A 67,642-nucleotide genomic window follows, 5' to 3' on the forward strand; every position below is an offset into this window, starting at 1 on the left:
AGTATGCAATAGCCGTTGTTCCGCTACATGTCGCTGCTCTTGTGTGGTGCAGGTTCCCCCACACCGGCATCATGATCAGGTCGTTAGAGCAACTCTAGTAGGGCCCCTACTTGAGCCCCTATAGCTAAATATGGGGGCTCAGGTCAAAAAACGTGCTCCCACAGGGCCCCTGCAGTATGCAATAGCCGTTGTTCCGCTACATGTCGCTAAATTTGTGTGGGCACTCAAATCCACCCTCAAGACCCTATTCTGATTGGCTCTAGGCCAAGCCCCCCATCCTTCGGTTTTGGCGGTTTGTCACCCATGCTCGCATGGAAGCGAGCACTGGCGGCGCCCTCCTCTCCGATGGCCTCGGCCCGGAGCTCTTCCCCGCTCCCCAGTTGGATCTCCTCCCCGCCCGAATCTCCCTCCCACGACCTGCTGACGCCGCCACCTGCCTCGTCGGAGCACCGGCACTTGCCCTGGCTCCAGCCCCCGTGCTGGTCATCTTCCTCGATGTCGCCGGCGAGGTGTGCTCCAGAGCGAGAGGATTCTGCAGTTCTCTTCCGGTTGTCCACCGGCGCCCCCTCCTCGCCAGCTTTAGTGTCTGTTCCTACTCCCTCACTTTCTGGTGGGAGCTGCTCCTCGAAGGCGATGACCCCAACGAGCCTGATAGCGTGAGGCCCTCCTCTCAGTGACCGGCGCAGCTTCTCCCTCTCCTCCCCAGCAACAGCTCCTCTTGATCTAGAGAACAATGGGGAAGAGAGGGAGAAGTTTTGGATCTGGAGAACGATGGCCAGGAGGAAGGTGTGACGTTTCTGTCGGTGCTTGCGTCCGCTCGTGTCGAGGATGGGAAAAGGAGAGCGACTAGCGGGGAAAAGTAGAGTGACAGTGGGTCCTGCATGTAAGTGTCTATTAAAAAGAATATGAGGACTCTCGTTTGAGGGTTTTCAGTGGAGTAGATGAAAAAATATAGACCCCGAAAAATGAGGGGAAGGTCCAAATCAAAAGTAGAGGCCTTGATTTATGTTCTTAGTTGAACGAGTTCAGTGGAGGAGCCATGTCCGTCTCGCCGTCCACCTGCGTAGAAGAATCCGGCATTCCGGGGAAGAAAACATTAGAAAAAACAGAGGTATACTTGAGCTACTTTATCTACTAGGGCCTTGTTTAGATTGCAAATTTTTGCAATCTGGACACTGTAGCACGTTTCGTTTGTATTTGACAAACTTTGTTCGATCATGGACTAACTAGGCTTAAAAGATTCGTCTTGTGATTTACAACCAAACTGTGTAATTAGTTATTTTTTTACCTACATTTAATACTTCATGCATGCGTCTAAAAATTAATGTGATGGAGAGAGAGTGAAAAAACTTGGAATTTTGATGGGATCTAAACAAGGCCTAGTTGGATCAAAACAGAAGGATTGCAATTACTCAATGCTGCAGGATCGGCAGAGCACTAGAGCAGTGGCACTTTTTTTAATGTAGATTATGGGTGCTTGGTTTTTTTAGTTGCTCCTAAAATTTATGTCATATCGAATGTTTAGATATTAATAAGGAGCATTAAATATAGATTAATTACAAAACCATTTACATAGATAGAGGCTAATTTCCGAGATGAATTTTTTAAGCCTAATTAATCTATCATTAGCATATGTTTACTGTAGCACACGTTGTCAAATCATGTACTAATTAGGCTTAAAAGATTCGTCTCGTAAATTAGTCATAAGTTGTGTAATTAGTTTCGTAATTAATTTATATTTAATACTCCATGTATGTATCAAACATTCGATGTGATAAGAATTTTAGGAGGTGGCTAAAGAATCAAATAGGCTAATATATATATAGTAGGTAGGCACAAAATAAGACATAAAAAGTCGTCATTTCTCCGAGCATACTAGTACTGCACGCCATTCTAATAAGAGGGCATGATGAAGCGATTTATTACTCCGTAGTTCTTTTATATATATATATAATGTAATAATGCCCCTTTATTCCTCTGAGGGCATGTTGCCCGTGCCCATAGCATTATGTCACCAACGACTACCATCCCTTGCACAAACCATATACGTACATGATCTGTTTAATGTTCATACGAGTGCACCCGCCGATCCATCTGGCATGCATGCATCAACAGTGCCGGTCACTTGTGCTTATACTTGTTCCGCTTATCTTTGTAAATTACGCACAACAGAAGCAGTAGTTTGTTAAACTACTTTCCCTTGTAAAGAAATTTATAAATAAAGCCGGTGCAGTTTTAGTTCAGTTTTAGCCACACCATCGCTATGTTCATTTGAGCTTATTCAGAACTATTTTTTAGTTATAAAATAATATTTTTTTTCTCACGATAGGTCTTATTCGCTTGTTTTATAATCCATCTTTTTTAACTTATTTTTTCAGTCGGAATAGCGTTTTTCTCTCACAACAAATCAGCTGAAACAGTATTTCGGCTTTTTTTTTCAGCGATGCGAATGGAGCTTTTAGCGTAATCATCAACGTAAGCTAAATTTCAGCATTAGCGAACAGGTGCATGTGTCCAAATGAAACACGCATATTAATTACTGTCCAAAGCCTAGTTATTAGTGTATTAATTAGACCCCACTTCATCAACAGTAAAACGACCCAGAGAATGGAGAATAGTCTACCAAGTGCATGCGCAGGCAGCAATGCCAAACCTGAGGGTATCTGGCACACGCATGCGCATGAGGTGTTTGGTTGCCCCTTCTAAATTTTAGTTGATGTCCCATCAAATGTTTGGATATATGTATGAAGTATTAAATATAGACTAATTACGAAACTAATTGTACAGTTTACGACTAATTTACGAGACGGATCTTTTAAGCTTAATTAGTTTATGATTTGACAATGGTTTGCTACAGTAAACATATGCTAATGACGGATTAATTAGCCTTAAAAAATTTGTCTCGTGGAGTACTAACGGATTGTGTAATTTATTTATTTTATTAGTATCCGAATACCCTATGTAATATCCTTCTGACACACCTCCTATATTTTAGTCACTGAATCCAAACACACCCCTAAATTAAAAACGACTTGGACTGATCGATCCAACCGATCGGCGCCGTACTTACACGCTTAATGGTTTGTTCGTTTGAATTTATCGATCGGCTTATCAGCTGTAATCTACGCTATTTTTCTTCATCAACCAAAACAGCTTCAGCCGAAGCATTACCACAGTTACGTGTTGGGATGACCACAGTTCCGCGCGCGTCCTCTCAATAGTCAATACAGTCTCCTCGATCAATGCCGATGCGCTACCTCCGATCTATCCAGCTGCAATGGAGCAGCAGCCAGGTACTACTACTACTCCGATCCGATCCAGCTCCGAACGACGCGTATATATAGCACGTACGGACGTACCATTCCAGGCTAACGGAAACGCAACACTCTCCAATCGTCTCGCTTTCGTTCAGTGTAGAACGATACGGCCACGCCGACCGTCATGGTTGAAAATACTGTTACTAATTTATTATAAAAAAATATTATTCATTAGTTTAAAAAATACTGACTTGTAAGGCAAGCCAACGGGGCGATACCACCGCTACCGGCCCGGCCCCCGTCCACCACGGCACCACCACCCACCATGCATGTCAATGCAAAGCTTTCACTGCATTTCAATTTCAATTTCAATTTCAATTTCAAAGGCATGCACGCACTACGCACTACTGCACAGTGCACAGGCACAGGCACAGGCACAGCTGGGTAGCCGGCCGGCCGGCCGGTGTCACCGTACCGTACCAGCTTCATCAACCGCGTCGATAGAGATCTGACAGCGAAAAAAAAACAAATCCCGCCTTTCCTTCGCCGTCTCTCTCCGAGTCTGACGGCTCCCCATGCATATGCGTATGCAAGGGTGGTGAAGTGACCTGTGCTGGGGTGATTTTCAGGGGTGTTTGTTTCACCTAGCACCTTTTAGTCTCTTTTAGTAATTTTTTTATCAAACGCCTTTACTAAAAGAGACTAAACATCATTTAGTCAGCTAGTCACCTCAATCTTACTAGCAACTCCTAAAACCACGTTTGAATAGGGCTTGTCCTTCATCAATGCGTCATGTCCGAGCGCACCGGCACCCCCTCACTCATAGCTCACTCTCTCCCTATCGCGCTCGCTCTCCTCTGTTTTTCCCGCCGCCGCCACCACTTCGCTCCACGCCGCTGCCGCTCCTCCCAACCCCTCTGCCGGCGTAGCAGCTCCTCCGCTCACCGCTTCCGCCATGGACAGCCACTGGTCCGAGTATCCGGACTATTACTTGCAGTCCTCTTCTCTGGTGGATCTGAATGGCTCCGATCCGTTGTCCCTCCCATCGCCGACGACTTCGACGTCTTCTCCCAAGAGCCATCGTATGGTGCAGACTCCTCCGCTCGACGCGGCATGGAGGGGCTGGATCTAAACACCGACGCCGCCGGCTTCCCTACATGGGCTCTTACCAGGGGCTCCTCCAAGGTGACTTCGCTCCCGGCGGTAGAGGGCTTCTTCCTCTTCGCATTGGCGCCAGATCCGGTGCTGGAGGGTTCGTTCCTCCTCGGCCGACTGCAGGAGCGACCGGATCTAGGAAACGCCTGGCTTCTCGCGCTGCTGTGCGCCGCTCTAGGGTGGGAACCGGTAGTAGCTGTGGCCGCGCGCCGGCGGCTAGGATGCGTGGAACAGTTGCTTCGGGCAGCTCGTATCCTCCAACTGAAGGAATGGAGCCAGAAGATGACGACGACATCCCGCCCGAGGTGAGCTTGTTCTCTGATCTGATTCGTACTTTGCTCTGTTTATTATTTATGTTATGCATGTCTTATTTATGGTTCTGCATGTCTGTTTTTTACTAGATTCTCATACTTTTCATTGATCTGATGTGTTAGGTTTTATTTGTTCGATGTACAAGTGTTTATTTGTCTAATCTGTTTGATCTACAGGTGTGTGTTAGGTTATATTTGTTTGATCTACAAGTTTGTATGAACTACTGCTATTTAGTTGTTTGTTATTGAAGTGTGTACATGTTTCATGTAGTACTGTGTATTTGTTTGATCTATATCTGTTTATTTTAATTTTTGTCTCTTGTTCTCTGATCTGCTTCTCTACTAGTTTGACAAGGCAAATTGGTCTGATGCAAATACATTTGTGTTCTCTTGTCTTGCTGTTGATGAAATGAGAAAGGGCAATTCAATTAAGGGGACAATGACAAGGAGAGGTTATGATAATTTGAGAGATTTCTATGAGCAATAGACTGGCCTAAAGCATGATCTTAGATGTATGAAGAATAGATTCAGCCAGCTCAAGACCATGTACAGTTCTACAAGTGGACACAACTACAAACAGGTGTTGGCCGCCAAGAAAACGGAGGGATAGATGCACCTCTATCTTGGTGGGATATGCATACCAGGGTAATCTTTGTGTCTAATAATTTATTTGCTTGTTCTACTTTCATGTTGGTTTTTGCTAACAGTGGATTTTTGTGATTTTTCTGAAGAAGCCAGAGTGTAGGAAATTCATGTATGGGTTGCCTAGATTCTATCTTTAGATGGTTGAGCTCTTTCTAGAACACTGTTGTTGATGGCTCAACTGCCACCATCCCTGGGCTGTCATGACATGACCAAGACACAGGGATAGATGAGGATGATGAAGATGGTGTTGCTACTCTAGGCGACTATGGCTTACAGACCAGTTCACCAAGTATCACAAACAGCCGTAAGAGGGCAAGCAGCACAACTGACACAACCTCAAGTCCTAGCAAGAACAAAAAAGTTCTGGTGAATGTTATCATGCAGGGGTTGGTCACTCAATTGGAGATTGCTGCTATTGGGAACCTAATACCGAGGTACCCAATGAGGTGGAACTAATAACCATCGAACGGTGACGCTTTCGGTCAGACAAGAACGCTACTACACTTCTTGCCCGAACAATGGAAGATTGGTTTCGCCTCGCCCGAACCCCGAGGGCTAAGGCTCCGCCTCGCCTGACGTTTGAGGGCTGGCTCCACTTCGCCAGACGGCTGAGGGTAGGCTCTGCCTCGCCCAAACACCCAAGGGTAGGCTCCACCTCGCCCGACATCTGAGGGCTAGCTCTGCCTCGCCCGACGTCTGAGGGCTGGCTCCGCCTCGCCCGATGGCTGAGGGCTGGCTCCGCCTCGCCTGAACGCCTAAGGGCTGGCTCCACCTCGCCCGATGGCTACACCCTGTTCCTTCATAAATACGAGCATAGGGTACGACAAGACATTCGAGTCAACCGTAGTACCGAGGGCCATGCCCTGCATGCCTGCAGGAAGGTACTATCAGGATACGATGGGACTGGCGCTTTAGGCCCTTTCTGACCTGACAGAGCTCGAACAGTGTTGTAGGCGCCGACTTTTGTCCCACAGTGTTGTAGGCACCGCCATCAGCCCTCAGACGCGGATACTAACACGAGCATATGACAACCACTATGATCCAAGACAGAGCTCACATCATCCACAGTGACGGACGTATGGTCACTTCCCCGTCTACTCCCTGAAGGGTCATAGCTCGGCTCTCTGGCACGCCACACCGTCCGCTGGTGTAGGATGGGACGCACCCACTTGCTGAAAGAGGCCAGGGCATGGCCCCATGAAGATAAACAAACATGCCATTCCTGGCATGATCTACCATGTTAGCAGGGCAGGCATAGGGGAAAAGGAAGACCTGGCTCCCTCGAAGGACCTCTCTGTACTCGACCAGACTTTGTTGTCCTGTGTCTAGTCGATCTGCTGCTAGCGTCCGGTCACTGCTGCTGCCGAGCCTCTTGATCGGGGCATCCGGTCACTATGCTACCAGCGTCTGGTCCAACGTTCAGTCGCTTCTGTGAGCTCATTTCTTCGCTATCTTGTGTATGGCTTGGTTCCTATCTTCATGCTTGGACTTTACTTGATATCTTAGGTCTTCTATTGTGCTCCTAGGGTCTTGCTTATGGTGTTGATCATCGGATCATCACGTTGCCTTCGTCCAAGTCACATCTTGCATCCTATTAAACTACAAAACAATCACTTACAAATTCATTAGTCTAATTTGGTTGTATTGATCATCAAACACCAAAATCCAAAGTAAATGGTACAAGGGTCCATTTTCCTTACATTCCTCTTTCTCTCGTTTGTAACCCCCACACCCCCTTGGTCTATAAAAGAGAGGACAGGGCACCCCACTAAGGGGACGGATCATTTTTAACACACAAGACACAACCAAGTAGCAACCAAGCTCTTGGCGTCCTTTTGACCTTTCCATCAGAGACTTGGGACTTATCCCTCTCTCGACTGTTTCTACCCCCTACTACGAACCTTTTTTGGTACTAATAACATGAGCAATAGCAGACTGGACATAGGGATATTCTGCCCGAACTAGTATAAACCTTGTGTCCTGTAGTACACCATCTGAGCCTAACGCGCAACAACTATAAATTTACTAGCCGGTGTTTGTTCGAAACACCGATAGTTGGCACGCCAGGTAGAGGCTTTTGCACATTCCAAATCAGGCCTCGAATGGCTAACCACATAATCAGCTGGGTCCTGGGCGCACACGTGCACTTCGGTGACCTAGACTTCATTATCATGGTGGGATGAGAGTTGGCTTTGGCCCACGTTGCCATTCAATCTCTCCCCTCCATCGGCTTCAACTATAGGAGACTTGAGCATCGGCCTAGCGTCTCCCTTGGACCCCAGTTGTCTAGGGAGGATCCGTGCAACCTCACCCTCTCTCTGCGACACTCCGCACAAAGCACTCTGATGGTGCTTCCATTCAGTCTCCGCAACGTCGTGGCGACCGTTAGCCACCTTGTGGCACAACGCACGGTCTCACCCCCCGTGAACAACGAGTTCGTGGGAATGATCGAAAGCGTCACAGAATCCCTCCACGGCCTCCTCGCGGAGGGGCCAAGGTCAGACTCTGGCTCTGACTCCGGCAGGGGGAGCCACCACCCCTCCTGGGAATGTTTCATGGCGGATACCTCCGAGGGACATGTCAAAAGTGTCTCTGTGGAGGAGGCTACCCCAGCAGGCAACCTTGGTGGCAAAACTGAAGGAGATACAGCGGCCCCACCTCATGTAGGGGTGGAACAGCTAAGAGCCTGGAAGCGGGAGATCAACGAAGCCGGACAACAGCTTTTTCGAGAATACGCGGAAGTCGATCGGGAGATAGAACACCACAGAGACGGTGGGCGCGCATGCACTGTGGCCCATGACATGAACCAAAGGATCATCGCCGACGATGAGACCCTTCCCTACTTCGCTCAGGCAAGCCAGAACATCGCCGCCGCAATGGCCTTGCTTCATGGCCATCCAGAGGCCGCAACGCCCGAGGATCGTCAGGTCCACTGTGAAATTCGCACGCTGCTTGACCGTGCGGCGGTGCAGTAGGCAGAGTGCTCATTGTCTTAGTGACGTGAGCTTGACACCAGCCAGTGCACTCCCTCGGTGCGCCCTCGCTAGGGATGCATCAGTCCACCAGGCTCCACAAGGCGGCGGGCAGTGCGCTGTGGCCCAGATACATCCGTGTCTCGACCATATACGCGACGCACATAGCTCCTTCGACGCCCGTAGATGCACCTACAATGACCCAAGGGAAGGAGCCCGCCGCGGCTATCATCCTCGATGCGGCGAATGCTACGACAACGGCGAGGACCAGAGCCCGAGCCCCGGCCTACCAGGGCCTCAGGCCTTCAGCCGGCACATCCTCAACGCTGCATTCCCACCAAGGTATCGACCACCTACTAATATCCCTAAATACTCTGGGGAGACAAACCCTAGACTTTGCCTTGAAGACTATTGGCTTGCCTATCAAGCCGGTGGTGCGGATAATGATGACTTCATTATCCGCAACCTTTCACTGTTCTTGGCCGATTCGACATGAGCGTGGTTGGAACACCTACCGTCTAACACAATCCAGAGTTGGGCGGATCTGAAAGAGATCTTTGTGGGAAACTTCCAAGGCATGGACAAGCACCCTAGGAACCCATGGGACCTCAAGAACTGCCGTCAGAAGGCCGGTGAGACCCTCTGCGGGTACATCTAGTGCTTCTCCCAGCAGTGCAACAAGCTCCCTAACATCGTCGACGCCGACGTAATAGGAGCCTTCCTGTCCAAGACGGCCTATGAGTCCTTAGTTCATAAGCTAGGATGCAAGGGCCCGCAAACCACCAAGGAACTTCTAGACATTTCCACCAGCCATGCCTTAGGAGAAGAGGCGGTCGGAGCGATCTTCGATCGCCTCAAAGCAAGGCAAGGCAGGATGAGGGTGCCGACGAAGGCACCTCTAATCATTCTGCCAAAAGGAAGAACAAGAAGCAACAGCGCGAGGACTCGCTCGTGGCCACTGCTAACCATAAGGGTGGTCGGAAGCCCATGGAGGGCACTCCGAACCACTTCAAAAAATTACTCGAGGGGCCGTGCCTGAACCACGCCTTTCCCGTAAAACATCTGCTCAAGGACTGTGGCCTCATACGGAAGTTCTTGTCCAGAAGCTCCAACAAAGGGGAGCAGGAGAAGGAACCTACCCCCACTATGGAAACACTGAGGAGAAGGACGACAACTTTCTAATGCTAGACGACTGCCTTATGATCTTAGAAGGCTCGGCGGCCTACGACTCCAAATGTCGTTAGAAGGCCACACACCGCGAAGTCTACACAGCCCAACCGGCCTCACCTCCCTTCCTCTGGTGGTCAGAATCTGCCATAACCTTTGATCGGACCAACCATTCGGATACCGTCCCACACCCGGGGAGATATCTGCTTGTGGTCGACCCAATTGTTGGCCCAAAGTGACTCACCAAAGTACTAATGGACGGAGGCAGTGGCCTCAACATCATGTACGCCAAGACGCTCAATGTGATGGGCATCGACCAGACCCCAGCCATCAAGGGAGGACCCATGCCGCCTCACCCTCTCTTTGTGACACTCCACATAGAGTGCCTCAACGGCGCTTCTGTTCGGTCTCCGCAATGCCGCGGTGATCGTTAACCACCTTGTGGCACAACGCACGGTCTCGCCCCCCATGAAAAATGTGTTCGTGGGAATGATTGAAAGTGTCATGGAATCCCTCCATGGCCTCCTCACGGAGGGGCTAGGGTCAGACTCTAGCTCTGACTCTAGCAGGGGGAGCCACCATCCCTCCTGGGAATGTTTCATGGCAGATACCTCCGAGGGACACGTCGAAAGTGTCTCCGCAGAGGAGGCTACCCTGGTAGGCAACCTCAGCAGCAAAACTGAAGGAGATACAGCAGCCCCACCTCGCGTAGGGGTGGAGTAGCTAAGAGCTCAGAAGCAGGAGATCAATGAAGCCGGACAACAGCTTGTTTAGGTATATGCGGAAGTCGATCGGGAGATCGAATGTCACGGAGCCGGTGGGCGCGCACGCACCGTGGCCCGTGACATGAACCAAAGGATCATTGCCAATGATGAGACCCTCCCCCACTTCACTTGGGAAAGCCAAAACATCACCGCCACAATGGCCTTGCTTCATGGCCTTCCGGAGGCCGCAACACCTAAGGATCATCGGGCCCACCACGAAATTCGCACGCTGCTTGAGCGTGCGGTGGCACAGCAGGTGGAGAGCTCGTTGTCTCGACGACACAGGCTCAACACCAGCCAGCGCACGCCCTCGGTGCGCCTGACCCAGGATGCATCAGTCCACCAGGCTCCACAAGGCGGTGGGCAGCGCGCTGCGGCCTAGATACATCATCGTCTCGGTCGTAACCGCAACACACGCAGCACCATCGACGCCCACAGATGCACCTACAATGACCCAATGGAAGGAGCCCACCATGGCTATCATCCTCGATGCAGTAGATGCTATGATAGCAGCGAGGACCGAAGCCAAGCCCTGGCGTGCCAGGGCCTCAGGCCTTCAGCCAGCACATCCTCAACGCTGCATTCCCGCCAAGGTTCGACCACCTACCAATATCCCTAAATACTCTAGTGAGACAAACCCCAGACTTTAGCTTGAAGACTATCGGCTTGCCTGTCAAGCCAGTGTTGCAGATAATGACGACTTCATTATCCGCAACCTTCCACTATTCTTGGCCGATTCGGCACAAGCGTGGTTGGAACACCTATCGTCCAACACAATCCAGAGTTGGGCGGATCTAAAAGAGATCTTTGTGGGAAACTTCCAAGGCATGTACAAGCACCCTAGGAACCTATGGGACCTCAAGAACTACCATCAGAAGGCCGGTGAGACCCTCCATGGGTACATCTGGTGCTTCTCCCGATAGTGCAATGAGCTCCCTAATATCGCCGATGCCGACGTAATAGGAGCCTTCCTGTCCGGGATTACCTGTGAGTCCTTGGTTCATAAGCTAGGACGCAAGGGCCTGCAAACCACCAAGGAAATTCTAGACATCACCACCCGCCATGCCTTTGGAGAAAAGGTAGTTGGAGCGATCTTCGATCGCCTCGAAGGCAAGGCAAGGCAGGACGAGGGTGCTGGCGAAGGCACCTCTAATCATTCTGCCAAAAGGAAGAACAAGAAGTAGCGGCGTGGGGACTCAGTCATGGCCGCTGCTGGCCATAAGGGTGGTCAGAATCCCACGGAGGGCACTCCGAACCATTTCAAAAATTTACTCAAGGGGCCGTGCCCGAACCACGCCTTTCCCATAAAGCATCTGCTCAAGGATTGCGACCTCATGTAGAAGTTCTTGTCCAGAAGCTCCAACAAAGGGGAGCAGGGGAAGGAACTTGCCCCCACTATGAACGATGCCGAGGAGAAGGATGATGGCTTTCCAATGCCAGACGGCTGCCTTATGATCTTCGAAGGCTCGGTGGCCTACGACTCCAAATGCCGTCAAAAGGTCACACGCCGTGAAGTCTACACGGCCCAATTGGCCACACCTCCCTTCCTCTGGTGGTCAGAATCCACCATAACCTTCGATCGGACCAACCATCCGGATACCGTCCTACACCCAGGGAGATATCCGCTTGTGGTCGACCCAATTGTCGGCCCAAAGCGACTCACCAAAGTATTGATGGACGAAGGCAGCGGCCTCAACATTATGTACGCCAAGACGCTCGACGTGATGGGCATCGACCAGACATGCCTCTGCCCAACCCGAGCACCTTTCCACGACATTGTGCTCAGGAAGCAGGCCATGCCACTTGGATAGATCGATCTACCCGTCACCTTTGGGGATCAGTTTAATTATAGGACTAAGACCCTCACCTTCGAGGTGGTTGGATTCCCCGGGACCTTCCACGCCATCCTAGGACGTTCATGCTACACGAAGTTCATGGCCGTCCCCAACTACACATACCTCAAGCTGAAGATGCCGGGCCCCCACGGGGTCATCACCATCGGCACCTCCTTCTAGCGGGCCTATGAGTGCGAGGTCGAGTGCTGCGGCCACGCCACAACAATCATCGCCTCCGGGGAACTCGCCACCCTCAAGGAGGAGGTCACCGAAGAAGCACCCAATGCGAAGAAATTAACTAGGTCATTCGAATCGACAGAGGGCTCCAAGGGGGTCCTCATAGATCCTAGCAGCTCTGAGGGTAAAATGGTACGCATTGGAACCACGCTTTCCTCCAAATAGGAAAGCGCACTCGTCGTCTTCCTCCACGGCAACAAAGACATCTTTGCATGGAAACCCTTGGATATGCTAGGCATTCTGAGGGAGGTCGCTAAGCATACCTTGAAAATCCATCTAGGCTCCAAGCCGGTGAATCAACGCCTGCGTCGCTTCGACGAGGAAAAGCGTAGGGCCATCGGTGAAGAGATAGCAAAATTGTCGGGCGCTGGATTCATCAGGGAAGTACACCACCTAGAGTGGTTAGCTAATCCCGTTCTTATGAAAGAAGAGCAGGAAATGGAGGATGTGTGTTGACTATATGGGCCTCAACAAAGCATGCCCAAAGGATCCGTTTCCTTTGCCGCGCATAGACCAAATAGTTGACTCTACCTCGGGGTGTGAAACCCTCTATATCCTTGATGCATACTCCAGCTACCATCAAATCACGATGAAAGAGTCCTACCAGCTTGTGACATCTTTCATCACCCCTTCAGATTGTTCTGCTATGTCTCAATACCGTTCGGTCTGAAGAACGCTGGGGCCACGCACCAGCGCTATATGCTCAAATGCTTTGGGGACCTCATTGGGTCGACCATTGATGCCTACGTTGACGACATTGTGGTTAAGTCCAAGCAGGCTGACCATCTCATTGCCAATTTTGAGCAAACCTTTGCAAAACTTCGAGCGAATGGCATCAAACTCAATCCCAAAAAATGTGTTTTCGGGGTCCCGAGGGGCATGCTGCTCGGCTTCATCATCTCCGAGCGTGGCATCAAAGCCAACCCAAAAAAGATTTTAGCCATCACAAGGATGAGCCTGATCCAGAACATAAAGGGGTTCAGTGAATCATAGGGTGCCTCGCTACCCTCAGCCGCTTCATCTCACGCCTCGGTGAATGAGGTCTCCCTCTTTATCAGCTCTTGAAGAAAACTGACCGCTTCGAGTGGATGTCTGAGGCCTAGGATGCACTTGACATGGTCAAACTGCTTCTAACAAGGCCCCCGATCCTAGTTCCTCCGAGCGATAGAGAATCTCTCCTGCTATACATAGCGGCCACCATGCAAGTGGTCAGCACCGCCCTGGTAGTAGAGCGAGAGGAAGAGGGGCACGCCCTTAAGGTGCAGCGCCCTATGTACTTTGTTAGTGAGGTACTATCCAACTCTAAAACCTGCTACTCCCAAATATAGAAGCTCCTGTATGCTGTCCTTATCACCAAGAGGAAGGTACGCCACTACTTTGAATCACACACCATGACAGTTGTGACGTCGTTCACCCTCGGCGAGGTCATCCAGAGCTAGGATGCCACAGGGAGAACCACAAAGTGGGCACTCGAGTTAATGGATCAAGGCATCGCGTATGCCGCCCGAACAGAGATCAAGTCCTAGGTATTGGCTGACTTCATCGTGGAATGGATCGAGGTCCAAACACCACCGGCGGTCGTTGATCAAGAGTACTAGATGATGTACTTCGATAGGTCGCTGATGAAGAAGGGCACCAGCGTGGGGCTAGTCTTTGTATCATTCCTTAGGGTTCGCATGAGGTACATGGTTCAGCTCCATTTCCCCTCATCAAATAATGTGGCTGAGTATGAAGCGCTCATCAATGGCCTACAAATCGCCATCGAGTTGGGCATCTGATGCCTTGACATCTGTGGCAACTCCTAGCTGGTCGTCAACCAGGTCATGAAGGAGTTAAGCTGCCATGACGCCAAGATGGTTGCGTACTACCAAGAGGTCCGACGACTGGAGGACAAATTTGATGGCCTCAAACTCAATCACATCCCAAGGCGCCTCAATGAGGCGATCGACGCACTTGCAAAAGCGGTGTCCGGTCGAGAGCCGGTGCCAACGGGCGTCTTCGCCAGCGACCAACATAAGCCCTCGGTACGCTACAAAGGGTCGGAACAGGCCAATGATGGCCCATCTCATCTAGCCCCAGGGGCTAACCAACTATTGGCTCCCTCCGGCCCTAAGGTCATTGAGCTTGAAGAGGATCCAACAACAGAGCTGACCCTCTGGATGACTAGAGAACACTCTATCTTGACTACCTCCTGTCGATGTTTTACCACCAATAGCCTGCCACGGGAATACCCGGAACAGTATGTTCGGTCTTCGGCGTATGCTGAACTCGATGGTTAACGCAAGAGACAGTCGATTTATCCTGGTTCAGGCCCTCGATCGTAGATCGAGTAATAACCTTACGTCCAGTCGGCGTTAGCCTTTGCGTTGGATTGATCGTGATATGTTGTGTTGTACAATTGTCGTCCTCTGCGCTATTTGTTGTGTTGCGAGGTATGTTGGTTATGTGTCCATCGGTTATGTGTAGGTGCCGATCTAGGGACCCCTGCCCTCCTTTATATAGTCCAGGAGAGGCGGGAGTCCTAGTTGGTTACAAAGTAGAGATCCTAGTAGAATTACGTGTAACTAGTTCTAGTAGGATTACATGTAGGGAATCCTAGTTAGACTAGGTCTTCTTCTCTCTTCTCTGTGGGAAACCCCATGGGTCTTGTATTGACAAGCCCCCGAGCATCTCATGGATGAGCTTCGGAAGCCTTCTTGTTCTTCTTGGTTTTCGTTGAGTTGTTGTAAATCCGTTCCAGGTTCTTCTTGAAGTGAAACCTTGAGATGGTCTTCTTTGTCTTTTCTTCGGCTGATGTGCACTTTTGGACAAAAGTGCACTCAGTGAGTGTAGCCTCCGAGCCTCTTGCTTGTTGGGTCAAGAAGCCAGAGGGTCCCTTTAGTCTTCTTGGTTGCTCCAAGTTCTTTTTCGGTGGGTGCAATTTTTCATAAAAATTGCACTCACTGAGTGTAGCCCCCGAGCCTCTTGCTTTTGCTTGCAAAAGTTGGAGGGTCCAGATTCTTGTCTTCAAAAATTTTTTGGGGGTTATGTATCCCGCAACCCCCGAACCTTCTCCGAGTACTTTTTCTTTAGAATAGAAATCGGATGAAGGGTCTTGATGTGATGTCTTTGTTGTAGTCTTGAGTACTTGTATTCTTGGTCTTTCATTCTTGAATTCGAGCCCCCGGGCGTAGTTGAAGCGAATGCCGAGCCCCTGAGCTTAGTGTTTGACTAAGCCATGATGCTCTTCCGAGTTGTTTTTATTCATCCAGGTCATTTTTAGACTTCTCTAGTTCTTGATGTACCTCTTCCAGGTTGTTTGCACTTCATCCAGGTTCTTTCTGAACTTGTATGTACCTCATCCGGGTTGTTTTCTGATCAATTCGGGTTCTTTCTGAATTTGTCTTGTTACTTGCAGCACCTCTTTGGGGTTGTTTCTGATCAATCCGGGTTCTTTCTGATCTTGTCTTGGTTCTTGCCGCACCTTGTCGGGGTTCTTTTTTTATCAATCCGGGTTCTTTCTTGTTTTGATTTCTGTTCTCAACTTATCTGGGTTGTTTTTCTTCAATCCAGGTTCTTTCTGATCTTGTCTTGGTTCTTGCCGCACCTTGTCGGGGTTCTTTTTTGATCAATCCAGGTTCTTTCTTGTCTTGATTTCTGTTCCCAACTTATCTGGGTTGTTTTTCTTTAATCCGGGTTCTTTCTGATCTTGTCTTGATTTCTGTTCCCAACTTATCTGGGTTGTTTTTCTTTAATCCGGGTTGTTTCTGGGCTAGCTCTCAGGAGCGTGTTTTTCCTGATCTCATGGTAACGATGTAGCTCTCCTGCATGTTAAACATAAAAATATGTTGTAAATAACATTCCGGATATAAAGCGGGGAGCATGTCCCATATTTGAATAATCAATCAGGGGCGGGCCCCGGCATTATGAAATGCATATAAACTTTTTGCGTCTTGCTCTTGCTAGGCCATGCAAATTCCTCAAGTAGTGTCCTGTTACGTTTAAGTACTTGAATCTCTGGCGTATGGTTCAGAGGTTCATGACGTGACCATGTGAGCCTGGCACTCGGTTCGTGACCGTCCATGTGAGTAGACAAGCTTCACGGATTAAGGCGTGTTCTACCTGAGGAATTCGGCGACCGTTAAGAGAAGACCTAGAGCACTATATTTGCTCGCATGATGATTGTAGAGCACTATGTTTGCTCACATGATGATTTTTTTGTGTCTTCCCTTGCTAGGTCGGTTAATTTCCTGGGTAGTAGCCTGTTATGTTTAAGCACTTGAATCTCGCGTATGGTTCAGAGGTCCATTGACATGACCATCCGTATGGTTCAGAGGTTCTTTGATGTGACCATCCGTATGGTTCAGAGGTTCATTGACGTGACCATCCATTCGAGAAAACAAGCTTCATGAATTAAGGCTTACTATCCGAGGAAATTAACAACCATTAAGGGAAGATGATATGGCCACAGAGGCATACGAATAATATCCGGAATGTAAAAAATTAAAGCGTCACTTAGCTTGGTTCATGGTAGAGTTGTCGATCACCGCAGGCGGGTAGTTGATCGGCGTGGTGTGCAGCCGAGTAGTTGGCGTAGATGGAGGTAGACTTGATAGCTCCCTTGTCGCCGACATGTAGAGTACTCAGATCAACTCGGAACCCATCGCGTGTACTCTGAAGTCGCTGCCGAGTATCAGGAAGCCGTTGTTGAGTACCCGGTTGAGTCCGAGTAGTGGGAGTAGTCCATCAAGCGTCACACGGTAGAGTCATCGAATTGTTGTTGTGATCGGCACTGACGGCGTGGGGGCGGTGCACCCTTCTAGCTTGACATGAGCCTTCTTGTTGACCCCCTCCCCCTTTTTTTTTGAGGCAGTCGTAGACATCTGTTCGTGCACGAATATATACACGTATACGTTGCCATTGGCCTTGCTTTGCTTCATCATCTTGGCTTGCATGGTGAGGTAAGTTGCTCCTTGGTAGATTCTTGATGGAGCCGAGTTGTCGTCATGTGCATGTAACCGAACAACCCGGTGGATCTTGATGCAGCGATGCAATTTGCTTGTGGTCTTGGACATCTTGTTAGCTTCTGGCTTGGTTCTGATTTGGCTGGATGGCTTGTTATGTATGTACGTGTATGTACACCTTCTTTATTTGCATCTTGAAGTGGTTGGACATCGTGGTGAGTTCTCGTCATCTAGTTCTTGACCGGATCCGTTCCAGTTGAGTTGTCAATGTGCCTTCTCCATGTATATTTGCATATATACGCGTATATGAAAAAACCAAATATTAATACGCTGATTGCTTTTGGCTAGCTTGTTGCTTGTGTCATCCTTGTAGCATCCTTTGCATGTACTTTGAGCAGATGGATATCGTCTTGTCTGTCATAGTAGAATTTGTATCTGATGCCAGGACTTTTTGCTTGATACAGTACTCGGCTTGGATAGAATTGGCCCTAGGACTTGTATGTGCTTGCTTCTAAACATTGTATTAGCTTGTGTACGGAATCTTTATCGCTTTGCTGATGTATACATCATCCCATATTTTCTCTCATGAATCTGCCTGATGTCGTCTTGCTTTGTATCCCATTCTGGATAGGTTGTCCATGATGGAGTTGAATCATCCTGGAGTTGAGTAAATTAATTCTATTCGGACTTGGCACCGTGATCAGACCGAAGCTGATTCTAGTTCGGCTTGCACTTGTCCTCCAGTGGCTCCGTGTACCGCCTAGCTGCTTGGCTGCTTGTACCATGCCTCGAGACGTCGGGTTGCTGTTAGTGTATGCGCACCTTCCCAGTGGTAGCCTGAACGATCGATTGGATGTACGAGGACGTCGCCGAGAACATGCGCTTTAGCGAGTTGTCGAATGATGCCAATGACAGTCGCGGTGAATCTTGATCTTGGCGTCTTCCGAGCCACAGTGAATTATCGATGAGGTTGATGAGAGCCGCGGCGAGTTGTCGACAAGGCCAACGAGGGTCGTGGCGAATCTTTATTTTGAGGTCCACCGAGCTCTCGAACGCAAAGCGCCGAGGTCCCCTACCCGGCGCACCAGCTATCGATGTTTAGGCCGACGAGAGCCGCAATGAGTTGTCGAAGAGAGCCGAAGAGTGCCGCGGCGAGTTGTTCTTGAGGTGTGCCGCGGCGAGTTGTTCTTGAGGTCTTCTAAGGCATAGTGAGTCGTCGACGAGGGCCGACGAGTGCTGCGACGAATCTTGATTTTGAGGTCCACCGAGCTCTCGAACGCAAAGCGCCGAGAACCCCTACCTGGCGCGCTAGCTGTCGATGTTTTACCACCGATAGCCTACCATGGGAATACCCGGGGTAGTATGTTCGGGCTTCGGTGTATGCTAAACTCAATGGTTAACTTAAAAGACAGTCGATTTATCCTGGTTTAGTCCCTCAATCGTAGATCGAGTAATAACCTTACATCTAGTCGGCGTTAGCCTTTGCGTTGGATTGATTGTGATATGTTGTGTTGTACAATTGTTGTCCTCTGCGCTATTTGTTGTGTTGCGAGGTGTGTTGGTTATGTGTCCATCGGTTATGTGTAGGTGCCGATCTAGGGACCCCTGCCCTCCTTTATATAGTCCAGGAGAGGCGGGAGTCCTAGTCGGTTACAAAGTAGAGATCCTAGTAGAATTACGTATAACTAGTTCTAGTAGGATTACATGTAGGGAATCCTAGTTGGACTAGGTCTTCTTCTCTCTTCTCCGTGGGAAACCCCATGGGTCTCGTATTGACACCTCCTCTGTGACACGCTACCGACGGACAAGACAGAAGCTCGATGGCTCGACTATGGAGCACCAAGAATTAGAGCATACGACGAACAGAGAGCCAAGGCATCCCACCAAGACACCATGGACCAGCTAGACGAAGCTCGCAACATCGCCCTCCTCCGTTCGGCCAAGTACCAACAAGCGCTACAACGGTACCATAACCGATGGGTATGGGACCGAGCCTTCAATGTCGGCGACCTAGTTCTCCGCCTCGTGCAGAGCAACAAGGACCGTCACAAGCTCTTCTCACCTTGGGAAGGGCCATATGTCATCGCAAAAGTGCTCTAGCCAGGCGCCTACAAGTTGAAAACCATCGACAGTGAGGTCTTCACCAACGTCTGGAACATTGAGCAACTATGTTGTTTTTACCCTTAAATAAATGAATACTTTTTCTTCTCAGTTTTTGTCTTCAAGAATCCCCGATCTTTAGTGACAACCGACCCCTACAAATTGTGAGGGGTCGGACCTTACTCGGGAGCTAATATAAGTACGCTTATCTTTGCAAACACTCTATGTGTTATCTTTGCAACCATTCTCTGAGTCTTCGCTCTTTTCTCATGGCAAGTCCTAAGGGCTAGGATTTTGGGAACAAAATCTGAGTATAACTGGTAGAGCTATGGGAAACCCACGCCTCAGCGGCTATGGCCTCCTTGCTCACCAGCATGATCAGAATTAGCTCACCTGCACTTCGAGTTTTTTGTGACCTTAACTATGGGAAGGGTCGAAAGGCACCAGACCTCTTTGCCAAAAAGAGGGCGAAGAGCTGAAGAGCTGTTTGCCATAACAAAATTTAAGAACTTATTCATTTTTTGCACTAATTCATTGCTTACAAAGTAATTTCATCACAAAAAGACTAATGTATTCATAAATACAGAAGATTGTTTACTCGGGGGCTCCCCCACAAACTTATTCGATTACAGTTTCTGATCAGTTCTACTATGAGCACTACTATGGTTGCCACGCCACACTCTCCATCGGTGACATCTGTAACACCCTTGGTGTTACATTGTACTGTTTTTGCTAACACTCTACATGAGCATCTTACTTGTATGTGAATGTGTGTAATCTAGGGTATAAATCAATTTTTGAAAATTGAAACGTTCATTTGAAACGTGAACCGAATGTTACATGGTAGGTCATGTTGTATTGCTTAGACGGGGAATTACTCACGGTCGGGATCAAGAGTCACTAGCTAGCTTAGTGGGTAGCTTGGAAACCAAAAGTGACACGAATCCGAACAAAGCACTTAGTCATTTCTTAAGTCGGAGGGTGTGTCGACGAGGCATAGTTTGGACATTTTTAGGAGAGGATCAACTTAAGAAGTGGCGAGGTGTTTTAGATTAGTTTCATAGCCCTATATACCCTTTGGAGCATTGAACAACTGGTTTGGCGTTTGGAGCATCGGGTTCAAGTTTTTGAGCCACTTTAAAAAGCGTGCACGGCACATTGTCCATCTCTAGGCGCGGTCACCACCTCTGCTCGGCCCGGCACTGCTGCTGGCCTGCCTAGCGCACGCTACCGCATCGGCCACGTCCCCATTGCTACGCCTTGGTATGCGCTCTCCCACGCCGCACGTGTCTAGATGCGCTACCCACCCGACATCGCCACTCGCTCACTGGCGGAGGCCAGTGGAGACGAAGCTGGGCACTGGCCCCCCCTTCATTCATAGTCTGGCCACTGCAACTCTGAATCAGCTCTATGACTGGCCCAGAAGTAGGAAAGTTAACATGCATCCACTGTAAAAATGTCTAAGCCTACATTAGTTGGTTATGCTAGATATAAGACAATACTCTCAAAGTTGTACGCTTGTAGCTTGACTGGCCCCTGCTTTGTTTGGCTCCATGCTCTGCCACAGCGCTCGCTGGCCATCCAGCCATTACTGCTGCTTGGTCTGCTCCGCTGTTGTGCACCGGGCTTTCGACTCGTGTGCACACACGCGTGCACTGGGGTCCATTAGACCTAGATGCTGCCTGCTCCATCACATCCATCTACGTCATTGCCGCCGCCGCGTCTGCTTGCGTGTTCGGCTTGTCCGAACCAATGTCACCACTCTCCTGAGCGCTCACGCGCACCGCCTGCATGGCCTTCACTCCTCCCATTGACGCAGCATAGTTGCATGCACGTGGGATGACTGCCCCACTGCGCCTTCATGACCGTGTCCTGCTACCACACTCAGCGCCGAGCCTAACTTCCCTATTGAAAGCTCTAGTTTGGTTTTGGTAAATTGATGAAATCCTAAGTGCTAACCTAGTTTATCAAGTGATCATGAGATAGGTAGCACACTCCAAGTGATGATGCAAATGAAGATCATAGCATGATGATGATGATGATACCATGATGATGATCAAGTGCTTGGACTTGGAAAGAAGAAAGAGAAAAATAAGAAGCTCAAGGCAAAGGTATAAACTGTAGGAGCTATTTTGTTTTGGTGATCAAGACACTTAGAGAGTGTGATCACATTTAGGATTGATAGCCATACTATTAAGAGGGGTGAAACTCATATCAGAATGCGGTTATCAAAGTGCCACTAGATGCTCTAACTCATTGCATATGCATTTAGGATCTAGTGGAGTGCTAACACCCTTGAAAATGTTTGTGAAAATATGCTAACACATGTGCACAAGGTGATACACTTGGTGGTTGGCACATTTGATCAAGGGTGGTGAAGTTTGGGAGCAAGGGTAAGAAACTCCACTGGTGGAGTGTCCGCCCATAGAGTGCGGATAGTCCGACGGTGCCACTAGCGCCCTAGACAGAAAAGATGGAGGTCACTGGGAGTGACCGAACGCTGGCCATAGTTGGACTAGCCTGTCCGATCAGGTGTAACAGCAAAGACACTGGTGTCAGTCAAATAACTGAATGCTGGCAGGGTGCGTCCGGTCAATGCTGACATACGCTGATGTGAGGCACACAGAGGAGATGATAAGTGATCAGATGTTGAGTGAGTCCGGTCGTGAAAATTCGTGTTTGAAACCTTATTGGAAACGACCGAACGTTGAGGTCCAGCGTCTGGTCACTTTCTAACTAACGCGTTCGGTCAACTGATGACCGTTGAAATCTGATGAACAATATTTGAAGTAGGGGACACGTGGCGTGAATCATGTGACCAGACGCTGAGGGCCAGCGTCCGGTCGATCGGACCAGAGCGTCTGGTCACCCCGCGCTGTACCCACTGAAGGGGTACAATGACTCTATTTCATGGGGGCTTCTATTTAAGCCCCATGACCGGTTCAAGCTCACTCTCTTGGCCATTTGCATTGACATAGCAACCTTGTGAGCTTAGCCAAAGCCCTCCCACTCATCTCCATCATTGATTCATCATCTTTGTGAGATTGGGAGTGAATCCAAGTGCATTGCTTGAGTGTTTGCATCTAGAGGCACTTGTTGTTCGTGTTTTGCTGCGGGTTTCGCTTGTTACTCTTGATGGTTGCCACCACCTAGACAGCTTGGAGCAGCGAGGATCGTTGAGCGGAGGGTGGTGATTGTCGACGGCTCCGATCGTGGTGATTGTGAGGGATTCTTGACCTTTCCCCGGTGGAGAGCCAAAAGGTACTCTAGTGGATTGCTCGTGGCTTATGTGATCCTCATCTTGTGTTGGTTGTGCGGCACCCTATTGAGGGTTTGGTGTGTGAAGCCAATTAGCACGTGAACCTCCAAGTGAGTGAATCACCACAACGAGGACTAGCTTGCCGGCAAGCAAGTGAACCTCGGTAAAAATCATTGTGTTCATCATTGATTCCAAGGTGATTGCTCTTCATTGTTATTCATCCTTGTGATTGATTGATTTCTTCATCTACACGGTGGTATAACCTTCTTGATCACTCTCTTTATTTTACCACAAACTAGTTGACAAGCTCTTTAGTGTAGCTAGTTATGAGAGCTTGCTTGCTTGGTTGGTGTGGCTCTTTAGTTAGCCTTTGAGAGCACACTAACATAGGGTAGTGTCATAGCTATTGTGTGAATAGACACTATCTAAACTAGAATTGTGGTAGGTGGCTTATATTTTGAGTAAGCTAGCGCAACACTTACTTTGCCTCATAATTGTCTAACCATTTTGTTAAGTGTTGTTGTAGAAATTTTTATTAGGCTATTCACCCCCCTCTAGCCATTAGGACCTTTCACTTGTTTCACAGTCGTCGTGTCACGAAGCTTCGGTCGTGCGCCGGAATGCTGAACTCGTGCGCACGTCTGAGGGTCGCGATGATGTCCTACATCATACCAAGCCCGCTGCTGTTGCAGTCATACTCTGTTGGTGGCCTCAGTTGGAGATTTCCTCACCGTCGAATCCATTTAGCCGAACACCGTTGCTCACCAAATTGGCCGAGGTGCAGTCCATCCCTTTCCAATTCACCGTGCGCCTAAATAGCTAGAGTGGTTAGCTTCCTATTAGAGTGATCTTGATGGGTTTACTTCCTACGGTGAGGTAATGGGGAAAATTTCTCCTAGGCGGGCTGCCATGGCTGGCGAGACAGAGTTCTCGGTCGGGGCGCTGCTCCTTGCTTGTTTGTTTCAATAAGGCACGACGGTTGCCTCTCCTTAACTCATTTTCCTCATCCATGCAGTGGCTCCACTGACGGTGCTGCAGATCGCCGGGGATGTCCTCTCGGCGGCCGGCATGAACCGGAACCTCACTCGAGCAGGTGTAGAGCAGCCGGCGGTGCGTACTATTGCTCTTAGCTTGTTGACATCATCTATGTGTCATCCCTGCATCACACATGTTATAGGGCCATTTTCTTGTAGAAAAATAAATCTGTGAATACATTAGAAATATGCCCACGGCCTGTGCTTCTGCCTGGGCCAGCCGCACCCACGCCCCCGCCGTGAGCCAGCCTGCCCATGCCGCGCTTGGCCCGCTGCCGCGCTGGGCCGCGCTCGCGTCCGCGCCCGCTTGTTGGGCCGCTCATGTGAACCCCCGCCCGCCTTGCTGCTCGTGCGTGCGCCCCGCCTTGCTGGGCCAAGCCACGTGCGGGTTGGGCCACGCTGTGGATTGCATTTTCCAATTTCTAGTAGATTGTAAATGTTTATTCAATATAGTTTCTAGCTGAACTTGGATAAATTGTAGTAAATCTTGTAGATGTCCAAAAATAGTGAAACCAAGTTTGTTAGGTTCACAAAAATGTCATCTATCTATTAGTCTAGTTAGTTTACAGTTAACTGTGATGGTAATGGGCTCATAAATCCAAACTAGAGAGCTTAGTATTATGTAGATTAATAATTATAGGAATTTTTGTGGTAGATTGGTGAGAGATATGGCTATGAAAATTTTACAGTAGGCTCACTAGATTATTATGTACTTGCTATAAATTGTAGCCCTAGAGTAAGATGATAAATAGAGAAGCCATTATCCTTGCTTTATCATATATAGCGTAAATCAGCATTAGGAGTAAGAATACTTGTAGTTGCTATGATAATTATGAATGTCATACTTCAAACTTGTTGTCGGTAACAAGAGATAGCTTAGTACTGTGGTCAGTAGCACTAGCTTAGTAGTTAGACAGATGTACTTTTGTTTTAAGAGCTGCTATTGCTATATTACTAAGTATTGCATCATCATGTCATGCATGTAGATCACGAGTTGGTTGAGTTTGTGCCCGTCAACGAACCGGAGTACGACGAGGTGATCGAGGAGTATGAGGAGGAGATCCTCGTACAGGAGGGAGCCCCGGAGCCTATTGGTGCTGACATTACTGACCCGTCGCCTACCCAAGGCAAGCCCCAGTGCATAACCCCTATTCTAAATGATCACTGAATATATATCTATGATGTGCATTTACGTTACAGGCATCTTATGGAAACTACATGCATAAATATATCTACCTATGAGTCCTACTAGTATAGGTCGAGTAGCTGCTATGCTCAGGAAATTGGTAGCGTGAGTAACCTACCGTTACTCACAAGTAGGTAATAAACATGATCACTCATGATAAAATGGTAACGGTAAATGGTGACCGGGTAGGGATATGGTTTGGGTATTGGTGGGTGTAAAGGGTTGTGTCCTGTGGCCAATAGGACATAGCTCGGTTACACTTTTTCAATGTCTGAGTCGATTAAGGACCGATCATTGCATAAGGCATCGTGGGCAAGTCACAGATTTATTGTCCTAAGCGCATACTTGGGTATGGGCGCAGGGAAGACTTGTTGCTCTCTTGTCGTGGATCTGGCTCTTTCTAGACCGACTGATGGGAGGCAGGATGGTGGAGGTCCTTGCATCGCACTGAATCCGGGACTCAGGTGTGGGGGCTTGGAGTCCAAGTTTGGACGGGGACCTAGACACCTAGGACAGGAGGGCAATGGGTTAGTCCTGCTTGTGCCTAGGGTATAAGTGGGGTGTGTGTTTTCGGGGCACCCAGCTGGGGACATTGATTCGTGAATCGTCGGGCGATCCAGTACGGCTTGTCTCGTGTTTAGCACCATAGTAAGAACTGAAAGTTGAAAGGAGAAGAAATGAAACTGATTGCTCAACTCTTGCTTGAAAGTAGGACAAGTGCTTATATAGACTGGATAGATACTAACTTAATATGGCTGATAACAATGACATAAATAAGGACTCACTTTTAGTATTGCTTTCTGCTAAAAGAAACCAACAAACCATAAAGCTTATCATATTCCTTGGAGTCAGGAAATTACTCCCACTAGTCAGATAAGTCTTGCGAGTATATTGTGTACTCAGGGTTTATTTACCCCTATTGCAGGTGATGCATGAGAAGTACCCTTGTGTGGAGGATTCTTCTGGTGGGCTCAGACAGATCCTCGTTCTTATCGCTAGATGTTTATTTTAAATTCCGTTGTTTATCATTCCGCACTTTGACATTTGGTGTTGTAATAATGTACTTTTGAGGAACTCTTATGTATGAAATGGACAAGTATTGTTACTCGTTCTCGTTATTGGGTCCTTGGGAAAAATGTGGATCTTTCGGGTTCTCCCTTGGGGTGTGCCTGACGGATACCGCCCGCTGTAGCTTGCTTTCGGGGTGCTTAGTGTCTGGTGGAAGACAAGCACCTCCGTAAGCATGCTATTTCAGGCGATTCTGCCACAACGTCCCACCGCTCCATGGGATCCTCGAGGGCACCATCATCTGCAATGTTGAGCACCACGTCGGTGACCGTGGTGCCCTCACCGGGGCGCCTAGGGACTATGCCATCGCCATCAGCCACAACCCTAACAATGGCACCTATGCCGGGGCATCTAGGAACTACGCCATCATGATCAGCTACAACCCAGATAATGGCACCTATGCTGGAGCATCCAGGGACTATGCCATCGTGATCATTTGCAACCCTAACAATGGTGTCAGGGCAGGGGGCGCTCCTCGCCGATGAAAGGCCACCACGAACGATGGTGAAACCAATGACACTCAGCACCCTCTAGTGCACCTCCTCCTTTAGCGGAGGTGGCCCCTCCTCGATGAAGGTGGCCGACACCATCTCATCTACATTGGATGACCTCTAGCTCGACATCGCACTCTAGGTTCATGAATGGATCTGTGAGTCCTCCTTCCCCTCGCATTACCCTCTCTCACTTAGGAATCGCCGCGACATGCGAACGTGCTTGGCGAGAAGGAGAAGGGAGGAGAGGTAGCAGCTCAGGAACAGGCAAAGGAATGGGACAAGAACTCTCCTCCCCCTCCCTATTTAAGGAAGAGCCGCACCGGCTACGGAAAGGCGAAAGGTTGGGACGAAAAACTCTCTTCCTTCCCCTATTCAATGTAGATGGGAAATCGATGCTGACAGGAATCCAAGGGGACATGCCTGGACCCTTCTGCTTACATGCTCTAGTCAACGAGATGTCGCCTGGTCAAACAGGATGACGCCTAGGCATGGCCCACCACTACCGCTCGCTGGGCGCGAGAATCTGGGCACACCCGTATGCAGTCAACTCTTTGCTTCCCCAGGCATGACCATGGAATGACCTGACGATGGAACCCCCATCCAGGGGGTCCCAATGGGCCTCTTGGGCTGATCGGATGGCCTAGGTAAAACGATGAACGAACGACCGCTGAAAGATAAGCACCTCTGTTTACTCACTTTGCGTGTCAATTTCATCACCGAGCTTCCGACCCCAACAACGCCAGGGGCACGGACATCGCTCGGGGGCTGCCAAGAATATCTACTTATTTATACGTCCTCATCGCCTAACCCCTCCTTACATTTAAAAACCAAAGACACGGGGTGTGGGTGTAAAACTTTGAGTAGAACTGGACGAATCTCTAGACCCTACGCCCCAGCGGCTACAGTATTTTTTGTTCACCAGCATAATCGAATTCACTGTTCCCCACGCCCCAATCTTTAGACATCCGCCTTCTCAGGAAGGGTTCGGAGGGGTCCACTATAGAATCTCCTTCAGGGAGAAGCTGTCAGGTCACTGAATAGTCGATCGGGTGGCTCGAATCACCACCGAAAGACAGAAAACAAAAAATTGCGATGCTTGTGCAGGACACGCCGGCCCCATCATGAACGTTGGACCCCGCCCCTCATGAGCATGTCTGGTAAGAGCCTCTTGTCGCTCATACCGCTGAGGTAACACTACCGACCCCCACTTTTGTTTTAATTAAATCATACATTAATCCCATCATCCGAACATTGCGTATGCAATCACTGCATCCCAATGCTTCGTGTCGCGTCACGAAGCGGTAGTCGCCTCATTCGATATGAGAGGCAAATGGCTGAGGTTCAAAGGTCAGCCCACAAAGGGCTCAAGGCCGCCTTGCGTCAAACAGAGCCAGGGGAGAAAAACCGTGATGAGCCCCAGCAGCCTTGCCCGACCCCGCTCAGAAGCGGACAGGGATATCTTGACCTTTCTCATTCGATTCTAACCTCGAGCCAAACCCACAGAATCTCCATTGAGGAGATGAAAATGGGCCACCTGAGCCTACCGAACGGCTCGGGCATCTACCGAGAGGCGGGTTAAGAAGTAGTGGAATGCAATATGAGGGCTCTACCGACCCTGTCAGCGAATGATGGACCCGGATTCCACATGAATATACCCGTTAGCGAGCTCATTGAGCACGACACTCGAGCCATCGAGACAAGTGTCATCAACTCAGCCCCTTCGGTTGCAGAAACTGAGGATGGGGTGATGCATGAAACACGGCCGACCCTTATCACACCCTAAGGGGCTCGGGGGCTTGAGCTGCTCGATCCATGATCGAGAGACTATGGTTTGAAGGCTAACTCGTGAAGGATCCGAGGCCACCTCATGTCAAACAAGAGCCAGGGGAGAAAACATAGATGAGCCTCAGTGGCCTTTGCCCAACCCGCATTGAGGCAGATAGGGTCATCTCAACCTTCTAAGTTCAATCTAGCCACTTGTTGAGCCCATAGAATCCCCATTGTGGGGGAGTCTACTAGAAGACATGTCAAGGAGTAATGAAACACCACCCGAGAGCTTTGCCGACCCTATCACAAAGTAACAAGATTGGATTCCGTTCGAACATCCCCGTTAGCGAGCTCATCAGGCACGTCACTCAAGTCGTCGAGGCAAGTGACGCCGCCTCAACCCCTCTAGTTGCGAAAACCATGGATGGGGTGACAGTCACAAAACAAACTAACCCTTGACTAAACCCCCACCATGCGTGGGGGCTCGGGGGAGGCCGGGCCAGCAATGAGACCAAACGCACGGTCATGGAACGATCACCAAAATCCTAAGTAAGGGGTACGTGCGAATACAAGAGTAAGTTTGCTACCCTCACTTTGGTCTCAAGTAACATCCGACCCTAGCAACCACAAGGGGTTGGATCTCACTCAAGGGCTGATAAAGGTATATGTACCTCCCTTTATTTCTTCAAAACAGTCATTGCATCAGACCTTTTCCTCGCATCGAGACTAGCAGCAAGGTTGGTGGGAACAGATAAACGAGCACGCCAGGTAAGACTGCAAAAAGCCCACGCCCTGATGGCTATGGTAACTCTACTCACTAGCACAATCAAAATCTTCCCTTATACACCTCGGGCCCTACAGTCTTAACAAGTGGAAGGGTCGGATCGCATAAACCTTTTTTCTCGAATGCAAAATGGAAGAAAGTAAGATCAAAATGAACGAAACAAAATTATGAAATGAAACTGTTTTCAGACACAAAAGTACCGACACTTGTCCACACATTACAAATAGATGTTTATCAAACTTATTCAACTAACTACTTCCTCAAAGGGAGAACTATGCCTTTCAACCTATCCACCAGGTTCCGCGCAATTGGAGTGACCGCCTTCTCAATCTCATCTAGCTCGGAGCTTTCATAGCCAGGCACCGCGGATGCTCCCCACCATCTTCACTATTAAGCTTCCAGTCGAAATGTCATGGGCCTTGTTCCCTCTAGTACACGGTGGCGGCCACACCACAAACATGGTTGGTGTGGTCTCGCAAGACTACAAGCCCCTCTGATGTACAACAATGGTGCACGCAAGCACCGAGTGGTAAGAGGTATGCAAACCTTACTAAACACTAGGCCTAAACCTAGAGCAAGCGCATAAGCGGTGGTCAAATCAACCTAAGCACTTCGCAAAGCACTTATGCTAATAACCTAATAAAACACTAAGCACTATGCAAGTGGAGATCACTAAAATGGTGTATCAACACCCTAGATATGTTTCCTCAGCTCCACCATACTGAAATGGCGGGTTGGGGGCCTATTTATAAGCACCACTGAGAAAGTAGCCATTGGGGATGAAATCCCACTTTTCTGCTACTAACCAGACGCTAATCACGTCCTAAACGGACGCATCCAGTCGTCCTGACCATTGGAGCTGCGATCCACTGATCGGACGCTGCCAGTGTCCAGTCACATGCCACCGGACGCATCCGATCGCATTTTTGCCGCTTTGGAACCTCTCTGTACTCGACCGGACTCTGCTGTCGTACGTCTGATAGATTTGCCACTAGCGTCCAGTCACTACTGCTGCTGAGCCTCTTGATCGGGACGTCCGGTCACTGTGCTACCAGTGTCTGGTCCAGCGTCTAGTTTCATTCTATGAGCTCGTTTCATCACAATCTTGTGTACGGCTTGGTTCCTATCTTCATGCTTGGACTTTGCTTGATATCTTGGGTCTTCTCTTGTGCTCCTAGGGTCTTGCTTATGGTGTTGATCATCAGATCATCATGTTGCCTTCGTCCAAGTCACGTCTTGCATCCTATTGAACTACAAAACAATCACTTGCAAATTCATTAGTCCAATTTGGTTGTGTTGATCATCAAACACCAAAATCCAAAGTAAATGGTCCAAGGGTCCATTTTCCTTACAATCTCCCTCTTTTTGGTGATTGATGACAACACGACCAAAGCAAGCAAGTAATAAAAATTTTGAAATTTGAAAACTACCTACTTGCTAGGATGCAATGCAAGGGGTAAGATTAAATGATGCTAAAAGATACTACTTGTAAAACTAAAGGTTACCACATAAAAACTTATCTTGCCCTTGCAAATGTCTCCATGTGGCATTATGGATTTAATCCTTGCTTCCTACAAATTCTCCCTATTACATAGGCAATCCATAATCCACTATCCTCCCTTTCTCAGACCATTACCACTTGTAAATTATTAATGCTTGCTATTGGTCCTCTAAATTCTCCCCCTTTGGAATCAAACACCGAAAAGGAAGATATTAGTAGCACAAGGGATATGCATATAGATTAAGCTCCCCCTAAATATATACATACATATGGTAGAAAGCAAGGCATATGCATATTTGGCAAATTATTGCTCAAGGGAATTTAATCTACATAATGCATGGAGAAAGCATATAAATATCAAAGTGAAATCAACATGATGATATTGGTTTAGAAATACCACATGTAGAAACCAATTTGATTTCTACCACTTGCAATAGGTGGTGGATATTTGAAGTATGATGCTTAACTCTGGGGACTCCATTTTCCTTGCAATGAGACTACTACACACATGATAAGCTTGAAAAGGTGTTAGTCTCAAAGCATCCAACTTGTAGAGTAACCTCCCCCTAAATTTGTGCACACAAGTATGGAATTCTTGTAGGAAACATGCACATTGATTTTAGAATTAAAAAAACCACTTGAAAGATGACATCACATGAATGTGAGAGTCATTTTCGAAGGTGATATTCAGGAGAAATTATCTACAATTTAGACTTTGGCACATATTAGATAAACAATTATAAGACAAGCTATGTGCCGTGCTCCTAAACAATTTTAAACCATGTAGGTTTGCTCCAAGGGTTAAGAATGAAACCGAGCAAGCCTACCATAAGATATACCTAGTGTATGCATAACAAAAGATATAAGCATGCAAATACAAACATAGGCATAAAAAGTAACTAGATGCTTAAAGATACCAATTTGTAAGAAATACCACTTGTAGGAAATGTAAATTGATACTACTTGAAGGAAATCGAATCTAGTTACCTAACATGGGAAGGGGAATTTGGGTCCATAGTATTTACTAACCTACTTGGCAATGATTTTGTCCTTCATGATGCACCCCATGAAATGCATCCATACTTTGCCAAGTCTCCAAATTCCTCGATGTCCATCGGACTTCTCACTTTCCTTTCGAGGTCCAAACCTTCTTGGTGCTCTTCATGTTGGAAATGATTTCCTTTGGCACCCAAAAGCATTTGACCCCATTATTGGCTTGCTTGTTCACCTTGATGGCCACCACCTTGTCATTTTTCTTCTTCTTCAAGAGATAAGGTGTGGAGGCCTTCTTGTCCACCTTGTTGGTGTAGGTGTTGGAGAGTTTGCTTGTTTGCTTCTTCTCTTTCTTTTTTGCTCCTCCCCCATTTTTTACCTTGCATTCATAGGACTTACGACCTTCCTTGTGGCACACGCAACAAACCACGGTTTGTCCTTCATCAAGCTTCTTCACTCCCTTGATAGTGTTATCTTGATGAAGTTGGGCTTGCTTCGCCTTGCCTTTCACTTGAGTCAAGTCCTTGGTGAGGCGATCTACTTCTTGCTTGAGTTGCTCATTCTTCTTTTCAACCTCGTGTGTGTACGTATCTACAACAACTTTCTCAACACAAACTTGGTTGCACAAAGGTGAGTCTAAACATAAATCATTACATGAAGTAGAGGCATCCTTTTTAGACATGTTAAAGATAGAACTTTTCTTTTTAGATGCCTTGGTGGGAGTTGTACTAATAGCTTCAAGCTTAGCAACTTTATTAGTTAGCTCATCACAATGTTTGCACATGGTTTCCATTTTAGCAAACAAACTTTTATAAGCATCTTGTGAGCTAGCTAACTTTTCTTTTAATTTTTCATTTTTCTTTACAAGTTGCTCATCATTGATTGTACCTGCATTAGTTGTTGCACTAGCCTTAAGTTGCTCAATTTTAGTAGATAGTTCAACATGGAGGTTGGCAAAGTTCTCATATTGTTCAAGCAAAGTTTTGTATGCTTCTTGTAAACTACCTAGCTTTTCTTTTAATTTTTCGAACTTCTTTTGTTGACTAGTGCAAACTTTAGCATAATTAAGATTTTGTTGCATAATTTCATTATAAGAAGGCATTTCATCATCACTATCACTCTCACTCTCACTCTCACTAGAGGATGACTTTCATTACCTCATGCCATAAGGCACAGATGAGAAGAGCTTGATGATGAGTGCTTGCGGCCTTGCATCTTGTGATGGTGTTCTTCTTCACTTGAAGAATCATCCCATGACTTTATTAATGTGAGGGCTTGGTTCTTGCACACCTTCTTCTTTGTCTTGGGTGTGGGCTTGTTTGGACAAACTTCCATAAAGTGCCCCAACTCACTGCATCCATAGCATCCTCTCTTTCTTTGCTTATTTCTTTGATTGGTGAAAATGAGATCTTGGATTTGGATGGGCACACCCTTGACATTGAGCCTTTAGGATCATCTTCTCCATCTTGTTGATTAGTTTGATTGATTCTTCATCAAGGTCAGAGGTGGAGGAGGAAGATTCATCATCTTCACTTGAATCATCATCATCATCATTTTCTTCTTCATCTTCACTTGAGGAGCTTGAGCTTGAGCTTGACTCAACTTTCTTGCCCTTCATCTTCTTTTTCTCGCTACATGAGAGAGCTTTGCCTTTGCTCGATGAAGAGGCTTCGCCTTGACCCATCTTACGTGGCATTTCAAATGCCACTATCTTGCCAATGACTTTACCCGGGGTCATGGAGCTCAAGTTCTCCATGTTGTGAAGGATAGTGATGATGCTTGCATATTTCTTTTGTGGTTGCATGGAGATGATCTTCCTTACGATGTCCGCATCATCTAGCTTTGTTAATCCTATTGAATAGAGCTCATTGATAATTAGATTCAAATGAGAATACATATTACGAACGAGCTCATCATCATTCACTGTAAAGGAATCATAATTTTATTTAGCTAGACAATGTTTTTGCTCACGAACATTACTTGTGCCATCATGGAGCTCTTGAAGTTTTAACCAAATTTCATGTGTCGTATTTAAAGTGAACACTTGGCTAAACACATCCATGCTAAATGATTCAAACAAGCAATTCTTAGCTCTAGCAATTGAAATGAATTTCCTTTTCTTCACTCTTTGTAGGTTTATCGGGATTCATAATGGGTTTCATCCCGTCACGAGTGACTCTCCAAACTCCCAAATCAACCGCCTCAAGATAGCAAGCCATTCTAGCTTTATAATAGGGGAAGTTAGTGTCGTCAAAGTGCGGAGGCCTAGAGGTATCCATCCCAACAACTCTAAATAGCGTAGACTCAACGGCGGTTAAGCCAAAGGTCCAAATTGAGCCAACCAACTTTGATACCAATTGTAGGGGACCATGATGCCTAAGAGGGGGGGGGGGAATTAGGCAACTTAAAAATCTAACTCTAAACTATGGCCTCTTTTTCTAACCTTAGCAAAACCTATGCAAAAAATAAACTATTTAAAAGTGCAACTACGGTTTTGCTAGTGTGTTGCTATCTTTACCGCAAAAGGAGTAATACAATCAATGTAAATGCGGAAGCTAAAGAGCAAGGTAGAGATATGCAAACTTCCATTGATGACTCTAGTATTTTTACTGAGGTATTGAGAAGCGCTCAAGCTTCCCCCTAGTCCTCATTGGAGCCCCTCGCAAGGAATCCCTCGCAAGGACCAAGCTCCTAGTTAGGTAACTCCATGAATAGCCTCGGGCCTTCCCCACATGCAAGTGGGTCTTCGACGTGCCTTCTGGCAAGCCTCTCCTGGATGCACCCCTGCCGCCTTCACTATCAAGCTTCCGGCCAAAACGCCGCGGGCCTTGTTCCCTCCGATACACGATGGCGGCCACACCACAAACGCGGTTGGTGTGATCTTGCAAGACTACAAGCCCCTCCGATGTACAACAATGGTGCGTGCAAGCACCGAGTGGTAAGAGGTATGCAAACATCACTAAACACTAGGCCTAAACCTAGAGCAAGCATATAAGCGGTGGTCTAATCAACATAAGCACTTCGCAAAGCACCTACGCTAATCACCTAATAAAACACTAAGCACTATGCAAATGGAGATCACTAAAATGGTATATCAACACCCTAGATATGTTTCCTCAACTCCACCATACTCAAATGACCGGTTAGGGGGTCTATTTATAATCCCCACTGAGAAAGTAGCCATTGAGGATGAAATCCCGCTTTTCTGCTACTAACCAGATGCTGATCACGTCCTGACTAGACGTGTTCGGTCGTCCTGACTGTTGGAGCCAGGATCCACTGATCGGACGCTGCCAGCGTTCGGTTGTCCTGACTGTTGGAGCCAGGATCCACTGATCGGACGCTGCCAGCGTCCGGTCACATGCCACCGGACACGTCTGGTCGCATTTTTGCTGCTTTGGAACCTCTCTGTACTCGACCAGACTCTGTTGTCCTGTGTTCGGTCGATCTATCACCAGCGTCCGATCACTGCTGCTGCCGAGCCTCTTGATTGGGGCATCCAGTCACTGTGCTACCAGCGTCTGGTCCAGCGTCTGGTCACTTCTATGAGCTTGTTTCTTCGCGATATTGCGTACGGCTTGATTCCTATCTTCATGCTTGGACTTTGCTTGATATCTTGGGTCTTCTCTTGTGCTCCTAGGGTCTTGCTTATGGTGTTGATCATCGGATCATCACGTTGCTTTCGTCCAAGTCACGTCTTGCATCCTATTAAACTACAAAACAATCACTTGCAAATTCATTAGTCCAATTTGGTTGTGTTGATCATCAAACACCAAAATCCAAAGTAAATTGTCCAAGGGTGCATTTTCCTTACATTCCTCTTTCTCCTGTCTATAACCCCTGCACCCCCCTTGGTCTATAAAAGGGAGGGCAGGGCACCCCACTAAAGGGATGGATCGTTTTTAACACGCAAGACACAGCCAAGCAGCAACCAAGCTCTTGGCGTCCTTTTCGACCTTTCCATCAGAGACTTGGGACTTGTCCCTCTCTTGATCAGTTTGTACCCCCCTACTATGAACCTTTTTCGGTACTAATAACACGAGCAGTAGCAGACTGGACACAGGGATATTCTGTCCCAAACCAGTATAAACCTTGTGTCCTTTAGTACACCATCCGAGCCTAACGCGCAACAATTATAAATTTACTAGCTGGTGTTTGTTAGAAACACCGACAAGCTGCTAAGAAAGAAGTCAATGCATTAGAGCGAATAGCACAGAGCAAGAGAGAGAAAGCTACAAAAGCAAAGCAAGCCAGAGTTGATGATGTTGCTAGGTGCCTCAATTTGGCTGTGGAGGCTGGGGCATATAGCTTCAAATGAGTACTATGTGGCTACCATGATGTTTAGAAGTAGCTACAACATATTGGTCTTTAGTGGCCTTGATACAAATGAGCAAAGGATGGCATGGCTGAGGAGGGCTGCCCACAATGCTTGAGGAGGATAGGATAGAATGGCAGAAGACTTGGCAGATGGAGTCTCCAGGTTTGGTAGCCTTAATTTTATTTTGCTTAGGACCTTAAATTTATGATAAACTATGTAATCGTAATGAACCATGGTTTATGTTTAGACCTTGTAATGCTTGTTGAACAATGTAATGGGTGTTGCTGCCATTGTTGTTGATGTTGTCCAAGTATTTTTATTCATGTCAACATTCAATGTTGTTTTAACATCTATTTCTTATGATGACCAGGGAGCATATGAAGTGGGATTTGCTGCTGGAGTGGTTCATGCTAGACTTTCTGATGCTAGTGTAGGGGCTGCTGCTGGTGTAGGATCTGATGATGATTGGTGGAGTACTACTGATGATGGTGCTCCTACTAAAGATTCAGATGACAAGTGGAGTACTGATGATGATTGGTCAGATGTTGATGATGAAGGGGACTGCACTGATGATGAGGAAGCGGGTTTGATGATGCATGCTGCTAGGTGTCAGCAGAAGAGGAGAAGGATTGCTACTATTGTGTTGTTGCTAGGTATGTACCACCGTGACAAGTTCATGAACAAGGCTGGTTATAGAGTCTCACTTGAAACTGGATATCAATGGACTATGAGAACCCCAGGACATAGGACACAATGCTATAATATGTTTAGGATGCATAATGATGTTTTTTATAGCCTTCACACTTTGCTAGTTGAGAGATATGGTCTGCAGTCCACTACAAAAATGACTTCTATAGAGGCTCTAGCAATGTTTTTGTGGATGTGTGGTGTCCCTCAGTCCATGAGACAAGCTGATAATAGATTTGAGAGGTCACTAGGGACATGTAGCAATAAGTTTGATAAGGTACTGTCTAGTGTGATGAAGCTAGCAATTGATATCATTAGGCCAAAGGATCCATAATTTTCAACCATTCATAGAAGGTTACAATCTCCGCAGTTTGCTCCGTACTTTGATAAATGCATTGGAGCTATAGATGGGACACATGTACCTGTCACTGTGCCAACTGAGAAGGTAGTCCAGTACACAGGAAGGAAAGGAATCACCACGCAGAATGTGTTAGCCGTATGTGACTTTGATATGAGATTTACTTTTGTTCTATCTGGATGGTCCAGATTAGTTCATGATATAAGGGTGTTCAATGATACACTTGAGAAATTTGGTGACAAGTTTCCACATCCACCTATAGGTATGTATGGGCTTTTATATTTCTTCATTGTCTTTGTCATAGTATTTGTCATGTTACTTACACAAGTATTGTGTTGTGTAGAGAAATTTATCTTGTTGACTCGGGGTACCCAAATCAACTAGGTTTTTTTTTGCACCGTACAGAGGTACAAAATACCATGTCCCCGAATGGAGAGAAGGGCCTTCACCTAGAGGTAAAAAAGAGTTGTTCAATTACACACATTTTTCACTTAGAAATGTTATAGAGAGGTCTTTTGGAGTCCTAAAGATGAAGTGGAGAATTTTATTGGATTTGCCTAGTTTTCCCATGGCAAAGCAAAGCAAAATAATAATGGCATGCATGGCACTGCACAATTTTATTAGACAGAGTGGTATGATGGATGACCTCTTTATCTTTTGTGATCAAGATGAAAACTATATACCAATAGAGGAAGGAACTTCGACTCAAGCGACTAGAGGCACCACACATTTTGGAGACAAAGATGAAAACATGAATCAATTTCGTGATTGGATAGCGAATGGTTTGTTTAGAAGGTCATAGCAGCGCCATAGTTTGTAATAATGAATTTTTTTGTAAACCATTTGAACATTATTTGTGACAATGTACATTGTGACAAATAGCTACCATAGCAGTCAAGCAGAGCTACAAGGAATGGCGCTAGTGTGCAGCCAAGCAGAGCAGCCAAGCATCTAGCAGAGCAGCAAGCCAGGCGTGTATTTGGCGCCAAGGCCGCACGCAAGAGGCAGTAGCGCTAGTGGGAGCCGGTAGCGCGGCACCATTGGCGCCAAATGCCAGAGGCACCAAGTTAGCATTAATGAGTGATGTTTTGGTCTTTCTAAACATGTACTCCCTCTGTATAGGATTTAGAAGTCGTTTAGGACATGATTGTGCTTATCAAGGAGTGATTAATTAGGAGGTATTTTTTCCTGTCTATCCTTATTAAATACGTTTGCGGGTGTATTTCATACGAGAAACTTGTGCAGCTGAGACGGCTAGTGCATGGAAGCGTGAGGCTGGCGAGCTCAGTTCGAAACTCGGCGGACGCATATTTTTTGCTGTGGCGGCCTCCTCCGGCTCCTGTGACTCCGGCGCGACGAGCTCCTACGACTCCGGCGCGATCTCCTCCGACTCCGGCGCGACGAGCTCCAGCTTGGACTCCATGGTTTGGAACGGCGGGAGTGGGTGGCGAGAGCTGATGAGCAGCGAGTGCGAGAGGCTAGCGGCGAGCGGACGAGCGCGAGCAACAAGCAGATATTAACGTGGTGTGGGAGCCCGAGCGCGGCGCAATTAACGCGACGTGGGAGGCGAAGCGAGCGTATGTAGGGGCAGCGTCATCCAAAACTTTGCTTCTACGATAGAACGGCTTCCTTTCCTCAACTTTGCTTCTGCGCTAGAACGACTTCTAAATCCTATACGAAGCATGTCAGGTTTAGTTATTTAAGGGCCTGTTTGGTTCGCCTAGTAGCTACTAAATTTAGTAGATTTTAGTCACTTTAGTAACTTTTTAACCAAACACTATGACTAAAAGCTACTAAAAGAGCTTTAGTCATCTCTACTGACTCTGGAGTTACTAAAAGTGACTAAACCATTTAGTAGCTACTAAAGTTTAGTAGCTCAAACCAAACACCCCTAACTAAACATGATTTTACTAAGGCCTTGTTTAGATTGCAATCTGGACACTGTAGCACGTTTCGTTTGTATTTGACAAACTTTATCCGATCATGTACTAACTAGGCTCAAAAGATTCGTCTCGTAATTTACAACCAAACTGTGCAATTAGTTATTTTTTTACCTACATTTAATACTCCATGCATGCATCTAAAAATTAATGTGATGGAGAGAGAGTGAAAAAACTTGGAATTTAGAGATAATCTAAACCAGGGCCTCGTTTAGATGCATTCCAAATTCCAAATTTTTTCACTCTCTCTCCATCACATCAATTTTTAGCCGCTTGCATGGAGTATTAAATGTAGGTAAAAAAAATAACTAATTACACAGTTTAGTTGGAAATCACGAGATGAATCTTTTGAGCCTAGTTGGTCTACGATTGGACAATATTTACCAAATAAGACGAAAGTGGTACTATTCATCGGGTTCACTTTTTTTCACGATCTAAACGAGGCCCAGGCCTAAAATTTAAGAGACAGTTTAACTATCTAGATTTTTTAGGTACCGGGAACCAAGCAGAAGCAGGGCCACAGGATGGTACGCAGTAAAGAGCAGCAGCTGCCAGCAGGTACGTACCCTGCATCTCCTTTAAGCCGGCCTCTCCCATCCTTTAACGCCCCCCACCTACCGTCGCTGCTGCTGCCCCGGGCGGCCGGGCCGCGCCCTTGCTCCGTCCGTCCGTCCCTGGCTCCCTGCATGCGACCCGGCCGATGAGCGCGCTGCGCTGCGCCGCCTTCAATGCCCCCCGCCGGCCCGCCCGCCTCCCCCGCTATAAAGCACCTGCCTCGCCACTTCTCTCTCGCTACCACACACCACAGCAGCAGGCACAGCAAGAGAAGAGAGAGCAACAAGAGCGAGCAGGCAAGCAAGAAGAGAGAGCCGAGAGCGCGATGGCGAGGTCTTCCAAGACGATGGCGGCGGCGGCGGCAGCTCTGCTGGCCCTGGCCCTGGCCCTGGATACGACCGCCGAGGCGAGGAACATCAAGACGACGACGACGGAGAAGAAGAAGGACAACGACGCGGTGGTGCAGCCGCAGACCTTCCCGCCCTTCGACCGCCTCGGCGGCGGCTCGTCCCCGGCGTTTGGCGGCCTCCCCGGCACCTCCGGCGGCGGCAGCATTCCCGGGTTCAGCCTTCCCGGCAGCGGCAGCAGCCTCCCTGGCCCTGGGTCGTTCTTCCCCGGCGGCGGCAGCATCGGCAGCATGCCCCTCTTCGGCGGCGGCTCCCCGGGCTTCAGCGGCTTCGGCGGCATGCCCGGCTCCCCCACCGCCGGCTCCGTCCCCGAGCACGCCAACAAGCCCTGAACTCCGTCCGTCCGTCGGGCCAGCGCCGTAGTAGAGTGATGCTCTAGTACGTCGTCGCCGCCGTGCGTGCATGCATGCGTGGTTGGTTGGTTGCATTGGTTTCCCCTAGCTACATATGAGCAGTTCTTGTGTTCTAGCTAGCTATAGCTTGTGTTCTAGTACTGCTTTTAGTTACCTGCATGCATTGGAGAGTTGGATGTGTTTGATTTGGTGTTTGCTTTATTATTAGTTCTGTCTATGTGAGACATGGTGTTTAGCTGTTGGTGACTGGTTGTATGGTGGTGGTGATGTTCTTGAGGCATGAATAATGCTACATGTGATGTGATGTTCGTTGTGGTAAACCGGTTGTGTGCATGCTGCTTCTACGTACTGTTGTATAAGCCATATATATGGCTTATGTTGTCTTTGTTATGAATGGTTCACATTATTAATTTGTCACTACTTTGTTAATTTGGTTTTCGGGACAGATTCAAATTTCAACCTCACTGCTGCTTCGAAAAGCTGGCAGGCATACACTTTGAACTGCTCATGACATTCCTTCGCTGTGAAAGTTGTAGGAGTTTCGGAATCTCTGAAAACGGCACTACTACTGGGAAAGTTGTAGGAGTTTCGGAATCTCTGAAAACGGCACTACCTCTACGTACTAGTACACAAGTACTGGGAAGCAAATTCAGATCACGTGCACTGCATACCAACCCACGAACAAAGCATCAAACAGCTGGATATTTTTCAGTAAATTACGATCAAGCTTTTAAGTCACGGACATGTGTACTGCAGCAGCAATTTACTGTCTAGGTGGTGCAGTTACTGCCCTATGTCCTCGCATCCCATCCAACCACATCGTAGTCCTTGGAGACGAGATAAAATCGACCCAACGACACGCAGTAAAAACGTTTGTGTATTTCCCCCACCTAACCATCCGTTCACACGCTCGATGGGATTTCTGTACTCGGCTCTCAAAACCGAACAGCAACGACTGCCCTCCGCTAAATATAACATGGTGGTTTCTCGTAAACGGCAGTGGTGATCACTGATCAAACATGGCCTAAACCTTTAGCTCATCCCGAATTTGGCAGCATAGAAACCTGTAGCTCAACTAGCATAAAGAATTTTGCAACACCATCTAGCAGACCAGCAATTGATCCACAGACTAACTCCAGTTTTCTAAAAACATTTGCAGTAGAATATTTTACCTTCATTGGTTTGATAAAAAAATATTTAGCCAATCTTTGCCACAAACAAGAGCTCGAGAAATTTGTGACGTGTACTACGTATTCATCAAGCTTCAGTTGTCACTAGAATCCGAATGCACAACTGAAGCACTTGAGCCAGAATGTACGTCAGCTGAGCAACGGGTTCAACAAACACACTGATCATATATATAGAACACAACAGCATAACTTAATAATCTCTCTGAATTAACGTGCACGGTTGGTACGGTGCAGGCACTGTCATGAAACGAAATACTGAATTAGTCGGGACGCCTAAACCACGTAAGAATTTCAACGAGAAACAGAAGTTGATCAACATTCCAGGAAGAGGAAGTACAAAGAGCAAAGAAAAACCAGCAACCAACTAACCAAGCTAGTTTAGCACGGGAGCAGTTGCTCGACAAACTGAGCGCCTGGTCCTCATCAATGAGAGCATTCTGGTTTAATCTTTGTCCAGCGGCTTTTAGCTTGAGGATCGTTCTGCTAAAAAAAGGCATAACCCTTTGCATCGCAAGATCCAAATAGTTACGGACTTAGGATGAATGGATGATCACTGAAGCACTCCCTTTCCACATTTTTCTTTGATGAAACAGGAGGCGACTGAGTCCCTACTGGCTATTATATATGTATGTGTGTGTGTGTGTGTGTGTGTGTGTATATATATATATATATATAGACACACACACACACACTCCATTATAAACTGAAAACAGAAGAAAAAAGAGAGAAACAAAAACAAACAAGCAAAATTAAAGAAAGGAATCTAACCATTGGGATGAAACACCCACACACCCACTAAAACTGGACTTGCGTTATGATATACTCCATAGATGACGTTTTAGCTCTGGGCATAGGAATCAAGAGGAGTTGCACAGATGAGAAAGAGAGAAATAGAAATAAAGATGTATTGGAAAAGACAAAGTTGCGTTGAAAAATACGAATTGTAACTAATTTAGGGCATGTAGAATGCTAGAAGGTCAACTACTATGAGATGGAGGGAGTGGATAAGATTTTTTAGTGGAGCCAAAGCCATTTTGAAAAAGCCTTTGGCAAAAACAGCTCCAACAATAGTTTTGTAACATTTTACGTCAAATTTGTGAGAAGCTGAAAGAAGTCACGCTTTTGCGGCTGCAGCTCCTCGGCCCTACATTTCAAAATAGAAAGCGAGATTTGACTTATGTGGATGTGGTCATCAAAATCACACTTTAGCCGTTAATTTCTCTTGTAATATATAATAATTTGTGTCAACAAAAGTATCATTAGAAAGTATTTCTAAACACAAATCTAATATTACTGCTTTTGTACTTTAAACTTTGTATATATGGTTAGAGTAGTTATTGATTAAAGATAACAATTTTGAATTTTAAAATACATGTGTATTATATTTCGAGACGGGGAAGTACAAAAATAGCTCCACGGCAAAAGCCACGAGAAGCCAAAGCCATGGCAAAAGAGCCCTGTATATACGTGAGAAAAAGATAGACACCATCGTAACGCTAAACACATTTTTTCAATAAAAAAAATATTAAAATTGAAAAAGCGCAACCATTTAAAAACTGTGGCTTCGCGTACAACTTATTGAAAAAAAGGGTTCCAATCAAAACAATCATCTAAAAACCCTAATTGAATTAGGGCCCTGGTATACTTGCCAGGTGATGTACATGGAACAACATTGATCAGGCTAGCCAGTAACCGGGTGAAGCTTGTGATTCAGGAATTGCTCACATATCCACCGAGAATTTGACAATCTCAAGGAATGGACGAGCTCAAGGAGTGCATAAAACACTAAGGGAGTTAACCAACTTTGTCCATTGTCTTCTAAATCAGCTGCCATGAATGGGTCAACATCACCAAGATCAGCAATCAGGGGCTCAATTCTTCAGGCCCGCCTTCTTGCGTGAGATATGTAGGAAACGGGAGCAAAGCCGTGTCAGGTTTCTTGTATATAGAATCCTTAACGAAAACAAAGCTACCTTGAGGACCAGGAACCTGCAAAAAGGGCAACGAAAGATACATAGAACACTTAACTTCTATGATTGAACAAAATATGTTGTGACATCAGAAATCAAGTCACCTGGCCCTTCAGATATAGTAAGTTCCTGGCTGGGTCTATTTGGTAAACCCATACATTCTTCACTGTGCGTTGCACACCACCCATGTGTCCAGGCATTTTTCTGTTTTTGAAAACCTGAAATTTTCCAATTGTTGATGTCATTACATGTGCAAGGCTGGCTGCTGCAGTACTGCTTTGTGCACACATTAGCGAGCTCCCATCATATTCCACCAACGGCCGCGAATGTAACAAAAAACTAATCCCTGCTATGGAATCAGTTTGTAATCGGACCATTTCTATCTGTCAATACTCAATACAATGATATGCAGTTCTCCTGTGTGTTGAAGGGAAAAATAAAAGTACACTCCTATGTCTTATCAAAACAATTTAAACCAAGTGCCTTCCTGCATGACAGATATCACAGTGTGGTTTCAAAACATTAGTTCATGGGCTCTGTGTTCGAGACAAAAAAAAGTTCATGAGCTTTGTAATTGTAAACATTACATCTACATTTTTTCCCAGTGAAGGCCCAGATCTGAACAAATAACATACTTCAGGAGGCAACCATGTACGATGACATCATTTAACAGACTCATTGTTCATAACAAGTAAAAAACATTGAGGAAATACCAACAATACATAAGGTCTTATCATCTTAACTATTGAGGAACACAAAAAAAACCTGTGAGTAAATACTTAAAATCCATAGTTCATCTTGTTAAGAGGAAATGTAATTCATAGCAGAACCTTACTATTGCCTATCCTATGGAGAGTAAAATGACACTATTGCGAGAAGGGAGATGCATAACATTTTTTCAATACATAAATGTGATACTGTTATATAACGTACCCTTCCAGGAGCATCTCTTTGACCAGTAGAGCCACCACTGCGATGCGACTTAGATGCCCCATGTGATGCAGGCATCCCACTGAAATCATATTTTTTTCATTACACCCTACAAGATTAAAAGAAGGTTAAATTGTTAAACATTGACAGTCAAGAAATTATTACTTTGTTCTAGAAGGGAAAGTAACAATCAGCAGAGTCATATTACTTCTGTAATCACAATGTTTTAATGAAGAATTGACCAGTTTTGCTGAGTTCTGTAACACTAGCACATTTCCCCAAGAAAAATAATCTAGGATCTTGGAAATCATGGGAGAACTTGCACTACCACGCAAAGAAGTCCTCAAGAGCTTGGCCATTTACCAAATATTGGTCCTAGTTTCTCAAACCTCAATAAGACTTTTCCCTTGTGGATGGATGTTACCAGCTAACAAAGCAGCACAATGCACATAAAAATAGGATCACTCACACTGCCTTGCCCTCTCACATGTCCAGCCAAATGCTGCTCTTTTATGTTCTAAGAGTTTATAGAAAAACTACTCAAGATCTGAAAAGACACTGATCCCACAATAACACTAAGGATAACTATTGTTTCTAAGATGCACACTACTTTGGACATTATGGCATTTAATTCTCAAAAAAATCAGTCAGAATCTAATATTTGAAAAAGTGGAAATTTTCATTAACGTCTTTGTTATCTCATATAAAACGTCTGTGATTTGCAATTGGCACCGGTCAAATTTTAAGTTTTAACGCTACAGCACTCGGTTTGAATATTCCACCGATTGTAAGAAACACATACAGTGTTTGCTTTTATTAACAGAAAGGCTAACATATAAATTGCAAGAGAATAATTTTCATCAAATAAATGTTTGAAGTGGAGCAACTTAAATTCAGGGCAGAAACTAGAAACTTAAGTATTACAAATATCTCTTGCATAATTCCCTCTGGATTCATTTCAACTAATCAAATAGAGGTGTTGCTGAAAGAAACACAAACTAAAACCCTGGTGATAGCTTAGCTGGTTTACAGCAATGTAGTGAACTGTCTTGACAAGTGAAATCACAGAAAATAGATTGGACAGGAAGAATACATACCGCAAAACCTTTCCCCTTCGTGATTCCAGTGACATCAACAAATTGTCCAGGCACAAAGTGGCGAACTGTGATGGTTGTGCCAACAGGAAGAAGCGCATCCTCAGTGACAGGAAATTCCCTTAGCTTTCTCTTCAGAGGCACTCCCTGTGCTCTAAAGTGGCCAACTTCAGGCTTTGTTAGGTGTTTTTCCTTCTTTTGACCTGCGCCAAGCTAACAAACACAAGAAGAATTTAGGAATTTAGCAATACTTTTTTCTTTTGCAAAGTAAATATGAATGGAACAAACAAAGAAACAAATATATAAGTTAACCACTCTACATTGCATTAGGTCAACTAAACAAAAAAAAGGCAGCATACTTCTTACTAGAATGTTATTCATGGTGCAAGTGCACGAGATGCTTTATGGTTAGTGGTTACCAAAACTTAGCTCCAGTAAATTGTCACAATTGACTTATGAACCCCTTAGCAGTAAAATTGATCAAGGATTAAGTTGATACAATAACTTGCATTTACTGATATTATGTTGCTAAAGAGAGTAAAATGGCACAAGAACAAAAGAAAATTCGACACCGACACACCAAAATAACTACCCTTGTACCCATGTATCTTCCTTAATTTTTTATAGTTCTTTCTGCAGGCACTGCAGGAAGAGCCATAACCAGAACATTGCCGCATGAGTTTAGAAACATGGAAAATTAGAAAACAACCCCACGTCTCTCTTTCGTTTGGAATACCAACACATGAAACGTTTTGTTGCAAAGACCCACCACTACCCAACTCGGTTTTGTAGCAGAAACCATCCCACCAACATGCAACAAGCTGATTTCCCCCGCTTTTGCTATCCTAGAGTGCCTGATGCATTCTTTACAAAAGTTAGATATACTAAAAATACAAGCCCTGCATTTCATTAAATCCATCGGTTTATGCTATTTGCGAAATTCTTCACCACAACATGATCCAAGCACCAGAACAAGTTTTACTCAGTTAGCATGGACTATAGTGGCTCCACATGGGCAAAGTCAGGCGGAATCTGCTGAGCCTATGCTCTGTGGGATGGCTTTTGCAACGAAATGCCTTACGGGGTGGAAATCAAAATACAAGTGAATGCGGGATAGTTTGCCATTTTCCATTAAAAATTAACTAACCTACCGCTTTAAAGTAGGAAATGTTGAGATATACTGAATCAACAAGATATTACTGATCTAAAAAAATAATTTACAACATCTCAGCCATTATCATCCAGGTTTAAGCGACATCATTGCTTTCAAGTCTAGCGAGTGAATCGAACCAGCAGCCGTTCAATACTTCATTTGTTTCAGTGGAACAAGTTTCACAGAGAGAACTCGGGGGAATTTCGTGTAGCACCTGTAGGGCGAAGAATCCCTCCTTCTCGGCGGTCTTGACCTGGGTAACAACGTTGTAACAACGTTATCGTCGACCCAGAGGACGGTGATGGGCACCTTGGCGCCCCACTTGTCCCACATCGCCGACATCCCGCACTTGACGCCGATCACGCCGGTGCGCCGCGAGGTGGGGCCCATCACCCCCGCCGTCGCCCTCGCCCCCAGCGTCGTCGTCGTCGGAATGGGAGACTAAGGCCTCCGCGGAGAAGAGCCGGGAAGGGGAGGCGCGGGCTCCCGCCGGCGGAGTAGAGTGAGAGGCCGCGGAGGCGCGCGAGCAGGCCCCTCGAGGCGGCCGCTATGGTTGCGCCTGGGCGAGGGCGGGGAGGCGCGGCGGCGGGATGGGTGCTGGCGAGGTTTACGCGGCGGCGCGGCGAGATGAGTTGGTGCTGCTGGGCGGTAGGGTTTACCGAGCTGGGAGCCTGCGAGGGGAATGAATGGCCCAATTGGGGCAAAACGAGCGCGCACGCGGGCTCACTTGCGAGTGGGCCTGAACTCTACTGGGGTTTCCGCTTTTACGATTTTCTGTTTTTGAGTGCTGCAACGCGACGCGAGTACCCAAATTCAGCTAAAAACCAGACACATACATGTAGAAATTGAGTTGCACCGATTTTAAAGTTTTGAGGGCAAGTCACTAGAGTAAAGAGAATATACAAATTCGCTTCAGCATTCGTGACGCATAGCATCCCTCCTGGCTCCTATGAGGGCTATCACAAACAAATGCTAACGCTTCAGGATTTGTGTTGCATGATTCAACTGACTCTTGAGTTTTGTCAAAATGATGAACAAATGGATGTCTCAAAAAGGCTAATCCTTTAATTAGCTTATCCTAAACTTCATGGGTCTGTTCGCTTGTCTAAATTCTAGAGGAATATGGATGGTTTGGAGGAATGCTGGATGAATTTATGAGAGAAAAACACTGTTCCGGATAAAAAAAATAAGCGGATCAAGCCGCCGGGTTTAAGGGTACGCGAACGGAGCCCATATATTTAAAAATTAAAAAAATGGAGGGAACATGACTTTTGCACACCGACAAAAGGCAATCAGAAACATAATCTCACATAAGTTCACCTAGCAAGTTCACTCCTCTGAAGACTCCAAACAGTATAACTTCCTTCGCAGCAAAAAAACTGATGACTCAACCAGTAAAAGCAGGTCATAAATAGATTTTACAAGGGGGTCGATTCATCTGACCATCACGGCGTCAACCATTCATATGATCTGATCCTAGTGAAATCAGCTATGTTCGGCACTGTTCGTCCAGGAACCAGGCATTATTTTATACAAGGTTCATGATGAACAGCTTCAGGCTTCGTAGAACCGGAGCTCAACAATGGCCTCCTGATGCTTGGGTGAATACCACGCTGTGGCCTTTGCTGAACCAAGGACCTTGAGAGCCCAATCAATTGCAAAGATTGGATCATCCACTCGAACAAAATGGTCCTGGCTTCTGGGGTCAATGGCAACAGAGGATTCAACACGAAAACTGAAGGGCCCAAGTATCTGCAGCAAGAACAAGGAAGAGCTTCATTGAACACGAGAAAACTTCCATATGATACACATAATGATCATCTTGTCTATCTTATAATTTATTGATGGTAGGCAATCAGAGAGAAATGGCCAAAAGATAACAAATCCTATGTTCTAAACTGATACCATCTATTACTACCATCATCATTGGCAATGCTGTATTCATCGTAACAAGTTTACCCCCTGGCATTTCAGTAGATGGAATTTGTTCCTCAACAAGTGTAAACAGTAGCTGAAGTCACAAGCACTAGTACTTGCATCAAACTGTAACTAATAAACCATAATTTACATTACGGCACAGAAGATAAAGAGTCAGGGTGTTTGCATATCTAAGCATAGCCTAGACTTCAAATAAGATTAAGCTCTCCTGCAAGGCAGTCATTAATATTATTAATATATAACGAAACTTTCCTGAACCATCGTGGTTAGTCCCAAGTACCTCAGTTTTTTTCATAACTTTCAAGTGCAATAGATTGAGATGTAAGCAGTAGCTACCAAAGTACCCATAGGAAAGAAGACAACACCCTAACCAGTGGTTAGAATTTCTAGTTAACAGGTATCAGAGAACAATGAAACGAAAAAAAAAAAAGAATTACCTGTTGTTGAAGGGAAACAGTGACATCAGGACAAATATCGCAGAATGTCTCTACATCAGGTCTTCTAGAGAAGAAGAAATCTTGTGCAAGGCGAGAAGCACCACATAAGAACAAGGAGCCAGAGGTGATATCAAATCGGGCACTTGCCCTAGTCAAATCCAGAAAAAGCCTCTGAAAATTCCCATATTGAGCAGTGAAAGTAACAGAAGCAAAGAGGTCCGCAAAGGCAGCACATCTATTCCTTTCGTCAAACATTCTAAAAGCATTACTCTTTTGTGTTTCATCTCGTATAGCCACTCTCCTTGAACAGTCCCCCAAATTTCCACTAGCTACTGCACCTGAACAAAGGAAAGGAAGGAAACTTGAGAAACATTGCTGATTACTGTCATGTTCAAACAAGTCTACACTAGGCGCCATAGGGCCCGAGATGTGCGCAGGGCCCAGGAACGCGCTGCTGTGCGCACGGCCAGCACCCAGGGGGCGTCCTCCAGCAGTGGCTAGGAGGGAAAGTAGGAAATCTATTAGCTATTTTGGTTAGTCCTTAATTAGTGGACTTTGTTACTCCTTTTGGTTGAGCCGGAGGCTATACATATCTTGTAACCAGACACTTGGCAATTAAGAAAGAATTACCATCTAATCTCTCTCCCTCTCTTCTATCTAAGCCGGCGGCTGGGGGCATAACCCACCGACGAGGAACGGCGGCAAGGGGGTATAACCCGGCCGGCCACCACGGACAGCGGCTACGATCTACGTAGCCGAGGTCCTCCTACCCTTGGGCTCACTGCTCTTGACAACCTGGTATCCCAGAGCCGACGATCCTCTTCTTCCCACCACTCCCAGTCCTCCACAGCCGCCTCACCACCCTTCCAGCCACCACCACCATCCCCTTCATCTCCGTCCACAGCCACGTCCGCGCTGCTACACATGGGTGACGCCGATCCGCCCACCATGGCTGACATGATGAAGATGCTCCAGACCCTGACCACCAACATGTCCCAGATGCAATCCGACATGGCGGGCATGCAGGAGAAGCTCAGCTCGACGTCCGAGTCCAGTACCCACCACGACGGCCAGCATCACACGGATCGCCCCCCGCGGTTCCAGAAGATGGATTTCCCGCGCTTCGACGGTAAATCCGACCCACTGATTTTTATTAATCGGTGTGAGTCGTATTTTCGCCAGCAACGCACCATGCCGGAGGAGAAGGTGTGGATGGCGTCGTACAATCTGGAGGACGTGGCCCAACTGTGGTTCATCCAACTCCAGGAGGATGAGGGCACACCGCCATGGGGGCGCTTCAAGGAGCTCCTGAACCTTCGCTTTGGCCCGGTGCTGCGGTCCGCCCCGCTGTTCGAGCTCTCCGAGTGCCGCCGCACGGGGTCGGTCGAGGAGTACTCCAACCGCTTCCAGGCGCTCCTCCCTCGCGCGGGCCGCCTCGAGGAGGGCCAGCGGGTGCAGCTCTACACCGGCGGGTTGCTGCCACCGCTCAGCCACCAAGTGCGCATCCACGCGCCCGAAACACTGGCGGCGGCCATGAGTTTGGCGCGGGCCCTGGAACTCGTCGAACTGGACCGCCTCAACTCCACCCACGCCAAGACTGTGCCGCGCGCGCCTGGTCCACCGCCTGCACCGCGCCCAGGCGTCCTGGCGGCCCTGCCAGCGCCCGTCACCCCGACCCCGGCGCTCCAGACGCTGCCAGCTTCCCAGGCGCAACCCCTGGCCCTACCGGCGCCACCACCAAGGGCTGGGGGCAAGCGCCTCTCCATGGAGGAGCAGGCAGAACGGCGTAAACTCGGCCTCTGTTACAACTGCAATGAGCCCTACTCCCGCGGCCACAACAGAGTATGCCGCCGCATCTTCTACATCGACGGGGTCGTGCTGGATGAGGAGGTACCCGAGGAGGAGGCGCCGGTCTACTCTCTACACGCCGTCGCCGGCGTCCCTGTGTGCGGCACCCTCCAGCTTGAGGTGCAGGTGGGCGCGGCCACGCTGCTCGCCCTTATCGACACGGGCTCCACCCACTGCTTCATCGGCGAAGCAGCCGCGCAGCGGGCTGGCCTGCCCGTCGAGCCTCGGCCTCGGCTCACGGCGACCGTGGCCAATGGCGAACGCATCTCCTGTCCGGGCGTTCTGCGCCAAGCGCCCGTTGTCATCGACAACCGGCCGTTCGCGGTCGACTTGTACATCATGCCCCTGGCCGGATATGACTTAGTGCTGGGCACCCAGTGGCTGGCGACTTTGGGCGATATTGTCTGGAATATGGCTGCAGGGACCATGGCGTTCAAGATGGCAGACCAGCAGGTCTGCTGGCGCAGCGTCGCTCCGCCAACACCACCGCGCCTCCACTCTACTTCGGTGGCCGAGCCCCTCCTGGAGGAGCTGCTCGCCGCGTTCGCCGACGTGTTCGCGGAGCCGCGGGGCCTCCCTCCAGTGCGTGGCCGCGCACACCGCATCCTCCTCAAGCCCGGCACCGAGCCGGTGGCAGTGCGGCCCTACAGGTATCCGGCCGCCCACAAGACGGAGCTGGAGCAGCAGTGCGCGACCATGATCGCGAACGGCATCGTCCGGCGCAGCGACTCCGCCTTCTCCTCGCCGGTCCTCCTCGTCAAGAAGCCGGACGGGTCCTGGCGATTCTGCGTCGACTACCGCGCACTCAACGCGGTCACGGTGAAGGATGCGTTCCCTATCCCCGTCGTCGACGAGCTCTTGGATGAGCTCCATGGCGCCAAGTACTTCACCAAGCTCGACTTGCGCTCGGGGTACCACCAAGTGCGCATGAGGCCGGAGGACGTACACAAGACGGCGTTCCGCACACACGACGGCCTATATGAGTTCCTGGTGATGCCGTTCGGCCTCTGCAATGCCCCGGCAACATTTCAGGCCCTCATGAACGACGTCTTGAGGCCGTTCCTCCGCCGGTTTGTCCTTGTTTTCTTTGATGACATTTTGATCTACAGCAAGTCCTGGGCCGACCACCTACGACACCTCCGCGCCGTCCTCAGCGAGCTTCGTCAGCACACCCTCTTCGTCAAACGCTCCAAGTGTGCTTTCGGGGTCGCCTCTGTCGCTTACCTCGGCCACACGATCTCGGCGGCAGGGGTGGCCATGGACTCCTCCAAGGTACAGGCCATTCACGACTGGCCGGTACCTCGCTCCGCACGGGCGGTGCGCGGCTTCCTTGGGCTTGCGGGCTACTACCGCAAGTTCATCCACAACTACGGCTCCATCGCCGCGCCGCTCACCGCGCTCCTCAAGAAGGAGGGCTTCACCTGGGGTCCTGAGGCTACTTCGGCTTTCCTCACCCTGAAGGAGGCAGTCACCTCGGCACCGGTGCTCGCTATGCCGGACTTCACCAAGACATTCGTCGTCGAGTGCGACGCATCGTCCCACGGGTTTGGTGCTGTCCTCATCCAGGAGGGACACCCCATCGCCTTCTTCAGCCGGCAGGTCGCACCTCGACATCACGCCCTGGCAGCATATGAGCGTGAGCTCATTGGCTTGGTCCAGGCGGTGCGTCACTGGCGTCCATACCTCTGGGGGCGCCGCTTCACCGTTCGGACAGATCACTACAGCTTGAAATACCTCCTGGACCAGCGCTTGGCCACCATTCCGCAACACCATTGGGTTGGCAAGCTGCTGGGATTCGACTTCTCCGTCGAATACAAGCCGGGTGCAACGAACGCGGTCGCCGACGCGCTGTCCAGGCGCGACACAGTGGAGGGCGAGCTGCTGGCCCTCTCCTCTCCGCGCTTCGATTTCATCGCCAAGCTCCGGCAAGCTCAGCTGGAACACCCGGCACTTGTTGCTCTCCAGGCTGAGCTTCGCAGCAGGCACCAGACCAGCCCCCTGGGCGCTGGTGGACGGCATGGTGCAGTTTGCTGGGCGGCTGTACATCCCGGCTGACTCCCCGCTGCTCCAGGAGATCGTGGGGGCCATACATGAGGACGGCCATGAAGGCGTACAGCGGACACTCCACAGGCTGCGCCGCGATTTCCATTTTCCTAACATGAAGCAAGTTGTGCAGGACCGGGTGCGTACATGTGAAGTCTGTCAACGCTACAAGTCTGAGCACCAGCACCCTGCGGGCCTCCTCCTTCCTCTGCCGGTTCCCCAGGGTGTGTGGACTGATGTCGCGCTCGACTTTGTGGAGGCGCTGCCACGAGTCCGCGGCAAGTCGGTAATCCTCACCGTGGTGGATAGGTTCAGCAAGTACTGCCATTTCATCCCATTGGCACACCCGTACTCTGCTGAATCCGTCGCCCAGGCCTTCTTCAACGACATCGTCAGGCTCCATGGTGTCCCTCAGTCCATGGTCTCCGACCGGGACACGGTGTTCACGTCGTCGTTCTGGCAGGAGCTGATGCGGTTGATGGGCACCAAGCTACAGATGACCTCGGCATTTCACCCCCAGTCCGACGGGCAGTCCGAGTCGGCCAACCGCGTCATCATCATGTACCTCCGGTGCTTAGTAGGGGACAGGCCGCGCGAATGGCTTCGGTGGCTGCCATGGGCAGAGTACCTCTTCAACACGGCGTACCAGACGTCTTTGCGGGACACTCCCTTCCGCATTGTCTACGGGCGTGATCCTCCCTCCATCCGCTCCTATGAACCTGGGGACACCAGGGTGCCGGCCGTCGCCAAGACAATGGAGGAGCGTGCGACATTCCTAGCGGACATCCGCTATCGCCTGGAGCAGGCACAGGCATACCAGAAGCGCTTCTACGACCGCGTGCACCGAGAGGTCACCTATCAGGTGGGTGACTGGGCGCTGCTTCGACTCCGTCAGCGCACGGCGTCGTCTCTACCTCAAGCTGTGGGCGGCAAGCTGAAGCCGCGCTTCTTCGGCCCATACCGCGTCGTCGAACTCATCAACGAGGTTGCTGTCCGACTGGAACTACCCCCTCGCGCCCGCATCCACAACGTGTTCCATGTGGGGCTGCTCAAGAAGTACCAAGGGACACCGCCGACCGAGCCTCCACAGCTGCCGCTACTTCACCATGGTGCCATTGATCCTGAGCCGGAGCGCGCGGTGCGGTACAGGCTGGCCCGGGGTGTGCATCAAGCACTGGTTCAGTGGAAGGGAGCTTCCGCCGCGTCGGCCACCTGGGAAGACGTCGCCACACTCCGCTCCAAGTTTCCCCAATTCCAGCTCGAGGACGAGCTGGCTCTCGACGGGGAGGGAGATGTCATGTTCAAACAAGTCTACACTAGGCGCCATAGGGCCCGAGATGTGCGCAGGGCCCAGGAACGCGCTGCTGTGCGCACGGCCAGCACCCAGGGGGCGTCCTCCAGCAGTGGCTAGGAGGGAAAGTAGGAAATCTATTAGCTATTTTGGTTAGTCCTTAATTAGTGGACTTTGTTACTCCTTTTGGTTGAGCCGGAGGCTATACATATCTTGTAACCAGACACTTGGCAATTAAGAAAGAATTACCATCTAATCTCTCTCCCTCTCTTCTATCTAAGCCGGCGGCTGGGGGCATAACCCACCGACGAGGAACGGCGGCAAGGGGGGTATAACCCGGCCGGCCACCACGGACAGCGGCTACGATCTACGTAGCCGAGGTCCTCCTACCCTTGGGCTCACTGCTCTTGACAATTACCTATAAATCCAATACAGTGCTATAAACTGATAACCATTTCACATAGCCATGCAGAGATGCACCAGATGTCAGCACCAACGGAAAACTAGGCAGTAAAGCATATAGGGAAATCAAGTCGTTCATGATACTGTATACCAGCATCTATATGAAGTGAAGGATATTATTGGCTTCCAAAGTCTTGTAATATCACACCAAAATTTTGAAAAGGCGCTAGGCACTGGTTGAGTGGCAAAGTATCGGGCTACTTGGACCCCTAAGCAGTCTAGGAAGCAATTAGACACTAGGCTTGAGTGAGGTGTCTACTACAGTAGTACCTAGGTGCCACCTAGCCACATAGGCGAGGGCTAGGTATCTGATTTTTTTATACAGTGAGCTCAGCAATGGGAAACAGGACTTACGATCAGGTTACATTCTGGATATCCAGGAAATGAATGGTGTGTCAAGGAAAAGGTTTCTGAAGCAGTTTGAGGGGCAGCAACAGAACCTCCAAAGTCCAAGCATGTGGATGCAAGGAATTCTCATTAGGAGTATCAACATCAAATGGAAGGTGGACACTTACCAACGATACCAGTAAGAGAAACATGTGAATCCGAGAGAAATATATCATATGGCTGAACGTTTTTTAGCTTATCTTCTTTTTTCCTCCAAGCATCAATGCTTTTCTTGATGGAAATAGCCGCTTTAGCACATAGGCCAGGTAGCAGAGCAATAGGAACATCATCTGTTTTATCACCACCAAAACATTTTGGTTCCCCACTATTCTGCTGCAATAATAGATGATAACTCAATCCAGAACTGGAGCCAACTGAAGCAAGGTCAGCCGATAATGACAATGGCACATCCCAATATGCTCCCCTTTTATCAACAAATAATCCAGGCCAAGATGCTTGGAATGTAATATTATGATGAGGAAGCTGCAATAGGTAAAGAGGTGTCCTTTAATCCAAGCATTTAGAACAGTAACAACATAAACTAGTTAAGTAAACTAACAACAACGACAACAACAACATAGCCTTTCAGTCCCAAGCAAGTTGGGATAGGCTAGAGTTGAAACCCACCAAGAGCCCCAAGTCATGGTTCAGGCACTAATAGCTGCTTTCCAAGCACTCCTATTCAAACATAGATCTCTAGGTATATCCCAAGCTTTCAAATCTCTTTTTATTGCCTCCCCCCCATGTCAATTTCAGTCTTCCTATACCTCTTCTCATATTATTAGCTCGGCTTAGGACTCCACAATGCACTGGTACCTCTGGAGGTCTCCTTTGGACATGGCCAAACCACCTCAACTGATGTTGGACAAGCTTTTCTTCAATTGGTGCTACCCCTAGACGATCACGTATATCATCGTTCCAAACTCGGTCCATTCTTGTGTGACCACAAATCCATCGCAACATACGCATTTCTGCAACACTCAGTTGTTGAACATGTCGAATCTTTGTAGGCCAACATTCTGCTCCATACAACATAGCCGGTCTATAAAACTTGCCTTTTAGCTTTTGTGGTACCCTCTTGTCACAGAGAATGCTATAAGCTTGTCGCCACTTGATCCACCCTGCTTTGATTCTATGGCTAACGTCTGCATCAATATCTTCATCCCTCTGTAGCATTGATCTCAGATACCGAAAGGTATCCTTCTTAGACACTACTTGACCTTCCAAACTCACATCTCCCTCCTTCTGTGCAGCTCCGCCAAAGTCGCATCTCATATATTCGGTTTTAGTTCTACTCAATCTAAAACCTTTAGACTCAATGGTCTGCCGCCATAACTCTAGTTTCCTATTTCCTCCCGCCTGGCTTTCGTCCACTAACACTACATCATCAGTGAACAACATACACCAAGGGATATCCCCTTGTATGTTCCTGGTAACCTCATCCATTACTAAGGCAAAGAGATACGGGGTTAAGGCTGACCCTCGATGAAGTCCAATTTTAATCGGGAAGTAATCTGTGTTACCATCGTTTCGTTTCTTCGAACACTAGTCACAACATTGTTCTACATGTCCTCGATGAGAGTCACGTACTTTGATGGGACTTTATGTTTGTCCAAAGCCCACCACGTAACATTTCTTGGTATCTTGTCATAAGCCTTCTCCAAATCAATGAAAACCATGTGGAAGTCCTTCTGCTCTCTAAACCGCTCCATAATTTGTCTTATTAAGAAGATTGCTTCTGTGGTTGACCTTCTGGGCATGAAACCAAATTGGTTTGTTGATATCTGCGCCGTTCCTCGCAGGCGCTGCTCGACGACTCTCTCCCATAGCTTCATAGTGTGGCTCATCAACTTAATTCCCCGATAATTAGTACAACTTTGGATATCTCCCTTGCTCTTGTAGATTGGTACCAATATGCTTCTTCTCTACTCCTCAGACATCTTGTTCGATCGAAAGATATTGTTGAACATCTTGGTTAGCCATACTATAGCTATATCCCCGAGACATCTCCACACCTTGATTGGGATACCATCAGGGCCCATCGCTTTGCCCCCTTTCATCCTTTTCAAGGCTTCTCTGACCTCCGATTCTTGAATCCTCCGCACAAAGCGTCTACTAGTGTCATCAAACGAGTCGTCCAGCTGAACGGTGGTGTTCTCGTTCTCACCATTGAACAATTTATTAAAATACTCTTGCCATCTATGTTTGATCTCATCCTCCTTCACCAAGAGCTGCTCCCTCTCATCATTTATGCGCTTGACTTGATTGAAGTCCCTTGTCTTCCTATCGCGAGCCCTAGCCATCCTATAAATGTCCTTCTCTCCTTCCTTCGTACTCAAACGTTGATAAAGGTCCTCATAGACTCGCCCCTTTGGCCCACTCACCGCTCGTTTTGCAGTCTTCTTTGCCACCTTGTACTTCTCTATGTTGTCTGCACACCTGTCATGATACAATTCTTTTCCTTAATAGCCTTTTGCATATCTTCATTCCACCACCAAGTGTCTTTCGAGTCGCATCCGCTCCCTTTGGTCACTCCAACCACCTTTGAAGCAACCTTCCGAATGCATGTTGCCATCTTCTCCCACATATTGTTTGCATCACCTTCATCCTTCCAAGGACCCTCTTCAATGACCTTTTCCTTAAAGACCTTTGATGCCTCCCCTTCTAATTTCCACCATTTCGTTCTAGCAACCCTAGCTTGTTTGTTCCCACGAGCTTGCACCAGAAAGCGGAAGTCAACCACCGCCAGCTTGTGTTGAGCGACCACACATTCTCTAGATATCACCTTACAGTCCACGCGTGTTTGTTTATCCCTCCTTGTAAGGCCAAAGTCGATTTGACTAAAGTACTGGGTGCTACTAAAGGTCACTAAATGGGATTGTCTCTTACGAAAAAAAGTGTTAGCTATCTTCAGATCAAAAGCTATAGCAAAATCTAAGACTTCCTCTCCCTCCTGGTATCTAAAACCCCCATGAACCGCCTCAAAACCTGCACTTGATGTACCTACATGGCCATTAAGATCACCTCCTATAAAGAGCTTCTCGCTACTAGGGACAGCTCTAACCAAGCAATCTAAGTCTTCCCAGAAAAGCCGCTTAGCACTCATCATGGCCTACTTGGGGGCATACGCACTAATTACGTTTAAGACCATATCACTAATGACAAGTTTAACTAAGATGATCCTATTCCCTTGCCTTCTCACCTCCACCACACCATCCTTGAGGCTCTTATCAATCAAAACTTCTACTCCATTTTTATTTGAAGTTGTCCCTGTGTACCAGAGCTTGAAGCCGGTATTGTCCACCTCCTTCGCCTTCTGCCCCTTCCATTTAGTCTCTTGGACATATAATATATTTACACGCCTCCTAACCGTTGTGTTCACTAACTCTCTTAACTTACCCGTAAGAGACCCTACATTCCAGCTACCTAAACGGATTCTAGTTGGCTCGACTAGCTTCCTTACCCTTCGCACCCGCCGAGGTGGGTGTGAAGACCCTTGCTCATTTTGCACCACATCCGGGCACCGATGTGGCGTGCCACTAAGGATGCAACGACCCGATCCTTGCTCACTTGACACTATGCCCAGATCGCGACACGGCGCGTCACGGGGGTGATGACCCGGTCCTTGCTCATTTAACACCATACCCGGGTTCTGACATGGCGCGTCGCTGAGAGGGTTACGCCCCAACGGGATTCTTTTGGGTTTCATCTCCATAAAAGTGGCTAAGTTTTTACATTGGCTCACCGCGCCTAACACAACCCTCCTCCTTTACCAGGGCTTGGGACCTGCTATGCTGGGACACCAAAAACAACCCACCATAGGCTGGGACACCAAAGGCGCCCCACCATAGGCAAAATAAACTAAACATTCCCAAAAGAGAAAAGAAAGGGAAAAAAACAGGATAAAACTTCCACAAGCCATTATCAACAGCTAGGTGCTCTAATCAATATACTGAAACGGAACATGATTTGTTGAGAAAACCTAGTGCAAGCAACAAGAATACCCACAAATAACTAACTGTATACCAAATAGGTTAAGAGCGTCCAGATTTTTTGCCTCGTGGTGAAATATCGCTTTTCCTCGATTGCCTTTCTTGATATCAAATAGCTCCAGCAGCAAAGTGGTGTCTGGTGTGATCAAGATTTCCGTGCCTACACCTAGAGACATAACATCATGCAAGTGCTTCTTCAAATCTTTGGTCCAAGAGGCCTCTTCCTGTCGATTTGCAAATTTCTCTTTCACGACAGACACAAGCTTGTTAACATTGATTTTCTCCAAGATGGTAGAAGACCTGAACAGATCACAACAGAGTGTTCATTAACATGAGTTTGGTGAGAAACTTGTTGAACATTAAGTATAGCCTCTACTAGATATCTACATTGGGCAGGCTATTTAGTCCATTAAATTAACCAAGGAGAAACAAACAATTGGACGGTACTCCCTCTGAGCCGACAATGTTATACATAACAAACAAGAGACGGAAATGATAGCCCATTTCAGGTCACTTAAAATCAACTACTAATCAAATCGACTCACATTTCATGCACTGAAACATCAATACCAACGCATATTGATAAGGGTGGCACATAATCCTAGTGTTGACATAATGATCCAAAATTAACCAATCTAAATTCATATATGTATCAAATCCAGGGTTATCTCAATCACACTACGCACACCAAGCCCACATTATCGTTGGCGCCTGATGCTACAAGATTGCAAGCAAAACACTGAGTGCCTCCCAACCGCAACATCCTCGGAGCAGTACAAGTATGTAATGGGTATGGTTCGTCACCATACCAGTTGTCCGTGATGTAGAGGATGTGGGCGTGGTTGACGGAGAGGCCGTCGCGGGTGGCGGAGAAGGTGGGGACCAGAGGGGACGCCATGAAGCGGTGGAAGAAGTCGAGCTGCTTGGGGCGGGTGACGCGGTAGCCCCGTGAGAGCCCCAGCGGCAGGGGGTCCCCCGGGACGGGGCGCACCGTGCCCTCCATCGTCACCGGGGTCTCCGCGTCCAGCTCCCACCGCCCGTCCTCGACCGACATCCATCGCATCCGCCGCAGCGACATCGGCGCCGGGCGGCGCTTTTTTGAGCCGGTGGTCCTTCCGATTTCGCGTCGGCGGTCGGCGTCGGGGTGTGCACACACAGTCGGTGGGCGAGGAGCCGGATAGGGACCTAGCCGCCAGGTGGGTAACCTTGGTCGTTGGCCCTGTTTGGCAGATGCAAATGGCCGGGGCGCCGGGCTGAGGGCTCTCCCCTACCCAGCATCAGCTTAGCATGCGTTTGGTTCGGGGCCACGTGGGTCGGGTTGGATGCATCCCAGTTTTAAGGGTCGGATTGAACCCGTGTTGGGTTTGATTCAAGGGTTGAAGTCATTTTTTTTTTTTTTGTTTGGTTTGAGGGATGGAGTGGGTTAGGATGGATGGCATCTTAAACATGGTCACTTGCTATTTTACGTGGGACCCAGCTGTCAGCCAGCCAGCTTCAACCCATCTTCCACCTCCCGTCGTTGCCCAGCCAGAGGCGCAGAGCACCGTGTGGCCCCAACGCTCCGCCTCGGCGGTTAACGCCCGCCCTCCCCGGTGGCTTGCACCTCCCCGCATCCGCTCACCACGCCCTAGCCAGGCCCGCGCACGTCCGGCTCCGCATCTCGCGCCAACGCCGTCTCGCCCCGCATCCCGCGTCCGCTTGCCGCGCGCCCAAGCCAGGTCTGCGTGCATCCGGCCTCCACATCTTGCGCCGCCCCGCGCCTGCCACGGTGGCCAGCATCTTCCCACACCCTGCATCCACCCCGCTGTCGCCCCAGCCAGGCCCGCCCGTGTCCAAGGGAGATAAGGGAAGAAACGGAGTACGTCGAAGTGGGTCGAGCCGGTCCACTCGATTTGGAGAAACCAACTAAACCCGCATCCACTTGGAATATTCCCTATGCGGGTCGAACCCAACCCAGACATCATGAAACCAAACACCTCTAAATCTAGGTTCGACCCACCCCAACCTAATCCAACCCTCCAACCAAACACATACTTAAGGTTCTCTTTGGTTATTATTTTTGTAGTGGCTTTTCGGTCAACTTAATTAAAAGCCCTATCAAATGAGCACAATGACTTCTGAAAAAAAATAGTTAAACTGAAGTCTGTTTTCGTTTAGAAAATGAAGCCATTAGAATATGATTTTTCCTAGCTTCTTCATATTTTTGAGAAACCCAAGCTCTAAGGCTAAAATTTAGGGTTTATTTGAGCTTCACCGGTGCAAAAAGTGAATCTACATCTGAGATTCATCCAAGTATTTGGTACAACTCCACATTTCTCTCTATCTCACTTCCATCTGGGTCCCATGCGTCAGAAAAAAGCTTTAGGCTTCTTCTTGCTCCCCGACGGAAGTCGTGTGCGGGAGGAAAAAAGGCCCTCGCGCGACCGGCCAGGGACCTCGCATGGCCGTCCAGGAGGCGGGTGTGGCCGGCCAGGGGCATGCGTGGCGGCTGGTTTTGGATGCTCACGCGGATGGGGAAGGGCGGCGCGGCGGCAGGCCTCGGATGCTCGCGCTGCCCGCCAGAGACCTCGCGCGACCAGCCAGGACGCAGCCGTAGTGGCCGGGGAAGGGCGGCGCAGCGAAGGGAGGGGCCTCTCGTGGCCGGCAAGGGGTGGCGCGGCGGGCGGAGGCGTGCGGGCAGGCGAGGAGCGACGAGGAAGAGGACCGAAAAGAATAGAAGGAAACGTTTTTTTTTCATGTATCGAGTGGCACGGTTGGTAATTTTTCTCAACTCCACCAAACTTGGATTTGGGTAGATTTATGGTTTTGTTGGATCACATCCACGGTGGAGCCAGTGGAGCTTGAAGTGTTTGGAAAAAAATTGGATCTGGATCTAGCTTTGGTAAATCTGGAGCTGGTGAAGCTACGCCAAACAAACCCTTAAGCTGGCCATCCTGTCAAATCAAATGTGGAGATTCTCGTGGACTTGAGGTCCTTGGGACTTCTATGCTCTAACCTTTTTAGCTCTGCTCCACCAAAATTTATTATGGAGCAATTTAGTTTAAAGCAGGTGAATATATTTGGCATGCAGCCTAGCTCCGTCTCTAAAAATAGGAGATTTTCTGAGAAATGTCTTATATGCTCTTGGGCGATGTTTCTTAGACAACGTTTTTTACATTGAACAATGTTTAGAGCGTGTTTTGACGTTTTGTAAGTATGTGTGCCAATTCACAAAATTAAGCCTATACTAGGTAACGTGCCCGTGCGTTGCTACGGGACAACAAAATTTTTATACTAAAAACACACGGATCGCACAACAGATTATATTGCATCCCTACTATTTACAATTCCAAAAAATATATATTCTAACCTCTAAATTTCTTTTTGACAAAATTAATCTGCAGTTTGTTGAAAGATTACAAAGATGCCAACCACCATGTACCCTCTAGCTATCAGATTTCGCCGTCCCTTGCCACAGCGTACTTCTAGTTTCATGAGTGTGCATGTGCCGACTCGTGGAGTCTCTATTTTGCATGTCCAGTTCTTAGCTTAAGTTGTGCCTTGCACTCAGGTCCATCTCCACCACTTAACTGTCAATACGTATTTAAAACTGGGAACAAATCCAACTATCAAAAGGATTCAATAATACTGAAGAAAATGGGAACAAAATATCAGCATGATATGCAATGTAACTTCTGTTTTGCCAACATAAAAGAAACTTATCCGTGCTAAAGGATCACAGGTTCATAGTGTACAATGCCAGAAGATCATCCTTACCAGGTTTCAAGTTTCTATATATTATGCCATTGGCATGTAAACAATTCATTGCACAGTTAATTACAGTGTGTGATGTGTGTATCTAGTTGGCTAAGCCAAATGATGTTCAGATAAGTTTTTAGTGACATTTCTGGTAGTAGCTCAATAACAATCACCATCAATGGTCCCTTCCCAGCTCCAATGAACTGCATGAGTGCATAAACAGTTGTGAGAAGGTCCCAAAAAATGACAATCTATGTAGCCACATAAACATGTCATTTAGACCAGGAAGTACCTTACAAGATTCTCATGTTTCACATTACACATTATATTTACTTCTTGACTGAAACAGGCTTCAAGTGTTGCTTTTTCTTTAGGAGTTTTTCCACGGTTAAGAACCTATCGCTACAATTTGATCACCATACCTATTCAGAGATACAAGGAATACATGACTACTGAATATGACTTAAACATACCAAAAGGCAAATGAAAATAAACTAAAACAACAACTAATGCAGATACTTAAAATTCAGTCCAATAAAGTAGCCACATACATGTGAAAAATTAGGTGCGAGTATGCATGCCTCAAAAGTATCGTTACTTCCTCTTATGGACCTTCCTAGTTTGTTCCCAACGAACATCAACTTAGGATTAACAAGCAGTGTGGCAGAACCGCCTAATTTAATGCCTCATAGGAGTGCTCGTCTTCCATTAGACACTAAGCACCTAAGAAAGAACACTAAATTACTCGATTCCGTCGGGCACACCCCAGGGGAGAACCCAAAAATCCACATTTTTCCCTCAGGATCACAAATGAGAGAATAAAGCTTACATCATTCTTAACCAGTTCTTACATCACTTTACATGTACATCAAAGTATAACATTTATTATTATAATAGCGAAATATAATCATATTATCAGAGTTATAAACAATTTAATTAAACAGTGGAATATAAGCATGTGATAGAGTTACAGCAGAAATAAATATCTAAACATGGCATGAGGGAGTATTGAAATATAAACTACGACAACAGATTAGGAAACTTTCATTTATAAAAGCATTTAGTGAGAGTTATAAATAGCAACTACGATCGCAGCGTAAAGGAAATCTCCTCTGAGCCCAGCAGAAGGAATCCACACACAAAGGTCAGCTCAAGCGTCCACCTGTCACCTGTAATAGGGGGAATAAAACCCTGAGTACTCAATTGTACTTAGCAAGACTTACCCGACAAGAGAAAAGAAAAGACTCCAAGGGTATGTAAGGCTATCTGGCTTGTGGATTGCATTTGCAGGAAGCATTACTAAGTGTGCGTCCTTATTTTGTATTTTTAAGAATAGCCGTATTGGTTCATTAACTAACCATTCTATGTAAGCACCTGTGCTACTTTCAAGCAGGTGGTAAGCAATCAGATTTCTTTTTGTCCATCTTCCATCTTTCAGTTCTTACTACGATGCTAAACCACAGACAAGCTGTACTGGATAGCCCAGCGATTCGCGAATCAATGCCCCTAGCTGGGTACACCGAAAACACACGCCCCGCTTGTACCCCAGGCACAAGCAGGACCAACCCATCACTCTCCTATCCCAGGTGTCTAGGTCCCCGTCCAAACTGGGACTTCAAGCCCCCGCCCCTGAGTCCCAGACTCAGCGCGGTGCGAGGACCTCCTCCACCAAAATAAACTCTAACAGTCGGTCCGGAAAGAGCCGGATCCGCGACAAGAGAGCAACAAGTCTTTCAAGCGCCCATACACAAGTATGTGCTCGGAATAATAAGTCTGTGACCTGCCTAGAGTCATATGCAGCGATCGGTCCTTAACCGACCAGACAGGGAAAAACGGTGTAACCAAGCTATGACCCGCATCCGCGGCGACACAACTTCTTACACCCACCAATACCCAAACCATATCTCTGTCCGGTCACCATTTTCCTTTCCACCATTTATATTTTCCAAGTGATAATAGTCAAATGATATATTTTCTATCTCTCACGAGTGACAGGCAATCACTCGACTTCTACCGGAGTCCTATAGCATAGCATTCTACACGATCCTATCATACTAGTAAGACTCATAGGGTACAGATATATATATGCAAGTGGGTTTCATTCAACTCCTTAAAACTTAATGCACAAATATAATTTAAACTACAGAAAAGTAGGGGTTATGCACTGGGGCTTGCCTGGGTAAAATATAATAAGAAGTTAGCTTTCCATCACGGCGACATAATCTCCAAAAGCACCATTTCTCCAGCAACTCCCGATGACTCCGTGATCCATCGACGTCCCTATCATGATATGCAATGTAATGAAATGCAAGGGTATGATCAACTGACTACAATCGTGACTCGTATAAATACGCTCTACATCTCTTAAGTGAACGAGCTAGTTCCAACGACCACAGTACTTAGGCTACATATCCATGTTGTCGCATAAGACGTTATTTCTCAACAATTCTTTTAGTTACATAAACCAAGGTTGTTTCTTTATTCTATTCTATCAATTTAATCTTTATTCGTAATCGGATATCATTATCTATTTAGCAACTAATTATTCCGGAGCTATAAAAATTACAGTGAGCAGCTAATAATATTAGTAGTTTACTGTCAAATTTTTAGAGTCAACGCTATCACCGATTTATCCCGGAAATTCCTACAATTTCTCATTTTAACAATATTAAGCATGTTAAAATAATTAGAGAAATCCTAAAAACACACCGAGCCTATGCGAACAAAATACACTATTAGATAGACCATGATTTTATAAACTCAACAAAACTAGTTTGGTATTTTTATGATGTTCCTGTGATTTTCTACGAATTTTACAAGGTTACTTCAGCTTTAAATTAGAAAACACCTTAAACATGAAAAAAAGGATCGGCGGCCACTATCGGCCCAGCAGAGTAGCGCGGCCCACCGACCAAGCGTGGGCCAAGCGCAGGCAGCGACCCACAGGCGCGCACGGCAGGCCGGCCCAGCGACCAGGCGCGGCCTAGCCAGGACATGCGGCGCGTGCGGCCCACCGAGGAGGCCGGCGGCCCGAACAGACAGCGAGCAGGCAGCGGCCCACATGTGGACGGGCGCGGCCCATGCGGCTAGGGCCAGATGGCGGCGGCGTTTTTGTGAAACGACCCCTACGCCTCTCCCTATTCAGCCCTAGATCCATAGTACTATTTATATGAGTCGCGTATTTCACCGTAAGGACCTTGTATAAAATTTTCCCTTGGATTCGTACCCTTTTCTACCTTCTCTTCTTCATCGAGGAGCAGAGGAGATAACGGCGGCTCCTGCGCGGCGAACCGGAAAGTGGGCTTGGCCATGGCGCCGCAGCACGGCACCAGCAACGCCGGCATGAAGTCGGTGAGGGAAGGCGCGGGCAACAAGGTGCTGCGGGCACCCGAGGAGGAGGGCACGGCACAGCACACGGGTCCAGGCGCACGGCATGGGCACGGTCATGGCATGCAGCGGCATGCAGAGGAGGCGTGGGGCTACGGTGGTACGGGAGGGCTCCATGGCTCCGAGCGGCCTGGCGCGGCCATGGCTGGGCGGTGGAAACGGCCATAGCGCTGCGGGGCAGCGGCATGTCGCTCACCGGTAGGGCTCTACAGCACGGCATGGCAATGCTTGGCTCGGTGAGGTGGAGCTACGCGCGTGGGGAGGCAGGGCGTTAGCGAGCGTGGCCCAGCGGGTGCCGCGGTGGAGCGGCCGTACCAGAGCGCCGTGGAGCTCTGGTGGAGAGGCGCGGGTGGAGGCAAGGTACTGCTGCCCGGCATGCCAAGGAGCAGCAGACCCACGCGGAGCCAAGGCGGGCACAGTGGTCGTGCGGGCGCGTACGGCGGTGGCGATGCATCACTGGCAGGGCATCGGCGGTGAGTCGTCGTGGAGCAACCGCGTGCAGAGGAGGTGGTGTGGACTGCGGAAGAGGAGGGCGATGAGGAGGTGCACGGAGGAGTAGCGCTCACGGCTCGGTCCAGTGTGGCGTGGCGGCGCTTGCTGCGGGGAGAAGACCAGCGTAGGCCGAGGCTCGCTCGCGGGGAAGGCGTGGACCAGCGCGGAGCTCGAGCGCACGCGGGCTGGAAGAAGAAGAATGGCGTCGCTGTGCATAGAGGAGAGGAGGCGAGGCAGAGTCGGGCATGCATACACGAAGGGAAAAGGGAAACAATAGACTGCGTGACCGCCGCGGCAGTACTCCAGGGCTCGGGCGCGCTCACAAGGAGGAAAAGGATGGCGCTGGCGCAGAGCGAGAGCAGCAGCAGAGACACGGAGGTGACCCCTGTCGCTGTGACCCGTCCTGGCCTTGTCTTGGCGCGGAGTGAACGACAGTGACAACGTGCAAGCGCAGAGACATCAGTGGACTGGCAGAGGTAAGGACAGTGGGGTAAAAAGAACTGCACCGCTGCAGGATTGCTGTACTTCCATAAAAAATGGACAAGACCACTTGCTGTCAAGCACGAGAAAACATGCAGCACGGACAGCAGCAGTAGTAGCAGCTCGGTAGATGCAGACTGTATATATATATATATATATATATATATATATATATATATATATGAGTTCTGCATGGACTTGTCTGGATCTGCATTTGACGTGTTTAATTATGATGACCGGTGTGGTTTTCACGGAGTTCTATTGACACATGTTAAGTTTAGCCTCGTCATGAGCCAGGCGACGCTGCCAGAAGTCACAGAAGATGATGTGATCCCCTGTTTTAAATTGAGTATATATATAACTCGTTCTATTTATTAATGGCTTTTATTCTACTTATAAAAGTTGCTCGTCATGCCGCATCTTAAAGAACAAATCGTTCGATAGCATCGGACAGTCCTGAATATTCCTACGTACGGCGTAATTTAACTTGAGCGTGTATTTGAGTCCACGAAACTAAGTCATACAGGATTCACTTATCGCCTCGAGTACGTTTTAATTTAAAACCCGAGAAAACTCGATTCGAAAATTTTTCTTAGGCCTAAATTACAGTGCTAAACGAGATCGTAACACCTGAGGTGTTACAACCAACCCCCCTTAAAAAGAATCTCAGATTCAAACTAGAACCAGGAAAGGGGAAACACGATTACCTTCCATAGATCA

The 67,642-nt window shown here is 47.9% G+C and overlaps 2 protein-coding genes and 1 pseudogene across 2 annotated transcripts; 1 reads left to right on the forward strand and 2 right to left on the reverse strand.

Annotated features, from left to right (window-relative positions):
• Positions 1–39,405: 39,405 nt before the first annotated feature.
• Positions 39,406–40,410, forward strand: LOC136451821 (MFS18 protein-like). The gene has a single exon (XM_066452507.1). The coding sequence runs from the start codon at positions 39,476–39,478 to the stop codon at positions 40,067–40,069; it is 594 nt and encodes a 197-aa protein (XP_066308604.1). The 5' UTR covers positions 39,406–39,475; the 3' UTR covers positions 40,070–40,410.
• Positions 40,411–42,757: 2,347 nt separating this feature from the next.
• LOC136451822 (large ribosomal subunit protein uL3m-like) lies at positions 42,758–47,033 on the reverse strand (annotated as a pseudogene).
• A 624-nt stretch (positions 47,034–47,657) lies between these two features.
• On the reverse strand, positions 47,658–60,107 carry LOC136449717 (protein TRIGALACTOSYLDIACYLGLYCEROL 4, chloroplastic-like). The gene is made up of 5 exons (XM_066449874.1): positions 59,635–60,107; positions 58,891–59,125; positions 54,962–55,316; positions 48,803–49,140; positions 47,658–48,179 (listed from the first exon to the last, which is right to left on the reverse strand). Exons 1-5 carry the CDS (start codon positions 59,901–59,903, stop codon positions 47,982–47,984), a joined length of 1,395 nt encoding a protein of 464 aa, XP_066305971.1. The 5' UTR covers positions 59,904–60,107; the 3' UTR covers positions 47,658–47,981.
• Between the last annotated feature and the right edge of the window lie 7,535 nt (positions 60,108–67,642).

The sequence above is a fragment of the Miscanthus floridulus genome, chromosome 5 (genome assembly GCF_019320115.1).
Source record: "Miscanthus floridulus cultivar M001 chromosome 5, ASM1932011v1, whole genome shotgun sequence".
Lineage (NCBI taxonomy): Eukaryota > Viridiplantae > Streptophyta > Magnoliopsida > Poales > Poaceae > Miscanthus > Miscanthus floridulus.

Excerpts from the sequence above, each read along its gene's own strand:
- LOC136451821 (XM_066452507.1), top strand. The coding sequence starts at position 39,476 with ATGAGCGCGCTGCGCTGCGCCGCCTTCAATGCCCCCCGCCGGCCCGCC.
- LOC136449717 (XM_066449874.1), bottom strand. The coding sequence starts at position 59,903 with ATGTCGCTGCGGCGGATGCGATGGATGTCGGTCGAGGACGGGCGGTGG. Across the intron at positions 59,126-59,634 it reads CTCTACATCACGGACAACTG|GTCTTCTACCATCTTGGAGA; the intron begins GTATGGTGACGA and ends TGATCTGTTCAG. Across the intron at positions 55,317-58,890 it reads AAGCGATATTTCACCACGAG|CTTCCTCATCATAATATTAC; the intron begins GCAAAAAATCTG and ends TACCTATTGCAG.